The 72089-nt window shown below is 34.2% G+C and overlaps 1 protein-coding gene across 1 annotated transcript; it reads left to right on the top strand.

The window, feature by feature from the left end:
• The first annotated feature begins 28093 nt into the window (after positions 1–28093).
• On the top strand, positions 28094–61979 carry Ppp1r3a (protein phosphatase 1 regulatory subunit 3A). The gene is made up of 4 exons (XM_069996599.1): positions 28094–28884; positions 56502–56557; positions 56663–56784; positions 58713–61979. The coding sequence occupies exons 1-4, from the start codon at positions 28097–28099 to the stop codon at positions 61065–61067; spliced, it is 3321 nt and encodes a 1106-aa protein (XP_069852700.1). The 5' UTR covers positions 28094–28096; the 3' UTR covers positions 61068–61979.
• The last annotated feature ends 10110 nt before the right edge of the window (positions 61980–72089 follow it).

Genomic DNA, 72089 nt, shown 5'->3' with positions numbered 1-72089 from the left:
ATGGTGAGAAATTGACAGACATGTGGTAGAGAGAAGGAAAAGACTTAGGCTACACTGGAGATGAGAGATGGGAGGACAAACAGTTTCAGTATCCAAGTTTACTTGGTTGCACTTAGATTCTATTTTAGATTATGTCAAATAACACTTGTACCCATGTGGCTATTGGGAGCTAACATTTAATTAGTGAATGACAAGCCAGGAATAGCAAAGTGACATGGAATCACTTAAGAATAAAGCCATCCTTGTTTCCTGATTTGTAGATAATCCTTGCAAAAGTTGTGTAGTGCCCTTTATTAAACCTTCACAACATTGCTATGGGAAAAAGATGGATAACTAAATTCCTTGTGTGCTAAACAAAAGAAAATCGCTTTGTAGACTCAGTAGAAGTATCTTGGCTGAAAGCCCAATCTGTGCTATCAAGCATTTCCTAAATGAATTGTCCATATTAGTAAATGGCTATTGACTTCTCTAAACTACATTTGTTACAAGTCAGCTTTAAGCCAAGGTGATTATGTTCTAAGACCCAATGTTGAACACACACACACACACACACACACACACACACACACACACACACACACACACACACACGACATTTCTATACACCCTCCTACACTCAAATTTACCTTCAATGTACTGCCATATTTCCTGGAAAGTTTACATTAGTTGTGAGGTTTTTTTTCTTGGTGGGGGAGGATGAGTCACTGAAGGTCCTCACAATGAAAAAATCTGGATTAGACTGTAAATTAATTATAGCCACCCACATTTGTTTAGATGATTTTCAGAATATTTTCAAGTCATCTAGAGAAACTATAAAGAATGGAACACAGGGCAGATGGTTTTCAATGGAATGGGAATATACATCTTGAATGATTTAAAAAGGGCTGGGCATTGTGGCTCACATCTGTAATTGAAGCTACCAGGGAGAGAGGTTTGGAGAATCAGTTTGAGTCCAGTCCAGTTAGTTAGCTGTTCATCTCAATGCATAAACTCGGCATGGTTGCATTAACCTGTCATCCCAGCTATAAATACGTAAGATCAAAGTCCAGCCAGTTCTGGGGAACAAAAAATGTAAATCTCTTCCTGAAAAGTTACTAAAACCAAAAAGCACTGGTGGTACAACTCATGTGGTAGAAAGCTTTTGTAGTAAGCATGGGGGTCTGTTTTTAAACTCCAATACTACCAAAAATAAAAGGGAAAAAATTATTATTGAAGGTAAAAATCCCACTCCATTCCAGGAGGTTTAATACTCTTTATTCTCATATTTCCAGGCTTTTCCTCTGTGCTGGCTGATCTCTGGAATGCTGGGTTAAGTCTGACTCCAGAATATTACTGATGTGGTTATAAACCTCTTGGAGGATGGCAATTCATTTTCTCCTAGATAATGTTTTAGTTGCCCGCCTCTCAGAGACTCTTTTTGCCTTCTAAAGGAGATTTCAGGCAGGAGAACTTATTAGTGAACACAAAAAATGATTCTGTTGGCATCACTCTCAGACCAGAAAATAAGAGAGGCATTGTTCTTTTTTTTAAATTTAATTTTATTTTATTTGTGAACATACTGTACAGAGGAGTTACAATTACATGGGCAGGATAATGCGTACATTTCTTACCAAGCATTGCAGCCTCCTCCTTTGTTTACCCTTCACATCCCTTCCCAGCCTCCCCCCTCCCTCCCATCCCAATCCTTCTCCTCCTTCCCCCTCCCCCCCCCCCCCCGCACTGACGTTGTAAAGCTTGTTTTGAACATGAAAACTTGTACTTCTCATTGTTGCAACAGGTCCACCTGTATCATTAAACAACTGGTTTTTCCCCATCTCCTCCACAAGTTATACTGACATCAAATATAGTGAGAGCAGGGGTTATACTGTGGGGGAGGGACATACAAAGCAACAAAGAGATAATCTTATAAATGCTTTGGAAACACATGCATGAAAGAAAAAAACATTAAAATACACATCTAAGGGTTCATTTTCCTGACATCACATTATCTGACCTTTTCCGCTTGACTCATACATATACTACATATTACAAATAAGGGAAACCATGGGACCTATGTTAGAGGCATCGTTCTTTTCCTCCAGCCTACCATACAAATTTCATGCCTGAGAAGTCTCAGTTTTGTGTGTGTGTGTGTGTGTGTGTGTGTGTGAGAGAGAGAGAGAGAGAGAGAGAGAGAGAGAGAGAGAGAGAGAGAGAGAGAGAGAGAGAGAGAGAGAGAGAGAGAGAGAGAAAGAGAGGGAGGGAGGGAGGGAGAGAGAGAAGTATTCTGTTTATTCTAAGTTTCTGAAGCATTTATAATCTAGATGACAAGTTCAGAATTATCCTTAATACAAGGACAGCAGCACCAACTTACATAGATTTGGAGTGTTTTACTTAGAGCACTTCAATATTTGGTGAGAAAATTATTACATAAATAGCAAAGAAAAGAAAATCATATGTGAAGTTTCTGATCTGTAAAATGTATAAAACAGCACTCAAATGGTGATGTCCTAATAGATTTCTTGCAAATGAAATAGGGCACATGTCTTTGGACATGAAATCATATTATTTATTTATATATTTATACAGTAAACATTATAAAGTCCAGATAGTTCTCTTAAAAGAATTTGTCCTGGCTAACTTCCAAACGTTGTGATGAGTAATAACAATGATGCATAGTGTTCTATATGGTTCTTTACTGAGTACTTACAACATAGTTCAAATCTTGTTCTATGATTTTCTAGAATTAACTCATCTGAACTTGACAACAGTCATGTAACATAAATGGTATTATTATTCCAGTGTTTTAAATAAGACTCAGGCTAAGCTAGTTTGGATTACAACCTGAGAAATTGCTCTTTACTTCTTGTGCTCTGAAGAAGACAGAAACATGAAGGCTTCTGCTAGTTTGCATATTGCTGTATATTATTCACATGTTTGCTTCTTCAGTAATGCACAGATGTTTGATTCTGCTTCTTACTTTTTATCTTGTTTATAGTCATGGGAAACATGTAAGATCTCAGGAGTACAACACTCAGCCTTAATGTAGTTTTCTTTCCTTGGCTCATTTTTATATTAAGCTCAATTGTTGGGACTGAGCTTTTGTTTTGTGATCCTCTTCCAAGACCCTCTTCCTCCTCATATTTCCAGTTTTGTTTCACAGGCAGCATCTTAGCTCTGCCTTGTGTGTGCTACTCTGCAAATATCCATCGCCTTATTATTTTCTCTTTTCACAAATCTTTTAGTTTTAAAGCCCAGTTGGAATGATCCCTGTACCACCGGAGAGAGGACAGCAAAGATACTTTCCTGGTGTCAGCATTTACAGACCATGGCTAATGACCACAGCAGGGTTGAAGAGGTCCTGGCTCCATAGCTTACCATTGCCTTCTCTCTAGCTAAATAGGTGAATAATAGCCTCATTTCTGGCTTGGATAGTTGAGTGGATGTGAATACATCCTAAGATGCAAAATTCATATCTTGAATTTTGGAATTGAGACACATCTTCAGTTAATTGAAAATGAGGCCAAGAAAGGTGTTATGAATGAACCCAGTCTGCTGTCTGGTTGGCTGGTGGTGCTATCAGCTAAAATAGCAAGTCTGGAAAAGAAAAAAAAACACTTTGGAAGAAGTATATTAAATGATGAATATAATTTTGGATCAGGTTTAATGTGCTTTTGCAAATCAAATAAGTGCATAACTCTTATTGAGTGCAGGAGATGTTTTGTGTAAGAATGACAGACACGGAAAGACTGCTGGTGATTTTTGTGTCCACAGTGGCCGTGAGAATGGCTTGAGAGAAGGGCACCTTGTGTTTCATTCTGTTAATATTCCTAATCATATCCTAAATAAAACTAATAATATTTTATGTGAAAGCTGTACAGCTTTCTCACACTTATCTAGAGGCACAATATAATTTTACAAAAGCATTACTATTTTATTGACTAACATGCAATATACATAAAAGCAAAGTAGTTATTTTGTAAAGTGTAACTTTAATGCATACCTCCTAGTTTAACAAAATTGTTTCCTTTAAGTCTCATATGTGTAGAATTCTGAGGCCTCTGTCTGTCTAATATATGAATGTCAGGGCTCCACTTTCAAAAAATCATTAAGATTTTGCTGGCTCCAAATTTAGGAATTTCAAAGAAGAGGTCGTACTGATTTTAGCACTGCTGTATAGTATATAGAAGATATTAAAATTTACTTACTCTCTTTATAAAATAACAGAGACAAAGGAAGAAAAGAAATTCATTATGTGCTTTGGAAATCTCATATTCATCTTTCAACACAATGGTGGAACAAATCTGTATCTTCAATTGTATAAATTTTATTGATATTAATTTTATTATCATTTGGCCAGTCCACACATGAGAGAATTTAGCCATAATACCATTATAATATGATATACTTTTCTACATTCCTCAATTTCATTCATATTATAGTACTTTAAATTCAACAAAATGAATTTTACATAAAAGTTAATGTTAGTGAGTTAAAGGAAGACAGGATCCTCTTTATTCTACAAAGAATGATGGTTCATTATATTTTCTGAACTGTGTTTCTAGAGTTTACTTAGAGTGCTATGCAGTTTAAGAATAATGATTAAGTGCTTTCAGATACTTTTATATACCTATCTGATGAGCACTAAAAGTCTCAATGATCTTTGTTAACTTCATTAAAGAAAGAAACTTTTGTTCCAAATACTCCTTATTCTGTCAGGAAATATATTTAGGTAAGCACCTTGTAGCATTTTTCTTTTCATGGAATACAAGCAAGGAGCTAGCTCTGTGGTTGCTGGGACTTTCTGCATAGTTTGGTAGATGATAAGCTTGTACAGGGATCAGTCTTGATTTTTCTATAAAGTGATTGACTTTTATAATTTGGAAATAATTTGAGCACTCTCAGATATTATCAGCACACAGTTTTCAAAAAATGTGTGATTCAGCAATTACACTTGGTCATGATAAATTAAAAAGGACTCTAAACACTCATACAGTGAGACCAAAAGAGGATATTCTTAAGAGAGAATCACAAGGGCTCAATAGCTATGTGCATATGATCATATAAAATGATGTTTATAGGGCTGGGAAGGTGGCTGAGTTGTAGAGTGCTTGTCTTGCATCCCTGATGACCTGGCTTCGATTCCTTAGTACCACATAAGTAGAAAAAGCCAGAAGTGGCACTGTGGCTCAACTGGTAGAGCGCTAGCCTTGAGCTGAAAGCTGAGGGATAGCGCCCACACCCAGAGTTGAGGCAAAAAAAAAAAAAAAAAAAAAAAAAAAAAAAAAGAGATTTATAGAAATGAACTCCAGTAAATGGAAATGAAGTTTTAAAGTTGTACTGTTTTCAGTTTTTTTCTGTGCTTTTTTTCCCTTTTGTTGCTGCTTTTGATTCCTGTACCCTTTGTCTTTTATGTAAGTTTATCTGATTCTATGAGAGGAAGAGGAAACACAGACATGGTGAGACAGAGGATGAACTAATTCAGCAGTGATACTCACTGGACACTCTGTTGGGAATGAGCTATACAATGTACGGAGGAAGTGAGTCAGTAGGAGAAAATCTGGAAGAAAATAAGGGAGGGGTGACACTGCTCAAAAAGAAATGTATCCTGTTCAAAAAGAAATGTGTTCCTTACCTGACTTAGGTAACATCACTTTATGTACATCACTTTTACAATAAAAATTAGGGTATGCTTGCAAATTCCTTGATAGCAGGATTTTTTTTCTTTCTTTCCGTCTTTTTCTTTCTTTCATTAATTCATTCTTTTTTTTCTTTTTCTTTCTTTATTAGTACTAGTTGTTTAAACTCGGTCCTCGTGCTTAGACTGGCTTGATACAACTGAACCATATCTCCACACCTGCTTTCCATGGATTAGTTGTTTTAGGATAGGGTGTCACTTCCTACCTGGGAATGCACTCAGTCATGAGCCATCTACTAGCAGGCTTCCATCATGGTTGGGATCACAGCCATGTGTCACAATACACAGAGCCCCTTCTATAGAGGAAGTCTCTAGACTTTTCTTTCTGAGTAGACATGGCACCATGATCCCTCAATCCCACACTCCCTCTGTAGTTTAGGATGACTGGCATGTGCCATTTATAAATTAAGAAGAAGTCTTGTGAACTTATTGTTGCAACTGGCAGGTTTTTTTTTCCACAACAGCCAGCACTATTTCTAGTGTGTTCTTTATTGTGTTTGAGAATTGATGGAAAAGTCTTGATGTTTTACACATTTGTTAGGTAAGATAAATAGTTCTCAAATTTCTAATTGATGTTGTTAATCTCCTGGGATTATACAAATATGCCCAGTTTAGAAAGAAACCACTTATGTATATTTCAAAACTGAGCCACTCATGGAAATATCATGACAAATATTACTCTGTTTAGCCCAAACATCATCATCTTTTCCAAGAAGCATTTTAAATTCAAAATGAACCATCTATAACTTTCCAAAAGCGATCTATAAGTTGAACATTATTAATGTGGGTTTGTCTTTTGCCTTTCTGAAATATATCCCATTAAAGAGATCCTTTTGTTCCAATGTAGATTAGGACTTCTTTCAGAAGAGTGAAAAGAAAATGATGAAGGTAATAATTAGTATTTAAGAATAGAATTTACAGCAAGGCAAAAAGCCTGGCTCCCAGCGAATGTGAATTGGACCTTGCAAACCTCATTTGGCCCCTCATTAGCATAGCTTGCATGTGAGCTGAGTTTATTCTTTTAATGTAAGGGATCTAGGGAGGAGAAAGGAGGAAAAGTTTCTCCCCAGTTTTGGATCAATATAGCCAGAAGAAAAGAGGATGGGAATGAATGAGAAACCTGTGTGTGTGTGTGTGTGTGTGTGTGTGTGTGTGTGTGTGTGTGTGTGTGTGTGTGTGTGTGTGTGTATTGTTTTTCTATGAGGTAAAGATGCCACTTGAAATAGTGAAGTTTTGCCTCTGTGCCCTGTCCCTTTTATGCCTTCTCACACTTTTCCTTGTATCATCCTTGATAGGGCTCACTCATAACAAGTGCTTTAGAAGGCACAGGCTGGCATTTTATTTTTCCCAAATCACTCTTAACCTTTCCTTTGCAATTCAGGCCTGAAGTGTAGCCAGGAGTCTGACTGGCAACTTGCCACTACTAAGAAGTGTGGCACGTTTGAGTGATGGACCACCTAGCCTGGCATGCAACTCTGTTTATAGAGACAATGTGAGTAGAAGTCATGCTCAACCTCCTAAGGGAGCACCACTGGCACATTGCAGTAGACGAAAGAATAGTTCACAGTTTTCTAGCTCAGACGTTAGTGTTAGAGCAACACATAATACCAGAAAATGGGCAGTTTTGAATATTACCAGGAGACTAGGACATCCCAACGATTCCGCTAAGGAAAACATCCCACCCCTGACACCCCAACCCTCACTCAGATGTTCTATTGCAGAGACCCCTGATAGTTGGTTCCGCAGAATGAGAAATCTAAGAGACTGAAAGTAGTTTCCTGGAATTACTCAGTGGTACCCAAACATATTTCCATTGTCCTACTAGATTAAGTTTTAAAATGAGTCAGATAATCATTGAGGTCTATAGGTCTAGAAAAATACTAGAACAGCTTCACTTGAAAATAGACTGTACTGTATATTCTCATTTTTAAAGATTGAAATATGTTGTCTCTAACTATCTAATTTTTAAGTCATAATGGGATGCCACCTTACATGTCTTACTTGAAAGAACTTGTGTTTATTGTAGTGCTGGAGACTGCAAGTCCTAGATCAAGGTCCTAGCAGGGTTAGTATCTCTTGAAACTTTTCTTTTTGATTGTGCCTGGTGTCTTCTCATTTACAAGCCAAGGGGAGTTTCTCACATCCTCATATGACTTTTGTCTGTGTGCATTTACTGCTGGCGACTCATCCTTTTCTTGTGGAACCCTAGTCATATTAGAGTAGGAAATTATAAAAATTCTATTCTTTGAATACAATTCAACTTGTGACTGTTGAGAAGAACACAGGTCATTCAGTGAGTAACAGTGTCCATAATAATATTAGTTATCTGAGGACAAGAATATAATCATTATAGACATACTCTTTAGAATGATGAGTGACAGAGTAGGTGGTTAATAAGGAATGAACACATATCAAAGACAGTGAAGTAAATATGTATGCAGTGCAGTATAACGTGGTAATTAAAGGCACAGATATTGAAATTCGAGTTCAAGTTCCTGCTGTACTTTTAGCAAACCGAGTTTTCATATCTATAAGGTGGCATATTGCTAGTCTCTCATTTTAAATTCTTAAAAGATTAGATGAATCTCTAATGAACTATGAAGGCTCAGTAAATATTGCTTTCGATTGTTATCTAACCGTTCTTGATTTTATTGGCTTACTTTCATTTCCACACTACCCAAAACCAACTCCTTTCCTTTCTGATAAGCAGGATCAGAGTGTCCTGGGCAGGTATTAGTTAGGGGCTGTTTCTGCATGCTTGGGGGTGGTATTTTGGTCCTTGTGTTCATAGTATTTTTAGTGTTTTCAAGCAAAGTTAGGCTAAATTAATTTTAGAACTGACCCACTTACATATTTTTTACTTTAGACTAGAGCAGCTGAGCAGCCAAGTTGGACAATTTACAAACTTTATTATGGCTTATTTGGGGCAAGTCATTCTTGAAATAGAACCAAGAGGCCCAGCATTCTGAGTGAGAGGTTGCTTGATAGATTCCAAATATCAATTAAATCCTTAACCATTTGGCTTCTGCTGTGAATTTAGCTGTTTGTACTGGGAAGAACATACTATATTCTAGTGGAGGAAGGGGAGATTAAAGCTTAAAGGCCATTAAATAGTCAATTAAATAAACAGAAATTAGAACAAGTTTCAATTACATTGAACTATATTCATTTGCTAAATTTAGATTACAAAATTCAAATTAGTCTACTAAACTTGCAGGCTGTTCATAAGCTCAGGCAATAATATAGGATACACTTTTTATCCCAAACAAGCACTTGTATTATTACCTCCTTCATGAATATTAAAAAAGTCCTTTAAAAATTAATGTTTTTCTCTGAACTCTTTTTGTTTCCTTTTGTAACTCTTTTTGTATCACTTATTATTCCATGCAAGGTGAGATATATTTTCCCCTACCTTTTGCCCTACTGCTGGCTTCCTTGTCAAAAGTTGTCTTATCTTTATATTTCTTGCCATCTTGCAAACCAAATTTTTCACATAGTCAGTGCTGGGTAAATATAAATTAAATCTACTGAGCTACCTTCATGTAGCTATCACTTCCTGCTCTTTGCTTTTATGTAAAATTCCATTATAACAATTTTTCTACCAAGATGGAACTTTTCCCAACTGTACTCCAGGGAGCCTCCAACTGTCAGCTGTACTTGGTATGAGAAGAAATTTTGTTGCCATTCTGATTCTTAAATATCCAACCTTGAATTTTAATCATTCATCTAAGCCCTTTTTGCTAAGGATAAATGACATGAAATATTTTCAAATCAGGCCAAAAGCTATCAATGGCCCTTAAAAATACAATGGATCACTTCTTATCCATGGATTCTGAATACTCATAGCCAACCAACCAGAGACCAGAAATATTTGTAGAAATATTTGTACTGAACTTGCACAGATATTTTCTTGTCCTTATTCTCTAAATTATACAGTTTTACCATGGTATAACCCCTGTTTTCACTGTATTTGATGTTGGTATAATTTGTGGAGGGGAAGGGAAAAAACAAATTGTTTAAATAGGGATACAGGTGGATCCATTGCAACAATGAGATGTACAAGATATTATGTCGACAAAGAACTTTACAACTTTGGTCGGGTGGGGGGTGGAGGGGGTGGGGAGAAAGAGGGGTGTGGGGGTGGGATGGGGGAGGGAGATGGGAAGGGATGGAAAGGGATAGGCAGGGGAAACAAAGGAGGAGGTAACAATGCTCTATAAGAAATGTACTCATTACCTTGCCCATGTAATTGTAAAGATACTATTCAGAGGGGTTAAAATTACATGAGTAAGGTAATGAATACATTTCCTATGGAACATCGTTACCCCCTCTGTTTTTTCCCCTACCATCTCTTTCCCACCCTTCCCAACTTCTCCCTGCACCCTCCCCCCTGCCCCACCCCTAAGCTGTAAAGTTTGTTTTCAATATAGTGTCTTGTACATCTCATTGTTAGAATGGGTCAATCTGTATCTTTGTTTCAGCAGCACACAGTAGTTGACTTAATGTTCCCATTGGTAAGTTTACAAGACTCAAGTTAACATTTTTTGGAGGGTGAGAAATCAGCAATGAGTTATTCCTTTTTTTGTGTGTGGAATATTCTATAAAATGATCAGCTACTTATTATATGGCTCTTTTATAAATGTGCACACTAGTGATACTGATGCTAGTACCATGAATCAGGAAACCAGTAAGGACAAAGGTTACAAAGCCAAGAAAGAATAATCAGCTAGAGTAAACAAATGCCCATAATCAAATCTGAAAACAGTACCTTTTTGTCAGCCAGCTGAGACTAGTATAGAAGTTTGTTTGCTTTCTTTGTAGAAGATACATTAAAACATACACCCACAGGACAACTTAGATGTGGCATATCATAAAGGACTACTCTATAACAAAGGTTTTAGAATTATTTTTTTATTCCTCCAACTAAAGAATATTACTTCAAATTCTAGAACTTATTTATTGGTGCATCTTTTTTTTTCTTAAACTCTGTTCTTAACAAGAATAATAGGCAAATCAATAATAATTCAGTGAGTGACTTCTTTCTACATCAATATACTTCCAAAAAAGAAATGAAAATATTTAAGGTGATCACTTATGGAAAGAAAAATAGTCATATTGAGATATAGCCAGTGTTTCTTGCTGTAGCTGACCATTGCTAGGAGATGGAAAGATTTGGAAAAAATCATATTAATATATTCCAAGTGAATATATTTTGATTTAATTATATTTTCTTAAAAATGTTGGTAATGTTTGTATTTACTAACTAAAAACTAAAGATATAAGCTATATTAATATTTTTCTGAGCAGTAATTTCTGTGGTTAAAACTTGAAGTCATAAAAATATTTCTTAGTGTTCATCAAGAATATTTGATTAATTTTGACTATTGAGCACATATCAATATTATGTACTTAGTAACAACTCCATATAGAATGGTGAAGGGGAAGCATTGTTACTGGAATTTATTGACTATCCATAATTAATATTATGTGGGAAACATTTCAAAAATACTTTTCATGCAGATTTAAATCCTTAATCACTAATAACAGTGAGAAAATTGGATTACAAATATAAAACAAAACATAAATATAAATGTAAAATAAAAATTTTACACTTCAAGAATTGAAACATGAATGATATTCAAAATTGAACTTACTGTAAATTAATATAAAGTCTTTGTACATTCAGGCTATTTTTATTCCTTAAAAGAAATCATAAGAACTAGTTCTTCTTTATATGGTAAGTATGGCACATTCATTGCCTTCAGAACTTCACAAACTAAAAACACATCAGTACTGAAGGTAGTGTCTCCATAGCTATGGACAAAAAGTAAGATATTACATAACTTGTAAATGACCTAATACTTTAAGTTATGTTTTTTAAGTTCTATTTTTCTACATGATTCCTTCAGAGATTTTAGGAAGTTAAATTAAATATGTAAAAGGCAGAATGACACCATACAACTCTAGTATACCAAAACCCAACTTGCTCTGCCTCAAATCCTGCCTGGGTTTTGCTCCCCATACTATTTTCAGTTCTGTCTTTGTTCTGAGGCAGTTTAGAGCTCCATATGAAGACCTGACAGAGAGTCCACGCATGGAGCATGCCTGCCACATGCTGGGCAAATAGAACCACTATAATTAACTCTATTTTACAATGGATGGAACTGAGATGCAGAAAGGTTAAGCCATTTGTGAAAACCTACATATAAGTAAGCATTCTTTGAGATGGAGATAGAAACCTTTAATCAAGAAGAGGTTAAAATGTCAGGATTCCAAATCTGAAATAGATGGTCTGAAATGGCAGATTCTTAAGGGAGAATAATTAAAGGAGTTGATGCCTCATTGTCTTTAACGATATTCCTTGCTGTTCCATCAAACCATTGAATAGATAAGAGGTGAGCAATAAGTTTCAAGCTGATCTTTTATGTAGCCAGATAATTTAGACAAAAGCTCACAGGAATGGTGTGTAAAGTCATTTCACCTACCTGCCTCCAAACTCAACTTTGAGCAGAGTGAAGGAACTACATCCACATCCATGAAGCAGAACAAAGTGACCATATAATCTGGTCACCTTTCTATAATTTACATGTGCGTTATAAGGATTGTGAAATTTTGAATGTTGGACATAGAGATTGATATGCAACTTTCCAATTTTACTGGGCAAATAAATGAAATTTATTCATTTTCTATTTTCCTTTTACCTATGCTCAGAATACTTAACCTGCCATAATATAAAATATTAAATCTTCATTAATTGTCTTGGTGAACATAGCTTCCACTTTTTAAAGAACAGGGAACAACATTATATTCTAGGTAGTTTAGCTTATATTTTTAGACCCTCCTCTCTATGGATAAGAAAGTTCTTGAATTTGTGGGGCATCTTCACCATCCTCAATTTAAAATCTACTAGCCTCTTGGGAAACAGAATTAAGCCATTTCTAATTTTACAACTTTTACCACAAACAGGAAATAGTGCTTGTATATCTCTTCTATATCATTGAAATCAGTTTTTAACATCATTTTTCTCATATCTTTAGCATGTTATTTTTGTGTGTGTGTGTGCCAGAACTGGGTTTTGAACTCAGGACCTCACTTTGTGCTCAGAATTTTTACTCATGGCTGGCTCTGTACCACTTGAGCCATGTCTCCAGTTCTGTTTTGTCACTGGTTAACTGGTGATAAGAGTATCTTGGATTTCTGCCTGAGCTGACTTCTGACTGAAATCCTCGGATATTGGACTCTTGCATAGCTAGCATTATAGTCATGAGCCAGTGGCGCCTGTCTTTTCTTTTCATTTTATATGAAATTATACTTGGAAAATGACCTAATGTGTGTTGATTTGTTCATGAATCCACGAAAGTGTATATTAAACCTGATGCAAATTTATCATAGGAATTCTCATAAAATGAGCATATAAATTCATATCTATGATAACTATAGTGTCTGCATCCTAAAATAAAACCTGCATCTGAAGAACGCAAAAAAATAATCATATATATATATATTATATATATAATGACAGCACCTAACAGCCATTTTTGCTTCTGTATGAATTGCTTTGTACTGAATGATTGTATGGTTTTTGTATGATTTTAACTGTGACTGGTTTTAGTTATTTAGTAGTGGAATGTCAGCCTGGGAGCCTAGAGTTGCTTAGTAAAAGACTTCAAAGGGTTTACAGCCCTGACCAAGGGGGCAAAGACCTCAGAATTATCCCCACAGCTGCAACGCCCCTCCTGGAGGCCGAGGCAGTAAGGCCCTAGGGAAGAATTATAATGTTTTAAGAAACCTAAGCAACTCCATTTTTGTTTAACACTCCATCTCAGTTCTGCGACTTGACTCATGATCCACTTTAGCCCCAATGCTAGGAATTTATGACAGAAAGCCATGCACAATTCTTGGAGCCATAGATGGCATTTGCTTAAGGCAGGTGTTAGCCCCCAAGTGGTGTTGCCCCCCACCCACCTAGGACTAAGAGTTGTTAACCAACCCATTCTTCAGAGCCCGGGGCAAGACATGCCATGCATTCTGTTGGTCCGGGTGTGACTAGTAACCTTTTTCGGTCAAGCTATGGACCAAGGACATTTTTTCTGTAAAGATCGACCAATCATTATTTGCCCAGTTTAGCTTGCTTAAAATGTAAATGTTAACCAATCATGTAATTTCTTATGTAAAAGTTCCTTAAGTTGTTTGTTCAATACTATAAAAACGGCCCTGATTCTATGCTCAGGGCCTCTTAGCATCACCAGTTACCATGTGCGCGGAGGACCAAGCTCGAGCTTGCAATAAACCGGCTCTTTGTTGCTTACATTGATCGTGGTCTCTGGTGGTCTTCTGGGGGTCCCCGAATTTCAGTATAACACATCTTTTCAATGAATTATTTGAAATGGTAAGAAAAGTACATCCTTTAGACCTTAATCAGTGGAGAAAGCGGCAAGTAGAGATGACCAGTGAAATGATGGCTGACAGGGTAATAAGAATCCTTCATAGATTGAGGAATCCCTGGACTTTCTTTATTATCATGGGATGTGATAAAGACACCTGTTGTGTTAGTCTGGAATCAGAGGATATATACCACCTGATTCTCACAGTTGGACCTCATGGGTCATCCCAGTTTTAAGTGTGAGTACAATGAAAATATCTAGGAAAGAATGACTCAGTTATTAGTGTTTGGAAGTATGCCCTTAGGAGAGGTAAAGGAATACACTTTAATGAGGTGTCTTAATTGTCCGAAAAATATCTACCAAATGAGTTCAAGGGGGAAAGACTCCTGTATTTTAAGCCAGTTGACCAAGCCATATTTGCCTATACCATACTAACAAGACTACAGGAAACTCTCTCTGTCATCTAAAGGCTGCTTTTAGCAGTGAAATGAAACAGAGAATCCACTTGCTCTCTCAAATCCATTTCAGTTTAAATTTGCTCTATTCAAACATCTGCCAATAAGGCTGTGTGCCTGAAGCTGTAGGAGATATGGTGCCACATTATTTCTCCAACCCTTAATAACTCACTCTTACTTTATTTTTATCTTAAGATACTAGATAATATTCACCCATAACTTTGAGCTACTTCTTCAATATTTTTCAGGCAATGAAAGGATCCTAGAATGGTTCCTGATTTGGTTCTGGTAAATCAGAATGGTTTCTGATATCATTTTCATTAACTTTCTTGGTCACCATATTGCATGATGAGTGAAAACCATTCCATAGCAATCCAGGGAAAATCAGTCTGCTGCACCTCTGATGTAGGTAAATGACCTACACAGCATGTGGAAAGCTGTTAGGCAAAAATTTCAACTATGAAAAGGATTCCACAGGAAGAGCTACATCATCAGGGAAGTTATGTATGTTGTGCTTCCTGTGATGGATGGTGATCCATTTGAGCGCAGGAGATGTAGCTAGTCATCTTCCCTGCCATAGAGGTTGGCACAAAGTGAAAGAAAATAAAAAAAATTCTGAAACAAATCTAAAATACAAGTTTGGCCAGAATTTAGGTGTACACAAACAGAATGAATAGACATATTTCAATATATAAGTCCAGTCAATATTAATAAACTTTGTGAGGCACATAGTTAGAATTACAAAATTAAAAAGGACCTCAGAGATCTCCCAACTGTTTTATAATAATGAAATTCTATTATAATGAGAAAAGATAACTGAAAATCACATTCTCATTCTGTGGGCACTGGGGACAAAAAAAAGAGTTTATGCTTAACCTTTCTGAGGGAATTGTTAAATTAAAATACATTTGAATTCTAGAAATGTAGAGAAGATGGCATCCAGTTTTTCTGATCTGTGTTTCTTTATGCTTTAGGCTTCTAGCAACTTTCTATGTTTCATAGGATATTTTGGTATGGTCTGGGAGTAAAAGGGAATTTTTTTATGATGAGCTGATGGGATTTGGGGTGGGAAAATGAACAAAATTTTACAATTTTATAAAATTGCAGAAATTCTTTTTTTTAATCTTTTTAGTAGCAGTGGGATTTGAACTTGGGGTCTTGCACTTCTAGGCCAGTCCTCTATCACTTGAACCATGCTTTTGTACATTTTACTCAGGACCACCCTAAGACTGTGATCCAATTCCATCGCATAGTTTTGATTAGAGGTATGCCTTCCACATAATTTGGATTACAGTTGTGAACCACTATGATCATCCTGTTTATTGAGATGCAATCTCATTAACTTGTTTCCTGTCTGCCCTTGGACTGTAATCCCACCTCTTGAGTAGCTGGGCTCACAGACATGAGCACACTACTAAGACAACTATAGTAATTCTTTAAAAAATTTCCCTTCTTTGTTAGTTCAAGTACAAAATGAATACCATAAACCCTGTTTTTTAAAGAAGCAGTCACAAACAGAAACTGCAGGACACATTTGCTATAAAAGGCCCATTAATTGCCAGGTGCTGGTGGCACATGACTTCAATCCTAGCTACTCAGGAGTCTGAGTTCTGAGGATCACAGATTAAAGCTAACCTGGGCAGGAAAGTCAGTGAGACTCTTATCTTCAATTAAGCACTCCCTCCCCTCCCAATCAAGAGCTAGAAGTGGAGCTGTGGCTCAGTAGTAGAGCACTGGCTTTTAGCACAAAGCTCAAGGACTGTGCCCTGGCCCTGCGTTCAAACCTCAGGACTGGCCCAAGCATGCACACGCACATATACACACACATGTACACCATTCAGCATTCTATCTGTACTTTTAAAAGCACATTATTTATAATTCATAACAGTGTTGTTAACCTCTTTGTTTTACATCTACGTGGAAAAAAATGAGACTCCTTTAGAGAATTCTGGTACTTGCTCTAGGTCACAAGGTTGATAAGGTATGAGCCATGGTTTGAATTTTCTTGACTCAAATGCTCTTTTCATAATAGGCTGTTCTCACCCCAGTGGATTTTAGTTGGATTTATTGTACAGAGGTGAGAAGATGAAGGGTACTAGCTTTGGAAGTACTGCTACCCTTTTACTAACTAGCTGGGATGAGGTCAGGGTACTTTATCTCTCTGTCTTTTAATATGCATCTCTGTGGGAAAAAAATGGTTTAGAAAAAGTAGCTCAATGCCCTGGACATGTTTGATTTTTTTCAAAGTTTTTCTTGCTTTGCAGCTAACCCGAAAGATAATAGGTTTAAATTTTTCTCTTTGTGTCAGAATGTTTTATTGTGAGGCAGTTGTTCTTGGCACTCAATCTCAGAGATGATTCTTATGCCAGTGCTGGGAGTTTGCCCCTTTACAAGCAGGGAAGGGACTTAAATGTATCTAATGGTCAAAGAAGAATTTACATGTTAAAAGTTACATGCTATTCAGCAACATTTACCACAGCAAAGCCAAGCATGGAAACTAACAGGAAAGCCTCATGCTGTAGCAGAGGAAAGAATCTGACAAGAATATTAGTACGTATTTAAATTAATTAAATTCATTACTGAAATATAAGTTGAGGAAGAACTGGCACACTCTTTAAAAAGACAGAGAAATTAACTTCGCTGTTTTGCCACAATGCCATAGCCTGTGGCTGATGAATAATTATGCAAAACAACTAGAAAGACTGAGACCCTTAATGGAGAATCAGATCTTTAGTAAATGAGATATTATTCATATACCATAAAAATCTACCTTTTTGATTGTACAATTTAGTAGTTTCTTAGCCCACTTACAAATCCATGTCACATCACTACCTGCTTCCCCTATATTTCTATCACTCTAAGAAGAAACCCTGTACACCCGTTAAAGTCCCTTCCCAGGATACTCTTCTTGCATCCTCTGAGCTTCAGTACTTTCTTTCTCAGGTTTACTCAATGTCAACATTTCATGTAAACACACTATGTGTCCCATCTTCTCTACCTTTTTGTACTTAGGGTAACACTATACAGTTTCATTCACATAATAGCACCTTATTTCCTTTTTTCAATTTAAATTTTATTGCAAAGGTGATGTACAGAGAGGTTACAGATTCATAATTCAGGTAATGGGTACATTTTTTTGAGTAGTTTTACCCCCTTCCTTATTTTTTCCTAGTTTTTCCTCTTCCCCACCCCAAGTTGTAAAATTCATTTCCAACATAGTGTCTACTGAGTATCAATGTTGATTTACCCTTTGTGCCAACATTCTGTGCTTCCCCTTCCCCTCCCTAAGTCAGATAGTTGGGGAGGCGAAGGGAAAAATTGTTTAAACAGGGATACAGGTGGACTTACTGCAACGAGATGTAAAAGATGCTAGGTTGAAAACGAACTTTACAAATTAGGTGGGACTTCAGGGGTGGGGGGCAGGGGGAGTGTAGTTGTGGAGATGGAAGGGAAGGGATGGTAGGAAAAAAACAAAGGAGGAGACAATGCTTGATAACAAATGTACTCATTACCTTCTTCATCTAACTGTAACCCCTCCTCTGTACAGTATTCTAACAATAAAAAAATATTTTAAAAAAGACAAAGGGTACACAAATCAAAAACAGTGACAACAAGGAATAAACCAAAGGAAAAAAGAAGTAACTGCAAATAGTACAATAAGAAGCCATATATTTTCATTTCTTGGAGTTCCTTTCAATAAAGATCATTTTATATGATCATATGCACATAGCTATTGAGCCCTTGTGATCCTCTCCTAAGAATATTCTCCTGTGTTGTCATTGTGTGAATGTTTAGAGTGCTGTTTAATTAATCATGTCCCAGTGTAATTATTTGTTATTTATTATCCATTGGATTTACTTGTAGATTTATAGACCCATTCTAGCCATTTCAAATGAGGGAAACCATGCAACCTATATTCCTTTGGGACTAGCTTACATCACTTAATATAATTTCCATCTCACCCCTGTTAGAATGTCCATCTCACCCCTGTTAGAATTAGAATATCCCTGTTAGAATATCAAGAAAACTAATAACAGATTCTGGCAGGGATGTGGCCAAAAGGGAACACTACCACACTGTTTGTGGAAATGTAAACTTGTTTAATTACTCTGGAAAGCACTATGGAGGTTCCTCAAAAGACTACATATAGAGCTTTCCTATGACCCATCAATCCCACTCCTGGGCATTTACCCAAAATACATAAAGCCAACAGCACAACCATGTTCATTACAGCATTATTTACCATAGCTAAGATATGGAATCAACTCAGATGCCCCTTAGTGGATGAATGGATTGAGAAAATGTGGTATGTGTACTCCATAGATTTTTATGCTTCCATCAGAAAGAATAGCATTGCCTCATTCATAAGGAAATGGAAAGACTTGGAAACATTATGTTAAGGACCTCATTTCTTTTGATTGCTGAATTAGTTTTGCTATGTCCATACATTGCATTCTGTTTATTTATAGATTCATCATTTGAGAGGCATCAGGATCCTCTCTAGTTTGGGACTGTAATAACTATGACACTTATAAACTTCTGTTCATATATACCAAGCAAAGAGAAAGAGAATATCAGTTCAAATTGATATAATCTCTACTAGCAAAACAAAGACATCACCCTAAAATTAATCTAATATTAGGAGTACAAGTGTCTTTCATTGCAAGTTACAAAATATTGTTGAAAAACATGCCAAAAATGTTACAGATGAAAGCACAGTGAGCAAATACATTAATTTTTAAGGCAATTAATTATTTTAAATCATTTGCAAGTATTCTCTCTACTCAATGTACTCAATAAAATCCTGCCAGTAGTTTTGAAGAAATTAATAAAATTAAATAAATGAATTTATTTAATTAAAACTAATAATTGCTTTTAAATGGAATTGCAAATGACAGTGAAAATTTTGGATTATTAACCTTAGACTAACTTTTTAGTGCATAAGGACTTGGTTTTGGCAAACAATGTGTGTGATGCTAGTAATAAAATAGTTTCCCAGATGAAAGGGCAAAGAAATAGATGCCCATACAAGTGGCTGCCAATTTGATCATAAAGGTAGCATCACAATATAAGGAGAAGACTTAACTTTTCAACAATTCTTTTGTTCTGTGTAACAAAAATAAATCATGAGTCTCTTCCTTGAAATTAGTTTTACAAATCAATTCCAGAAAGACTGTCTATCTAAACATCAAAGGTATGTTCTAAAGGACTCAACAAAGACTGCCAAATGGCCTATATTTAAAATAAACTTTATTCACTAAATGATAAGTAAAGTCATATGATGGGAGAAAAACACATGCATACACATGGACACAAATTTATCACAAAGGGATCATAGATGGTCATCCTGACTCGAAAATTCATGTCACAAATTAAGACATCCAAATGGCTAAAAATGGAAATGTTCTCAGTTTTATTGGACCTTGAGAAATCACAAGTGAAAATCACCATAAAGTATCACCTTGCAACTGCCACAATGATGGATGAGAATATTGACAATACCAAGTGGTACAAGGAAGCAATTACAACTCTCACACATCATTGCTTGAAAGAACCAATTTTTCCTTCCACTTTTAAAAAATCTTTACTGGTACCTTATATATATATATATATATATACATATATATATATATATATATATTCCTCATTGCCAAACTATTCCTAAGTGTAACCATAATAGGAATATGTGAACTTTGCACAAAATATTATATAAAAATTGTCAAACCTACAAAAAGAAACAAATGTTTACTTTCTGTAGAATAAAGTATGAATTATATTTAAAGTGGTATAGTAAATGGCAAGGAGAATGGATGAATCCTATGAACATTATAATAAGGAACAAATATAGATATCAAAGAATTTGTATCTCTATATTAAGAAAATAATCAGCACTATTCAATCATTTTTATGTTCATAATTTTTTTAAAATATGTTTTTATTGTAAAAATACTGTACAGAGGAGTTATAGTAACATGAGCAAGATAATGAGTACATTTCCTATCAAGCATTGTTACCTCCTCCTTTGTTTTTCCCCTACCCTCCCATCCCTCCCACCTCCATAACTACAATCCTTCCTCCCCCCTCCCCCCTCCCTGCCTAAATTGTAAAGTTTGTTTTTCAACATAGTGTCTTGTACATCTCATTGCTACAATGGGTCAACCTGTATCCCTATTTAAGCATTTTGTTTTTAACCTTCCCCTCCCCATGATAGAGAAGTGTATATACAAGATGCAGGGCACCGACATCAAATACATTGAAAATAGGTGTTCACAAATATTTAAATTTAAGCTTTAATAATAGCACATTTCCAATGAGAAATTGAATCTAAAGGTTCTTTCCCTTCAGCTCTACTTGGTTTTTCTTTTTGTTATTATTGTTTTTATTTAGTTTTATTTTCAAGGTGATCTACAGTGGGGTTATAGTAAGGTAATGAATACATTTCTTGTGGAACACTCTTAGCCCCTCCCTTGTTTCTCTCCCACTTCCCTCCCTACACAATCCTGCACCCCCCTAAGTTGTAAAGTTAATGTCAACAATGGAAATCAGTATGTTAGGGGTGAGCATGTTAGAGGTTGTTGGTTGAAGGGTTGTGAACTATTTAATTTATATTGTTAAATATGCTTTTAGCAATATCATTTACTAATACAGTTTTGAATTTTAAACTCTTTTGTCTGAATAATATCAAGACATTATTTTTAATTCAGGTAGAAAATATGATGTTATGAAGACTGACTAATAGAATGAATTACTGGAAAATATCAAATGCTACTTCTGAAACCAAAGTAAATACAGCACAATTAATGTAATATATTTTGTGACATAAAGAAATAATTTTATTAGCTTTTGAAAATATTAAATGTATCACCTTATGAAACATTGGTTTATTATCATTGGATACAGCCAAACCTAAGACAGAAGCATTCTTATTAATATATCTTAAAGAGAAGACCTTGGAATATGGGCTTTATATTAAATGGTTTCTGATCAGAATTTTAAGTCAAGAGCTGTATAATTTTCAATCTTATAATGTCACAGAATGAAGACTCCCAGATGATTATGCCATACAATTTGCCAAACATTGTTTATTAGTCTGATTATCAATGAGAGAATCATTTTGTATACAAGCCAATTCCACTTGAAGTCACATCTATTTTCACTCTTTAGATTTCTGACAATATTTTGTTACATGACTTCAAAAACACCCCCCCCACATACACACACAAGCCATTGAAAAACATGGAAATATACTTATATCTCTTTTCCCTTAAAAAATCCTCTGTGATTTTTATTGGTGAAAGATGATTTGCCACAGGAAAAGTTAGAATGATGCTAAATATATCTATGTATGCACTGTACCAGAAAGTACCTTATGAAAAATTTACCAGGTGCTATTTATTTCTCACCTAAATATTAAGATTAGGCATGCATAATGTGTATATGTATTTATATAAACATTATCATGTATTTTTAATATCATATAGTAAATGTGTGTGTATATAGATGTGTGTATGTATATATATATATATAATGCTGGTTTGGCTGAGCAATGACCATAGGTACATAGAAATACACTAGCACATGTTTTTTACTTTTAATTCATAAGACCAATTTCTTTGGCTTATCAAGTAATCATTTGCATCTATTAATAATAACTTGCAGATATTTCAAACTTTGGATTTGAGACCTGGATTGAAAATTTTATATTCATGAAACAGTAAAATGTAGACCCCCACACCAAGTAAACACAAAATTTCTGAGAACTTTTAATCTTTTTGTTTTTGTAACCTCAAATCTCTCAGGTTACAGAATACAACATCAGAGTACAAATTTCTGGTCTGGTAAGCAATACAACATACAGTTTAGATAGATAAGTACTGTTAATAAAGTTGTTGGTTTATTTTGTCACAATATAAAATACTATTAAGCATCCTACACTGCATGGTAAATTCAGTTACTTCATTAAGTTATTTTAGAGACATCAAGTATTCATTATCACTCCAAACTGTGCCAAATACAGCATGCATAATTTCTGAAACTTTTGGAGAAGCTTCATAGTTGCTGCTGAATTTTTAGTTATATTAAGTAACTCAAATAAGATCTTTGAAAAAAGTAAGTCACATATCTTACTTCCCTATAAACAGATTGGGAAAAAATATACTTTCTTCCATGGCGATTTAAGTAAGATATCATATTCAAAAATCTAAGGAATTTTCAAATTTTATTTCTGTCCATCTTTTAGGTTGTTTCTTCTCCTCTTGGTCATTTTAACTCAATGACAAAGGACATTTAAGGAATAGAGAGGAAAGGAATATATCTCTAACAATCTGACTTAATTATAACAGCCCAAAGAAAATACAATTAGGAAATAAAGGTTCTTACTTTTATTTTTCTATGGTTGTAAACATTAACAGAGTTAGCAATAACATGCAGCAGTATTTGTTCTGTTTTCTATGGAAAATACCTGGCTTGAGTAAAGTTTATTTTTTTGTTAGACAATATTGGTAATCGGCATTTATACAATATAATTGTTTTCTAGTAAAGGCTATATTATGATGTTGCATTATGATTGTTGATTTCTTTTTTACTGTGCAAAAATGTAGAAATAATAGTAAACATACTGAAAATAGAATATTAGGAAGCTTTGTATTAAATTCATTCATTCTGATTTCACTCATTTTCACATATGGCAAGTATAGGGATATAATTATGCACAAATTAAACTATTTTCTTATGGAATTTTCATAAAAATGCAGCAAATATACAATGGTTCTATCAGATGTTTGGACTTTTAAATATTTTTATTGTAAAGGTATTGTACAGAGGGGTTACAGTTACATGAATAAGTATTGAGCATTGTTACCCCCTCCTTTGCTTTTACCCTACCATCTCCTCCTTCCCCTCCAGATGTTTGGAATTTTTTTTTTTTTGGTTGGTCGTGGGGCTTGAACTCTGGGCTTGGGCACTGTCCCTGCACTCTTCAGCTCAAGGTGAGTGCTCTACCACTTGAGCCCCAGTACCACTTCCAGTTTTCTGGTGGTTTATTGGAAATAAGAGTCTCACGGACTTTCCTGCCTGGACTGGCTTTGAATGGCGATCCTCAGATCTCAGCCTCCTGAGTAGCTAGGATTACAGGCGTGAGCCACCGATGCCCAGCTATAGATGTTTGGATTTTTAATTACTCTCTTTCCATATAAATTTTAACCATCTTTAAAAGTTTTGTATGCATTTGCTCATGTTAACTCAAACAAATCATTTAAGTAGGAAGATGAATATTTTCATTGGACAGATGGAGAAATAGAAGCACAGAAAGATTAATTGATTACAAGATTGCATTTGACCAATAAATAGGATTGAAGTTTAGACAATACATCTTCAGATACTGTATTCTTCAATCCAACAGCTGTCTTACCTCTCAGAAATGAAAGTGTAGCAATGCCACCACCACCATCACAATCTCACTAGTAATATATATATATATTATATATATTATATATATATTATATATATATAATATATATATATATATACATTTTACTGAGCAAGACAGATTCTTTACTATTGATGACTGCTAATACACATTACCTAGTTGAATAATCTTGACAAATAAATGTGTTAGGCATTGTTGTGATCCAGGCATAGAAATTGAAATTAAAAAAGGAGGCACAATAAAAGAGACATAGAAACTCAGTTGGTCCTGAAACGAAAAGATATACAAAAAGGAACATGTCTATTTTAAGATACATGAGTACATATATGTGTTATCTGTGTTCACATGTTTAACCTCTGTTATGTTCTGTTCTCTCTTTAAAATCTGCTCACTACTCTTTTCCCTTTTTCTTTCCCCCATTGCTTTCTACTACTATAGTTCATTCTACTGAATGAACTATAAAAGTTCATTGCCCTCTGCCCAGTGCTAAGCTATCAAAGGAGAGAAGAGTGAATACAGTGTATTTATGATTCTGAATCACTCCTACCAAGGTCATCTTTGTCCATTAACCAGGTCTTTAACCAATAAAATCTTTATGGCACTTTCTGTTTTGAAGTTCTGATAATTACTTCCCTTCCTTATCCATTGAAGGATGATTATAGTTCTGATGCAACTGGCTTCAGTTTGGCACACTAGCCCTTGTAGCTTTGCTATATTTACAGTTTATAAATAGACTCTTGTAAATAAACCCTCTTGGAATTATCTTATTTGAGCATGCCATCTGTGTCCTATTTACTGGGATCTTGACTGGTCTATCTTTCATATTAAAGGTACCTTTGAGAACCACTGACTAATATAAAAAATGGGGATAGGAATGGAACAAGACTTGAACCTCGGTTCAAACAAGTCCTTACTCTACCAAAAGCAGTTAATAAGAAGTTGTGGCAAAAGTTGTGGTGAATTAGGGGTAGACATGGTTATGGCTAGGAGATAATGGGACATTGGCCTATTCTATGGGAATTATATGCAGGGATTGTGAATTTTAACTAAATACAAATATGGAGTCAGAAGAGTAAAGATGGTACTGTTTGTTTTTTACATGCCTCAGAGACACATAATTTGTGATACTACAATCCATCTGCAGGCAGCTCATTAATAAGCAAATAAGAAAACTGATAGGAGCTTATAGACCAGTAACAAAATGATATAAAGAGCTGGAGGATTGATATGTCGGAGGAGCTTGAAAAGATGAAAGCATTTTATTCTAGCTGAATGGTGAACTTAGGGGAAACATGTCAACTGTCTTTTGCCTTTGTGCAAAGGTTTTAAGCTTCCTAAGCAAGGCAGATATGACAAATCCAAGAGCAATACTCTGTAAAAAGAGACACATTACAAAGGGAAAAACTTACGTCAAAAAATAAGGTACATTTTCTAAGAGAGAGTTTATGTTTTGCTTGTGCTTATAGTCTTATGGTCTTACCAAAAGGAGAAAGTTATAAAATAAAAGCAATTTCTAATATTTTTATATTTTTTCTAGCATCTATATAAAATATCTATTAATATAACAGAAATCACCCTCTCATCTACCTAAGAATTAAGAATTCTACTGTTATGATATGATTTGTGCCAATCATTAAACAAGCATCTTATTGCTTAACTTTGTTTTGTAACAATTAAGAAAATTGAGGTTAGAAAATCTAACATTTTGAAGACTTATCCAACAGATGACCAGGATGTAGAGCCAAGAATCTTCATCTGTCTAAATCACTGAATTGCTAAATTATATATGGAATCTTTTATTCATTTCAGAATATTTTGTTGTATTTTGTTGCCAAATTCCTTCACATAATAATGTACACTTGATATGTTAACTATTCTGGTCATCAAGTTTGAAAGTGATAATCATTCTCGGACAATTCATGTCACCACCTAACCTAGCTATATGGATGAGGTAAAGCTTAAAAAATGTCCTATGATGCCTAGTACTATCCATTTTTTGCTGAGCATTTTTTGGAAAATAATTTCTTCATCCACCATTTTATTCAACTCAAATTATTCAATAAATTATAGTTGTCAGTTGAATAAATGAGACCATTATGGTCTTTGTACTTCATATTTTATAATTTAATATTGTTCATTTTATAGGTATTTTGGACAAATACCATGTCCCTGTTTCAAAAACTACACAAGATTATGATGAATAATAAATTAGAACCTCCTTTCCCTGCAAACGTTAATTCTTTTTGGTAGATGTAAGTCATTTTAAGAATTTGTTTCAGTTTTTTGAAATTCTACATGCATACACATATCTGGGCACATCTTTTTTTTCTAACTTCAGCTATTGATTTTAGTAATCTATTAATACTAGTACACAAAGTGCTATTTTGTCCATTTAGTGACTGAAAGGCTTTCTGATGGTATTTATCCAGTTTTCAATTAATGAACATTTTAAAAGATTTAAAATAAACAGTTCTCTTATAAACATGTATCTGCATTTACTTTTGCATCTTTTTCCATATTGACAAAAGAATTTTCTAGTTGTTATATTTCTGGGTTAAAATATATATGGATTTGAAGTTTGTTTTTCTAACGAAAATTCCATCCAGAAAGTGGGTTCTACCTTAGCAAAACAAAAAAAAATTTGGTCACACAGAGCTTGGTGACTCATACTATTCAGGAGTCTGAGGTCTGAAGATTGTGGTTCAAAGCCAGCTCAGGCAAGAAAGTTTGCAAGATTCATTTCCAATTAGCCACAAGGAAACTGGAAATGGAGCTTTTGTTCAAAGTGGTATGGTTAGCCTTGAGCAAAAAATCTCAGGGATGGCTTCCAGGTCCTGAGTGCAAGCCCCAGGAACCCCCACCCTGAAAAGGCCATATTTTATTTTCTAAGCTAGGCTTATTTATCAAAAAAAATTTTAAAAAATCCATAACATTTTACCAGTCCAAATACTTTGATCGCACTTTAAAATTCACATTTAACTCAAATATGCCATGATATCAAAACTGATATTATTTATACATATAAAATGACAATTTGCTAAAGATGAATATGTTGTTACATTTTTTTATTCTTTGCTAGTCTCACCTTTCTACTTATGACTTACAAGTATTTTCCCACAGCTTAATGAGAAAATAAAAGACCTTATTGGTTGGAATGGCTCAAGACTGAAATTCCAGGTACTAGGAAGGCAGAAATGATGGGAATCAGAACCAGCCAGGCAAGAAGTTCACAAGAATCCATTTCAAACAATGCAATGCCACACACCTGTCACCTTAGCTGCGGGAGAAAGCACACATAGGAAGACAATGGATCAGGTCAGCATGAGCATTAACAATGATCTCTAAAATTAACCACCAATTAAAGGGCTGGTGGAGTATTCAAGGGGTACAGTGCTGCCTTAGGAAGTGTGAGCCCATTATTTCAAACCCCAACCCAAACAGCAGCACTAACAACAAAAATCAAACTAATTCTTTAAATGAAAGCAATGATTCATTCTTTGAGTAGACTAAGTTTTCCCACCTGAACAAAATGTACTTTCTTTTTGTGGTTTAATTCAGATGGAACCTTCTTCACCTAAATCACACTTTTCCCCTCAGAACATACAGTCTGCTCTTAGCTCTTCTGCTGTAAAACCTTTACAATGAGAATCTGATCATTCTAACTACAATTATTAGTAGGCTCTGGATCTCTCTAAGACTATGAATGTTATTATCTCCTCTCTGACTATGTTTGATCTCTGAATTGATTTAACAGAAACTGCATATTCAGTATTGTTTTATGATTTTATTTTCTTATGGTCTAAGTTTTTAATTTCAGTAACGACTGCTTAAAATACTTTGATTTTAAGGTTTCAAAACGTCTAGCGGCAGAACATAATTGTAGAAGTTCTCTTTGGAAGTTAACTCATAGGCAAATGAAATGCTAAAAATGAGAGCTGAATCTGAAACGTACGATGCCAGTAGCATGGACACTATCATATTAAAGGCCTTTGGAAGCAGGCTAGCATAGTTTACAGGCCTATGGGCCTATTTATAGAGCTGACTCCTTTTTGCAATGTCAACTGTAACATTACACTTATTTTAAGCTTCACTATCTCAAATATCAGCCCCTACTAGTTGTACAGTTCTCTCTTATTTGCTGTCAGAGAGTCCAATGGAGCCTGCTGAAGCACCTAGTCAGATTAGCAAAGATAATTTTTTAGAAGTTCCAAATTTATCTGTTTCTCTTTGTGAAGATGAAGAAGTTAAAATTACCTTCAAACCTGGCTTCTCCCCTCAACCAAGCAGACGAGGCTCTGGATCATCTGAAGACATATGCCTGGACACCCCAACTTCAGGTTCTCGGAGAGTTTCATTCGCTGACAACTTTGGATTCAATCTTGTCTCAGTTAAAGAATTTGACAGCTGGGAAGTACCAAGTGTTTCCACTGATTTTGACTTAAAGAAGGATATTTTCCACACCGAAGAATATATTTTATCTCCACTATTTGATTTGCCTTCTTCCAAGGAAGAGCTTATAAAACAACTTCAAATACAGAAAGCAATACTAGAGACGACCGAGTATCTTCCTGGCTCTACAAGTATGAAGGGCATTATTCGTGTTTTGAATATATCTTTTGAAAAGTTAGTGTATGTGAGAATGTCCTTGGATGACTGGCAGACTCATTATGACATTTTAGCAGAATATGTTCCTAATTCGTGTGATGGTGAAACTGACCAGTTCTCCTTTAAGATTACGTTGGTTCCTCCTTATCAAAAAGATGGCATTAAAGTTGAATTTTGTATTCGCTATGAAACTTCTGTTGGTACATTTTGGTCAAATAATAATGGCACAAATTATATATTAGTTTGTCAAAAGAAAAAGCAAGAGCCAGAGCCTGTAAAGCCTTGGGAAGAAGTTCCTAATAGACAGATTAAAGGATGCTTAAAGGTAAAACCAAGGTGAGGATATATCTTACATTCTTTATTTTTAATTATGAAAAAAAATACTGTTTCTCATGTTTGAAAATGTACTGCTGGCTAAGCAAGGAACAAATGAGCCAGGCTTCCGGGTCTCTTCTGTGCAAATAATAGCACTGAGACATTTCTTCTCCAAATGTGAGCAAAACAGTGGGATAATGTTGTAAGTGAGTGGAAGGGTTGTGTGTGACTGCAATGTGGGTATTACTTGCCTAATTAGTTATAGACAACTTAATTTCAAGTCATGCAGTCTAGGTGTCTGCTGTCTAAAGCTATTCATTATTTTAAACTCTATTTTCAGTTCTCTCTAAATATCTGTCATTTACTTTGAAACCTATTTCATGAATGTAAAACTATATTTCAATATGTGACTAGAACTCAGAAATGTGTAGATTCTCCCCAATACTACAGAAAGCATTTTAATGACTGATGGCATCAGTCATACAAGAATGATTGGAGTGATCTGTGTTAAGTTAAATTATAAGACGTGAATATATTGATAAAATAATAGAAAGTTGCATATAAGTGGTGTATAATTGGCATGCAAAACTTTATAATTACAATAAAATATAGCATTATGCAACATGAATTTGAATCATTCACTAAAAGTAAATAGAGCAGAATAAAGATGTGATTCACAAAGAAATAAAGTATTTAGCTACAGATACCTACAGATATTAGTGTTTGGGGATGTGCTCATTACCCCTGTTGGGTTAATCTGTAAACCAAAGAAAACAACACAGAAGAAGATTAAAAACAACCCCCACCCCCCAAAACAACTGGTATTATTCAGATCTATTTCTAATGCAGAACTTGCTAATTACCAAGATATTAGATTAGTAGATTAGATTAGTAGATAAATATTTAGGATTAGGCTCTTTCTGTTGCTTACACTGTCTTAAAAACAAAGTCCGAAATGTTCCTGCAGCCACAGGCAAATATCAGATTATTATCTGAGTGATCTATTCTAATTGTCCCTAAATCCAAAGGCTTTACCAATCAAAAATAATGTGATACGATGAAGGAACTGTATTAAGAATCAGTACAAGCAGATTCCATTTAAAAATAAGTTCTGACTTATTGAGAAAACATTTCATGTTTTCACATGTAAACAATAAACATTAAGTACCAAATTTTGTTGTTCTGTTTTGTTAGCAAACTAGATGCAGTGAGGAATTGAGCAATTCAAATTCAATTAAAATAAATTCAATTAAAATATTTCTATTTTAGTTTTCTTTTAAGATATTTGAAAGAATAGTTTAATCAACTTTGAATTGCCAGCTTTCTAAATTCAAGTCTAACTTTCTTAAAAAGTAATATAAACATAATCTCCACCTAAACTAGAATAATAGTTTATGTTTATGAAGTTAGTAATGTTATGTTTATGAAGTTAGTAATAAATTAGCCTCACAGAAAAAATAATTCAATGTAATGCAAAATAATTTCTATATGTTAACATGAATATACTAATCATGCATGAGTGAGTTGTGAGTAAATATCTATTAAGAATGCAGTAACTTGCTCTACATGATAGAGAAAACCAAATTTAAGAAAGGTAAAGATTTTTTGTTGAAGAGTTCATAAAATAAGCAGTATAGTTGTCTGGATTTTTCTGCATGTTAAGAATGCAGCTTCACAATCACAGGCAATATATTAACTGGTGTTTAGATAGAGGATTCCTTTCAGAGACCAAATTTGACCTAATATGAAGAGCAAGCATGGGTAACTGATAGGCCTAATCTTTTACCTCAGCCTTGATATTACTGGAACTTCTGTTTGAAGGTATCTATAACTATATGTCCACACACACACACATTTGTATTGAGAGTGGTATTCATTGAATTCACAGCGGGACACCATTCAAGTTTTAATATTGCTTTTGGGAAAAATCTGAGATGAACGAAACCACAAAATGGTCTAAAGGCCTGTAAAGTTTCCTAATGAGTTATAAAAATGGAAAAAATTTCTCTCCTTCAAAACCACAAATACATTTTCTGTACTTCTATAACTTAAAAATGACCATCATAATTCAAACCACATTTGACAAAAAAAAAAAAAAAGCTTTTGCCTCTCGAGGAGGCTTTTTGTGCTAAGTTTCAGTCCAACGTGAATTTTTACATCTGATTTATATACCACTCAAAATGGAGTGTATAAAGGAAATCCTGACAGATCCTTAGAACAGCATGTGCCATAATAGAATATTTATACAGCTTTTCCATGATATAATTTATATGCAATGCACTTTCCAATATTCCTAAAGCTCACACAAGAGAGTATTATCAAATTTCTAAATGAATATTACAGTTGGATTTCATTGGGAAGAATTTAGTTAGAGAAAATAACACAGCTTATTAATATTATTTTATAAAAGTGTATTTGGCTAAGATAAGAATGAATTAATACTTATTTGATAAAAATTTATAGTTTCTGAATTACCCTTCTCCCCCTCCAAATAGTTACAGGATCTAAAGTCTGTTGGGGGTCACTTCCACACTTCCTATATAGCTTGATTCAAAGATAATTTATTTCATAAAATTGAAAACAGCACAGAAATGCATGTGAAATTTGCTTTATATGCAAGTCAACTAATAATAGTATGCAATGTAACTCATAGTTAAAATGAAAATTAGGCTGTCCTTATGCACCTAGAAACATCTAACTTCAATTACCCTTAATACCAAATTTAATTTGTTATTGGGGTCCCTGAGATTGTATCTTCTGAAAGTGTCAATAATCCTTTCTAATAAGTACAGAATGAACTGTGGGAACTCATTCAGTGAGGTAGGATTTCTGTTATGTTAATCATCTATCCAGGCATTGTATTTTCTCTAGGGAGATTTTTCTCAGGTTAGAGTTGGCAAATCTTCACATTGGATGGCTTGTCTATTTCCTTTTGATGCTTGTTAATCTGTCCATTTTGGACAGAAATAAATATCTAGGTGGAGGAGAAAATAGAGCTTGAAACTCATAGGCGTGTGACTGAGAATAACCCAAAGCTATCAAATTTCATTGAAGGGCATGCATGGGGAGTTGAGACTCTAGTTTGGTGTTACTAACACATGCAGCACTGGGATATCTGCTAGCAATGAAGATTGCTTATCAGGAAACAACACTGATATGTCACTTAAATGTATAAACATGAATGAGTTTTAAATGAGATGAAGAAGAGTATACTCCCAAAACTAAAATTACAGATTTAATAGTTAAACAAATATGTTTTGGTCTCAGATATATTATAGACTCTTCAGTAAACTTTGACAAATTAAATCTTACCTGATTAATAATAATAATAGTATGAAGAATATGAATACTATTATTTCTAAAACATCTCATATGAATTGCTTTGTGATCTCCATCTGGTAACACATATAAACTTTCAACATATATATAGTACATGGAAAGTTATCAGCAAATGCTAACCTATTACAGAAAAGACACTATTAACTCTAAGAATATCTGAGATACTTGCTAATAGCTCAATGGTAGATCTCTTGCTCACCATCTATGTGGCTCTGTGTTAGATCCCTAACACTAAAAGACACATCGAAAAACTCCAGTAAGTTTTTTTTTTTAAAAAAAACTTTACTTTTTTCAAAATCAACACATTTATTTGTTTCTTTATTTGTCTATTTATTAATTTGCCATTACAAAGCCTTGAACTCATAGCCTCATACTTTCTCTTTTTTTTGGTTCAGGGCTGGTGTTCTACCACTTGAGGCAAAGCTCCACTTCTGGCTTTTTGCTGTTAATTGGCGATATGACTCTCCAAGATTTATCTGATCAGGCTGACTTTGAGCCTTGATCCTCATATCTGAGCTTCTTGAATAGCTAGCATTTTAGGTTTGAGCCACCGGTTCTTAGACACATTTTTTTTAAACCTTTTCCATCAAGAATACACTAACCTTTGGTTATTATGTTTCCAATTTATAAAGTATAATAACAGCTCAAAATAAAAATGTATTTTATAGTCATAAAATAATTTTCTACCATCCTTTTAGAGCTTCTAAATACTTGGTTTTGGAAAGAGCTCCCCCGTTTCTTTGGTTGGTTGTAAGATTTTAGTAAATAATTTAAAATAAACTGTAAATATTCTTGAAATGAGAGTACTCAAATATTTGGAGCATCTTAAATATGGAAATAATTTAAATATTGCTAAAATTTATGTCTTTAATGTGTCCAAAATGAAGGACTGGACTTGATGGGGGTACAAGAGGGATTAACTTTTGGCATCAAATTACATGTATATTAATCTAAGTAAAATATATGTATAATAACTTCAGGCGGTGGACATCTTACTTTTCTTCTCAGATCCTCAGTTTATTTCACTGGAATATAAGAATGTCATGATACCAGATCTTGTGATGTGTAACTGAAACAAAATGAGATAGTCTATAAAGTTTCTAATAGAGTTTTGGGCACATATGCACTAATTAATAAAGTTATTCAAATTGTTATCATAAGTTTCAAATCTTTCACAGCTAACAAATTTAATTCTTTGACATGTTCATTATTTCTCCAGACATTATGGATTTCATTCTCCAAATTCCAGAACAAATTCAACAAAGGTTTCTTAAGGTCCTATGTGTTGGGTCCAGTGTTATGTGGGAATAGAACTTAAGAAATGTGGCTGAAACACTGACCAGACTGTGAGGGCAATGAGAAACAAAAAAGTCCTAATGGGGCAGAAAGGCAAGCAAGACAAAGATCTGCAAAGCCATGCCCAGATTCTCTGGATATGGAATAGAAACCACTGAAAAATAACTTATTACTATTTACCTTTCCGATTTTTAAAAAATGCACATTCTATAACTGGTTCTGGGTGCTGGCCAGGAGAGTGTGCATTTTCCTCATCACCTGTTAAATGTGTGCTCTCTATACAGGATGAGAACACAAGTTGACTTCATCTGGCTTTGTATTTTATTAAGTGAAACCGATTTATTACTGTACGTAAAGATGCAGCATGCTATAGGTGTTGGATGGTATTTATTACTTGGCCAGGTGAAAACAAATAAAGCCCTAAATGACTTGAATGCCAAGGGAAAAAATTGATTTGTCTTCAAGTTTTATATATTTGAAAAATAGAACCAGGTATATTCAAGAAGAGGAAAGGCATTTTTCTCCCTAAACCCAGATTTTAGAAATTCAGATAGTTTATCTTTCAGGACAGTAAAACTGTCTAAATGAGTCCAAGAAAAGCACTGGAAAATGGGGCATAAAGCATGGCCATGGTGTGTGTTATGGTCAGAGCCATTAGGCTGTAAGACTTCCTTAATTTACACATGCAGCATAATCTGGGGTTCTGGAAATAGTCCAAAGAGGTGTAAATAGTTCCACAAGGCCTCTGGGACCTTAGGTATTCCATAACTAACTCACTTTGAGTCCATGCTAATTGTAGAAGTTGGATCTGTTTGAGGGGAGGACCTCTGGCAAAGCCACATGGAAACATAAAACACAGCTGCACAGACCCATCAAGAAGGTGATAGAAGCTGCCAGCTTCATTTCTTGGACAGGCACCAGGGCTCCAAGGCTTCCTGATTTTGTAGAAACCCAAACCCTCATAAAGCTTAAGCTACCATTAGAGTAGTATGGAATTGGTAAAAGAGAAGAAGAGCAAGAAGTTCTCATCATTCAGGAATTCTCCAGCCTTCTAGCTGAAAGGAGCTATTAAGGATTCCACACATCAAGTAGTTGCTTGGAGATCTCTGGAAGCCTAACTTCCCAGCTGGAATCTGTAAATGTAGGGAAGAGCCCAAGAACTCTGAGGAAATCTACTCCAGAAAAAAAAAAATGATGGCACCATTGTGTAGTGGGCTAAGGTAGATTTTTATGTTTCTATAATTCTTCTAGCTGTGATTCTTGTATCTCTTCCAAGTTTTTACCCCAGTCTCCAGGAGAACAGTATAGGGGAGATGATTTCAACACACTGCAGGTGGACCTGATTGCCCAGTGTCTTGTTAGACTCAAAGATGCTCTATAATCTGATACCTTATTTTGTAACTTTGTCTGAAAGATATTTATGGATGGGTATGCAATACATATATGTGTGTACCTATGAAAACAAATACATATATATGTATACTCACATATGTATGAAGTATATACACACTTACATACCTACATATACATACAAAAATCTAAGAATGGCACTGGTTGTCTCTACCTTAAATCTATTGAGTTCACTTGTTCTGAGACAGTATAAATGAATAATTTTAGAGCACAGAATATGTTAAGTTAGAAGGAAGATTTGAACACATAGGTATAGCTCCATTGAAATACTGGGTCTCTTTGTTTCTGAAGTAGGTCTCTGAATTGTGCTGCTTGATTCCACAACCACTGAAGCACAATGACAACAATATTTTAAAGTAAGAAAACTTGGGACTTTACTGTTTTAAGCTTGGATAAATTATATTGTGTGTCCATTTTTTCAGATATAAAATAGGAATAATAATTTGTTTGGCAGAATATCAATGAAGAATATATTAACTAATGCACATGTCCATCTATCCAAGGGACTAAGGTTTTGTAGATATTCCAAATGGTAGTACCAGTGGTGGTGAGGATGAATTCTGCATTCCGTCATCTTGTATATGGCTAGTCCTATGCCTACGCTTAATGGAGACATGTCTTCTTTCCTCATTCACATTCTAGCTGCCAGGAACCAGGCTAATATAAATAGTTTCAAAATTAGTCATGTTCAATAAACTGTTGAGCACTAACTAGGGAAACATATGTTTATGCTTCTAGAGGGAAACACAATTTTCAAGTTCCAGCAATTTAAAGATTTCAAATAACTTTGGAACATTACCTGTCCATAAATTGGGCATGAGGTATGGCTTTTAAATAAAGTGTAGCATGTTTTTCTTAAGGTATTTCTGTTTAAGATGGTTCTTTTGGACCAAAAAAAAAAAAAAACAGTTGGCTATGCACAATTCACTGTTTCATCCTTTCCTATGGTACGAATAGAACATGAAGTTGAAGTTTATATAATTCTGTTCCTCTGAGAAATTATATTATGCACCATTACATCTTGGTCATTCTTCTGTTTTAAAGCTCCTTCTGTAGCTAACACTATTTGAGAAAAGAGAAAGCTTCTCAATCCTTATCTCATGAATATCTTTTAGGTTTCTGTTCTGTTAGTGATAACTTATTAAGTTAACTAGGTTGTCATTATCCATTAGATAATTAACACTGGTTTTGAATGTTTATTCATCCATCCTGCTGTTTAAGGATTTTATGATAAAAATATAAATAAATTACTTGTGTTTTCAGACTTGTTTTTCTATACTATTTGGTGACAGATCAATTGTACATTCAAGAAACCTGTCAGGAAATTTTTATATTCTCTCCTGCTCAAGTTACTGTAAAAATAAGCTGTCTGTTGTATGGTAGTGATATAGAAGTTATGACTATAAATAGAACTCAAATATGAGATAATAGTTGTCATATGTGAATGATGGATTTGAGTTTTATTTACCCCTTTTGAATTTTGCTATAGTATGAAAGATCAAGCTAATTCTCATCCTTTTGTGTTTGTAAATCCTAATTATTAGTGAAAGGTATTTTTCCTAATTACCTGAAAACATTTCCTAATCCATAGAGAGAATAGGAATATTGATGGTGGCCTTCTGATTTGCTTTCAGAATTAAGCTAAAATACAATGTTAACTGTTGACCCTAAACCAATAAGAAAAGCATCAAACTTACTTTCATTCTTAAAAATTATAGTGAATGTCTTCATCAAATAATAAATCACAAAGAGTTCCTTAGGTAAATTTAAACTTCACAAGATACAAGAAAATAATGCTCATAAAGAATATTGTACTGATACCTGTTTTGAAAATGAAAATTTATAATTAATAATTATGATATAATTTTGTAAGTTCTAACCAATAGAAACATCACATTCAGGTATAGCAAAAATGTTATATCCCTTATGTATATTCTTAAGTGAGTACACAAAATTATTATGCTTAGTGTAAGTAAGTATAATTACTATTTGCAATTTTAACACAATTTCTGTGTGTGTATGTGTTGTATGTGTGTGTGTGTATGTGTTTTTCTAGTAGTTAAAACCAGGGCTTTGTACAAAATTTTAGATAATTATGCTACCATTAAGCTACATCTCTTCTCCCTAGTACTTAATTTCTGAACAATTTTCATTAGATCACATTGTGCAAGAGGCTACCTAATTAGAATTATTCTAATAATCCAAGTTAAATTGTTATATATTTAATACTCTTCTGGGAAGATAATTTTATTCAGTAATGTTTTCCTTAAGGAATTTTTTTGTCTTTAAAGTAGTCATTTACATTGTTGTGTCTTTAATCTAACCTTTCATTTACTCTAATTTTCATTTGAGTTACATGTTGAAATCCCTATCTTTAAACTGTGAAGTTAAGCAGAATTACAAAGATTCTGTAATTTTTTTCCTGTGCCGTTGCTAGGGCTTGAACTCAGGGCCTGGTTGCTGTCCCTGAGCTTTTGTGATCAAGGTGAGCCATACTTCCATTTCCAGCTATTTTTTGGTAGTTAATTGGAGGTAAGAGGTTTGTGGATATTCCTGTTCAGGTTGGCTTTGACCCACCATCCACAGATCTCAGTCTACTGGGAAGCTAGGATTACAGGCATGAGCCACCAGTCTATGGTTTGTCTTGATTTCTATTGTCCATGTCAAATTACCTCAATGATGAGTTGTTTTTGCTAAGGTTTGAGTCTATAATGCAATGTAGAAATCAGAGAAAACAAAAATAATACATTATTAACTAGATTCTCAAAGAGGATGAAAAACGTTACCATTACAAGACCCTAGTAATGCCATTCAGAAGGATTAGGGTCAGCCAGGAGGTTAATAGTACCCTGGTTCAGAAGCAAACTCTCCTAATCCGGAACTTAAGTTTGAGTTCTGAGTATCTGAGAAGCAACAGAAGGCAAAGATCCTTGGCTTTACACAATTAGAAAATTAAAGTACTTTAGAAAATCGTTTAGTTTGTTCTTCAATCTACTAGAGAAAAATAAACTTTTCTATATTAGAATTCTTGCAAACTCATTAGACAGATAATAATTTAGAATAATAGTTAAACTATTTCTAGATATCTAATTTTAAATGAAATTCCATCCAAGAATGCCATTATAGGAGTAAGATGTTGAAGAGAAATTGTGAATGTTTGTAAAACTCAAATGCAATATATACCAAGATGAAATTTAAATTGGATTAAGTATATCCTTTTTGTATAAAAGGTTGACATTGTGTCCACAAGCAGAAGTCCTTTAGATATATGAAATACTTCTTCACTCTGTGTGTTTTTGTATGTAACTCTAAGCAGATGCTACTGTTCTAATCAGTGAACATATGCAGAAGACTGGACAGCCAACCGAGTTGACTATTAAATACATATGAGCTAGAAAAACTGTCCATCTTCACTCAATTCAGCTTTGATGTATCAGCTTTCCAATGAAAAACACATTATCACATACTTCTATGCGGGACACCAGTGGCTCATGCCTATAATCCTAGCTGTTCAGGAGGCTGAGATCTGAAGACGGTGGTTTGAAGCCAGCCTGGGCAGGAAAGTCCGTGAAACTCTTCACTCCAATAAGCCACTCAGAAAACCGGAAGTGGTGCTGTAGCTCAAGTGGTAGAGTACTAGCTTTGAGTTGAAGAGCTGAGGGACAGTGCCCAGGCCCAGAGTTCAAGCCCCATGACCGATCAAAAAAAATATTATCACATACATCTATATGTACCTTTTACCTTTTATTTAAATTCATCTCTCTTGTGTGTGTGTGTGTGTGTGTGTGTGTGTGTGTGTGTGTGTGTGTGTGCAATACAACAAAAACATTCCTCAGATAGTTTATATTTTGGTGCATATTTTGTATTTTCAGTATTAGTAACATATCATTCTAAACTTATTTTGGTAGACCATATTAAGTTTGTAAACAATGACAATTGCTCAAACATTCTTGGCATTTGCTTAGATTTGTAAACAAATAGGAACCCTATTTCTATGGTTGTTTCAGTTGTACCACGGGACTTACTTTTTACCTCCTATCATTTTATTATGCTTTCTTTAAGTTTCTAATGTTTCTGGCAAGACTTTCTTATGGTACTAGTTGTTTATAGCATACAAATAAAAAAAAGGTTTTCTTTTCTTATTTTTGTCGGTCGTGGGACTTGAACTCTGGGCTTGGGCACTGTCCCTCAGCTCTTCAGCTCAAGGTGAGCACACTACCATTTGAATCACAGTGCCCCTTCTGGTTTTCTGGTGGTTAATTGGAGATAAGAGTCTCATTGACTTTCCTGCCTGGGTTGGCTTTGAACTGTGATCCTCAGATCTCAGCCTCCTGAGTAGCTAGGATTACAGGCATGAGCCACCAGCAGCCTGCAAAAAAGGTTTGCTTAAATGAAAGAGTTGCTATTTGATACTACTATGTCTAATACAACTTATTTACATGAAAAGAAATTAACATTTATCACAGGACTTTCTGCTTAGTCAAAATGTCCTAGGCAGTTCCAAACAGGGATTTTCCCCTTTCTCCTCATGAATAAATATATCAATGATTTTCTATGTGCAAATGTGGATAATTTTCTTGTTTGAATATTTTTTTGGTATGGTTCAAATAAGCATTTCTGAAATACTGGAGTTGTGGCTTCAATAGTAGAGTGCTTTCCTGGCAAGCATGAGCCCCTGAGTTGAAAACTCATTACGACCCTAAAAACATTCTGAGGAGGATTAGCTACTGACTGCACATTACCATACAGTAAACTCTATCTGTGTATGGCAAATTATAATCTCTGAGGAAATTTATTATTTAGGATTTTTCCAAAATTATATTGATATGATTATAGGGGCTATTTTTTATTTTTTCAATTTCTGGGGAAATACTTGACCCAATAATTACTTCCATTTTCTACCTCTTCTTCTTCCTTTCCTCTCTTCCTCTTCTCCCTTCCTCTTCTCCCTTCCTCTTCACCTCCTCTTCTTCCTCTTCCTCCTCCCTCATCTTCTCCCTTTCCACTCTCTCCCCATTTTCCAGTGTGTACTACTACTGGGACCTGTCTTCACACTCTTGCTGGGAATTTTTGCTTATGGATGGTTCTCTACCACTTGAGCCACATGTTCACTTCCAGACTTTTCCCATTAATTGGAGTTGAGTCACTTTGGTTTATCTTCCCTGGTTGTCTTTGAACCAGGACCCTAAGATCTGTCTCCTGAGTCGTTGTGATTATAGGCATGACCGACAGGAAAATAGCTGGTCAATTGATTTGTCTCTGACATCAGCATTGTTTGGGATCTTTTTCTTCTTTCCTCTGGTCATTTTCCAGAAGTGCAATCACCCAGGTCATCATATCAATCAACATTTTCCATTAAAGACCTCATTACTAATTTTATTTATGTGAAAGTGGAGTTCTTGGAGTTTTCTAATCAAAGAAGAAATTGCAGCTCTGACGTATCTTTATAAAGTACTAATGTGTCCATTATTTTCAAAATGTCTGGAATACCTTGAATATAGAGTGGGAGCACTGTCTACATATGGAATACACTTATGTAAATTGATACTTGTGAGGAAAAATATTTCCACAAAGTCAACACATAGAAATCAAGGTAACCATTGAAAAATTCTGACTCTGAAAGACAGCTAGTATAACTCTTCAAGTGTCTTCCTTTATTTACCAAATCAGGAAAAAAAGAAAAGATTAAGATACATGTGGCTATGGAATGTTTCGATGAAATATTCTATCATATATGTTACAATACAAACATATTAAACTATCATCATCATCATCATCAATGAACTTTCATTTAAACCATTATAAGCTTTTTATTTTTGCTCAAAGCTAGTGCTTTATCCCTTGAACCACAGCTTCACTTCTGGCCTTTTGGTAATTAATTGTAGATAAGAGTGTCAGACACTTTCCTAACTGGGCTGGCTTGGATCCACAGTGCTCAGATCTCAGCCTCCTGAGTAGCTGGCATTACAGGGGTGAGCCACTGGCACCTGGCTTACTGAAAGAATTAATTTCATCTTAGCCTTGCCTTTATACAGTAAGATATAAGTAATAAGTAACATAAATAATAAGTAAGATAATTACAAGTAAATTAGTACTTCTCAGATGGGAAATAGGAAAAAGAGAAAAATAGAGCACTCAACCTCAGGTCCTACAACAATTTAGGTAGTATGAGGTAATTTCCAGGCATAGGTATTATTTAAATCCCCCAGATGATTCTTATGTGCATGGGAATATTTGAAAACCAGAGGAAACAAAGGATCCAAACACAGGTAAGTTGAATAATAATTTTGAAACGATTAAAATTTGTTTAATTACAATTCTCACAAAAAATGATATTTAAGAAACTGAAAAATAGCAAATCTAAATGAAATAATACTTTTGAAAATGTGAATAATACTTTTGAAAAACACTATATGCAATACTATGGCTTATTGAGAAAAGAATAAGCTTTGTTAAGTATTTATTGAAGTCATTTTTCCTCTGATGGGTTGAAGAAAAGGAAATCGTTCTTTTGAGGGAAAGGAAGCATCACATAGCACAGTAAAGTTAATTTCCATATGAAGTAAAGTAAGCTTCTAGAGAGTGTTCTTTTTTTTTTTTGGTCCATCGTGAGCCTGAACTCTGGGCCTGCGCGCTGTCACTCAGCCCTTCAGCTCAAAGCTAGTGCTCTACCACTTGAGTCACAGCACCATTTCCAGCTTTTTCTGCTTATGTGGTGCTGAGGAATCGAACCCAGGGCCTCATGCATACAATGCAAGCACTCTACCACTGAGCTACCTCCCCAGACGTAGAGAGTATTCTTGAAGGACAGATTTTGATCAGCAATTCACTATCATGACAGGGATGAAGGTCCAATGTGAACAACAGTCAGTGTGGGTTTGTGCAGAGATGACTAGACATGTTCAACAGAGTACAGAACTGGAAAGTTGCAAGCAAGAGCTTAATACAGTTAGGAAAGTAAAACAAATCATGAAATATTGATAACATAATTTATGTGTGTCTGTTATCTGACAATTATCAAAGTTAAGATTTTTTTTTGTCAGTTGTGGAGCTTAAACTCAGGGCCTGGGTGCTGTCCCTACGCTCTTTGCTCAAGGCTAGCTTTCTACCATTTTGAACCACAACACCACTTCTGGTTTTTGAGTGGTTAATTGGAGATGAGAGTCTCAGGAGAACTTTTCTGCCTGCTCTGGCTTTGAACCCTGATCCTCAGATCTCAACCTCCTGAGTAGCTAGAATTATAGGCATAAGCCACTGGTGCCCTGCCAATAAGAATTTTATTTTTCTATAGAGACTGAGAAAGACTCAACCTTTCTAGATGATTACATTTTAAAAGAATGGTTACCTTCAGGTCTTCCAGAATAATACTGCTCTCGAGAAGAGATAGATGATATAGATGATTGGTATGGTATGATATGATATGATAGATATAATAGATAAAGGTAGGTGATAAATGATATACATACACATGTACAGAGGGGGGAAGGGATAGAGAGAAAGAGAGAGAGAAAGAAAGAGAGTCTCAAATGGAGAGACAAAGAATTCCTAATTGTAAATTTGTCTCTGGATTTTGTCCGTAACAATATTATGCTGGTTTTGCAGCCTCCATCTGTGCTAGTGGTTTACCTCCTAGCCTAATGTCTAGCATGTATTAAGTTTTTGTCCGATGTGTACACACAATTTTATCCATTATTACTTTGAGTTAGCATCATCTCTGGAAGGAAAACTGAATCCTTGAAAATCCACTACAAGTGGATTTTCATGGTATTGGTTACAAAGTCTTGTACTGTCTTGTTTAAAACCTGTGGCCAAGATCTTCACGTATGTCAGCATGAATATGCCTTCACAGAGCTTGATTTGGTCCTGGGCAAATCAGCAAATATTATTATGGTTAAATATAACATTGTTTTCTAGTCAGAGAGTTTAATTAAGTAATATCTATGTAAAATCCCCTCAAGCCAATGAAGACTTAAGACTAATTTAAAGTTATATTAATGATTTTCTATGGATAAGTGAATATTTTATGAAATATATATAGACTTTGTAGATTCGCTGCAAGAAATTAGGGCATATAGAGTCTACACGTTGAGAAATAAGGATCTGTCCTAAGATTTAGTAGAAAAATAATGGTAAAAGATTGTATTGTATTTTTGAATAAGCTAGACTTATAGCATGAAAATGAATATAAACATTGTATAAAATCTCAGATCAGACGTCATGTTGTAACATATCTTGTATAACAGGGGAAATGGACAAGCTTCAAAAGATCTGGATATCTTTGCTAGGTCTTTGTAACTAATTTTCCTGTAAGGAAAAAAGTTTGATCCTGTTTTTCATAGTGTATTAGTTCAAAGACAGAAGGCACCTTCACACTGTTAAATTTTTTTCCATTAGAAAGAAGAGATTTAACTTATTTTTGCATAAATGCAAAATGCTGACATGATAATAAGAACAGAAACTACTTACTGTGTGTTGGACGCTGTATGCTTTACATCCATCTCCACATTTAAAGAGTGTTGCTCTCACCTAGTTTAATTGCTCTTTTTTTCTTATATCCTGCTTTGGAACCTATCTTCTTTCTTCTTACTTTTCCTTCAACACCATTATTTCCCCATCTGCCCTCCACCCAAATTATGCAAAATCAGTGTCTACAAGTTTTATTATTCATGTTTCAGAATCTCATTTTTTAAAAGAGTGCTTTTTTCACTTTGTTCTGTCATGAGCCAAAAATCCAATTTGACACTGGAAAAAAATATAAAATCATATTTGGTACTAAATTTTGACTGATTTAGTCAAAATGCTTCAAGTGGTTTGTATGTATGAACCTTAAATCAAAGAAACAAAGGCTGAAGGGGAGTTAGTGTTCTAATGTGAAATAGTGGATTCCACAGGAGAAGGGGATCTTTTGTGAGGAACAATCTTCTGTGACAGAAGATGGGAAGAAAGAAAATAGTTCACAAAAGGTGTGGGTGCGGGGTTGGCAAAGAAAATGTGTATCACAAAATGTGGACATTTGTGAGGTATGTCTTAGTGCTTTGCATTGATAATTTGCATATTAAGAAGTCACAAGCCTTTCACATTAATGAATCCCTAACTAGTTCTCTGACACAATAGAGTGATATGTCCCTGGAGGAGTCATTATGGCCTATCATGTCAATGATCCGCATATTAATGACTCTCTCACATGCTCATCAACAGGTAGCGTAATAGACTTCCATTGAGTTCTTTTTCATTTGCTTTTTAAATGTATCCTCTCTTCCCTTTCTTTTGTAATACTATTGTGAAGAATTGACAAAAAGGTACATTAGGATAATTTTAGTGTGTGACGTAAGTTCACAAAAGCATTATATTTAGAAATAATGCTTTAAGACTTACCAAGTCTGCCTGAAAGTTTAAAAAAATACAGATAGAGACAAACAAGACTCTTATTTGGATTTTAAGACAACCCATCTAGCTCAATTTACAATATTTCTACTTTCTTTGGTCGAGTAATACTTAGTATGATGAGCACAAGTAGGAGAACAAATTTGAAAATACACTTTTGAAGTAGATGTCACATCATATAGACTATTAACAACTTATTAAATACTAAAGATCAACTAATATTATAAACTAATAGTATAAAAACTGAAATATATACAAGACAAGTAGACATGTATATGAATATATAGCAATCCAGACATGTTTGATAATCTAAAAATTACCTCCTAACTTTTTAATTTAATGTTTTAATGAAAGCAGTCATGGTAAGATACCAAGTATGTTAATATGTCTAACTTGTTTGTGATAGATTGATTTGTTTTACTGCTTATTGATATTGAAGTTATCTAGTGATTTGTTCCTTAGGAACACAGTATTAATATTTTACCTAAAAATGCTGATGGATTGTTCTTCCAATATTTTTATTGAATAATACACCACCTCACATGGTTGGCTGTCCAGATAAGGGGGAAATAGTGATGTTGCCTTTTGTCTTTCTCTACTAACTTCCTGTCTGGATTCTTCCAAATATACACTGGAGATATCCACATACATCTCAATGCAAAAATATCTTTTCTTAAGAAATTTTCCAAAACAGTTTGTGATGCAATGATTGTATACCTTGGATGTCAGAGCTTGGTGTTTGACAAACCAAATAAATAGCTTAGATGATGATTAATATAGATTCTAAGGGGGAAAATTTGTTTTATGGAGCTTTATTATTTATGAAGTTTTGTTTTTATCAATTTACTTTCTTGTTATTATAGAGGTGATGTACACAGAATGTAAAGAATCATCAAAGCTAAAAACTAAAAAAAGGAAAGAAAGATGGGAAAAAGTCTCTTTTGTTTCCCTATCTTGGAGTTCATTTCAGTATATATATATTATTTTATATAAAGAGGCACTTTGTGTTTGAAGAAGCGTCTTTGTGTTTCTCTCCTAACAGTATCTTTGGTCTCACTGTGAGTATCAAGATTCCTGTATATTTTATCATATCCCAGTGCATTTTAGATTCAATTTCTGCGTATCAGAGAGAACATGAGCCATTTGTTTCTCTGAGCTTGACTTACCTCACTTAACAGGCTTTGTTCTAGTTCTATCCATTTCCCTGCAAATGACATTATTTTATTCTTTCTAATGGCTGTGTAAAATTCCATTGTGTGTAGTGCTACATATTTTTTATATACACTTATTTATTGCGGGGCACCTGGAGTATGAAAAAACATTTTTAATACTATTTTTTAAATACAGTTAATCAGTGGTATGAATTCTGTAATAATAGCCTTTGATCCAAATACAAGTTAATACTATTGTGAAAAATAATGGAATGTATTACTTAGTGTATTACTTAGTGGGAAAATACAGTTGGATAAATTTTGTTTATTTTTAAGGAAAGCTGGAATAAATTAAATCTCAATCTCTTTTTGAGGAAATTGTGATAGAGAAGTTTCATGTTGGAAATAGATTTCTAACTTGAAAATCCCTACTTGTCATCCACATGTTCATGAGTAACAATTAAGCACAAGTAACATTTAAGAACTTGACTAATATAAGTAAGTAAAAAATATTTAATGTATTTTTTCTGATATCTTACTGTTTTTTTCTATTTATCATTTCAAATCATTTATATTTCTTTCTATCAAATAAATTTGGCAGGTTATGTTGTCATAGAGGAGTCCTTTAAGCAAGGTTTATCTATAAATCTTCTTCCACTTAAAATTCATGAATTCTACTTATAATTACATCTCATTGTAAAGCAATCTAGATTTTTTTATACCCACTTGGACATCCAAGATTCTACTCAATTATGCACGAGATCCTTAAATTTTAGTGCTTCTTTAGAAAGTATACATCTGAATAGGATTCTGCCTAGTATTCAATTCAATGACAGAATAAAATCTAAGACCTTTTCTCCCTAACTTGGTCAGGTTGAGGTAGGTGAACTAACGCAAACCATTCTGAAATGATGCAGCAGATTTAGGCCTGTAAAGTCTTGGTAGGAAATGAAGAGTCAGATAAAAAAACTTTTGGAAATGAGATTTACAAAATATTTCCTGCAAAGGAAAAGGTTTTCCATTTGTTCCCGTCTCTCTAGCCTAGGACTGTTCACTGGAACACTAAAACTGGTTTCTATGCGAGAGCTTGTTTGGCCTCCAGTTTCTCCTCCACCATCTTCCTCCAGTTCCCTGCTTCTTTGCTATTGAATTTCTGGGCATCCAGTAGGAGGGGTGAAGGCATGAAAAAGAGAATGAGAAAACCACAGAATACTCCATGTATATGTGTGAAAAAGGAAGTGGAAATATGAAATGAATCTGGGTGGAAGGAACAGATGGGATGGGGAGAATGATAGGAGAGATGAATCTTACCAAGAAGCGATGAACAATCGCATGGACACGTTAAATTGTAGCCCTCTTGTGCAACTGATTGAAGTTTAGAAGATAAAGAGAAAGTAAAAACTACCATCATTTTCAAACTCAAGCACCAAGCTAAAGGGGGTAGTTCTAATTTAAGAATTGAAATAGAGAAGATATGTGGATGTAGTAATTAGCTTTCTGTAAAGTATAAAAATAACTCAATAATACTTGTGGCCACTAAGTGGCATGGTCTTAGTTACTCAAATGCTTTAACAGTTTACAATAGCTTACTGAAGAGCCTTGCAGTTTTCCGTGATCGATGGATTCTGATACTATTTTAAAAGAAACAAATTAGTTTCTAATAGGTGTCATCCAATATATTTATTGAGCTTAACTGATGGTAAATATTAGCAATGTCTCAGTATTTAAGAAGCTTACTTGAGTTCATCTTCCATTGGCTTGAATTTTAAACTGTTTCCACTGATTGTGCCAGTACTCTTGAAAAATAAGGAATTTTCAAAATAACATTTCTATATTATATTATAAAATAAATATTCCCATTAGTTTTATAATGTAAAGCTCTGTAGATGGGGAAGGATAAAATTGATTGGGATGCATGCTATTTAATATCAAATATTCAAAGAGAAAATTGGGTGTATTTTGAGCAATAAAGCAATTGATTAGGGTTTAGAAGCACCAACTGTTCCTAATAAGGAAATCATCAGTGAATGCATAGTGCTGGATCCCCTCACATAGTTCTGGTTTTCAGTTAAAGATAAGAAATGCGCGCTCCCTCCCCCCCTCCCCAATGTCCCTTACCATGTCAGTCACTGGTCCACAGACTGAGCAGAAAGGCATTTTAAAAATTCTGATGTTTTCCCCTAGAGATTACTTCTTTCTTCTCTCAATGACTGTTAATAACGCAGAACTGTATTCATTCTGTTTTTCTTTCTGGCATTATCCTCAAGGAACTGAACTTAATGCATCTTTTCATCCTAAATTCTGTCTACATAATGGCTTTAAGAGTTTTTTTTCCTTAGACATTTCTCTTCACAATTAGACATTTATCTCAATTATCTCTCTTTTTATCAAATATCTCTCTTCTGGCTTCAGTTTCCTTTCTGCTAAACAGAAGACTACTGTTATTTTGACACCCAAGGAAAAGCCATCAAGATATAGCAGTGGGTTAATGTATTATAAACTTCACCTCTCAAGTACAAATTTTGTGTTCTTCCTCCAATAAATGGCTATGAAATGTTGGAATGATAGGAATCAAAAAGAAAAAGTACACTATATATATATATATATATTTATTTATCTGAGGAATTTTTTCAACTTATTTGTGTATATTCACTTAGGGCCAATGCTGATGTATCCCTTCAGAGAGGTACAAAAATTCCATAAGGTTCATATTATTTCTGATTTAAAAGATCATTTATGAACTGGGTGTGGTTGCACATTCATGCCTGTAATAAAAAACAAAACAAAAAACAAAACAAAAAAAAAAAAACAAGAATTTGAGGCCAACCTTGGCCTCAAAAAAAAAAAAAAAAAAAAAAAAAAAAAAAGCCCAGCACTGGTGGCTCATGCCTTTAATCCTACTTACTCAGGAGGCTGAGATCTGAAAATTTCAGTTCAAAGGCAGGGTAGAAAAGCCCTTGAGACTCTAACCTTAAAATTAATGACCAGAAAATCAGAAGTGGCTCTGGCACAAAGTAGTAGACTGCTAGCCTTGATCAAAAGAGCTCAAGGACAGTGCCGAGGCCCTGATTTAAAGCCTCAGAACTCACAAAAAATAAAAAATAAAAGATAAAAAGATGAATTCTTTCTTGGGAAAAATGAGGATAAAGTAAAATAAATGAGACCAGAAACTTTGAACAGAGATAGCAAAATTTAATATTTACTGTTGTCTATCATAGAGTGAGAGGCAAGCACAGAATGTGGTCTTCTTTATTTAATGGTTAGCATTGTCAGGTAAATTTTTTAATGAGTTTTTTATTGTGAAAATACTGTACGGAGGGTCTACAGTTATGTGAGCAAGGTAATGAGTACATTTCTTATCAGGGATTGTTGCCTCCTCTTTGTTTTCCCCTACCATCCCTTCCCTCCCACCTCCACAACTACACTCCTCACTCCACCCCCAACTAAATTGTCAAGTTCATTCTTCAACATAGTGTCTTCTACATCTCATTGTAGATGAGCAATGGGTCAACCTATATCCCTATTTAAACATTTTGTTTTTTCCCCTCTCCTCCCTCAAATTATACCAACATCAAATACAGTGAAAACAGGGGTTATACAGTGGGGGAAGGGCATACAAAGCAACAAAAAAAATCACATGGTGCCTTATAAATATGTTAGAAACAATAGCAAGAAAGAAAAAACCACTTGTGTCCCTATCTTGGGGTTCATTTCGCTTACCTTCATCTTATCTTGTCATATGTATATAGCTTTTGACCTTTTCTACTTGTCTCAGACACATACTAGCTATTGCAAATAAGGGTAAATTTTTGATAGGGTGACTTACTTGGGAAATGAGGAGTGAGGAGATCCAGCCTACAAAGACCCATGAAAGTATTTGGTACAGGTCAGAATGGCACAATTCCTTCTCATGTGTTTCTTATTGCCTGTTCATGTTTTATCTGTTGGAATCCATGCTTTTGTATGGTCTAGGAATAGCATTATACCAAAATGGGCTTTTGGAAGGAAAAAAGTTTCTCTACTACTGATGGAATAATCAAAACATCACTTTATTGCTTTATTTCTTAACAGCTAATTCTGCTGCTTACCCTAACTGATTGGGTAATTTAGATCACATCAAATGTATTTTTGTGGGACAAGTCTCTGAGAAGGTTAATTAATATTTTAAAAGACATATAGGGTTGTAGTACATAATTATTACTGGACTTTGGGAAGAATTTTTATATTATCTATTATACTAAAACCTGATGTATGTTTGACAGTTAAAACTAATCATAACTGCAAAAATGTATGCACAACCTACCCAGAAACTGCTATGGTGGCTAAATCCCAACATTGAATAAATCAATTGAGAAATACAAGAAGGTATGAACTAACATTACAGTGCATACCAGGTTTGGACTGAACATTTTTAAAATAATAGTTGACTCTTACTGAGGATCTGATTTTTTTTCTTCTTTTTAAAATATATATATTTATTGTAAAGATACTGTACAGAGGGGTTACAGTTACATGAGTAAGGTAATGAGTACATTTCCTATCAAGCATTGTTGCCCCCTCCTTTGTTTTTCCCCTGTTATTCCTTCCCTCTCTACCTCCCCAACTCCTCCCTCTCCCCTCAAAGTTGTAAAGGGTTTCAAATTTACAAAGCAAGTGTATTACCATGGGATGACAATTTTATTCTTAAAAATAACTAAGAAATTGAATATGTGTGAGAATATAATATATATTAAAGTACAGAAAGCTCTCTAGGTTAAGGGAGAGGGAAAGGGAATGGATCCTATAGTAAGATAAAAGTAATCATAAATGTGATACATATTTCATTAGTACTACTAATAATGATAAACTCATTAATACCTTCATATTTTGAAAATTATGCTACACATTTTTTTTCTGTATAAAGAGTAAGCCACTTTTGGAGAAAAATAAAGCACATAGAAGCTAAGTATTTGGCTTGAGGTCACCTGGTGAGTAATCGCCTTATTTAGGTTTAAAGAACAGGGAAGCAAGATTTATATGGAAATGTTTGCTCTTTCACTTTTGCATTAATCCCCTATAGAAAGAATACTGGCAGGAACACCAAGACACTTGCAATTATATATAGCATTATAAACTAAATAGCTTGTATGAGTTTTGCTGTACTATTTAATTAGACATTTCTCTATAAACTGGTGCAGATCCTCCAAGTCTGAGATCCCTTATAGATCTGAAATCTTATGAGAATTACAAAAATTTGGTGAAACACTAAAATAAACTTTATGTATGAGATTCAAAGTTTTTGATTAACATCTGACTCTGAAATACGAATTAATTTATCTTTAATTCATTAGATAGATTTAAGGCATTGCTCAGTTCCTACTCCCATCCATGATTTATCATTTCATTCTGTAAGGCATATAAGATTGCTCTTTTCTTCAATCCAGTTCTTCGTTCCTGGAAACATGGAATATGTGCACATTTTTTTTCTTTTATGCATAGAGCAGCAGCTGTCCTTAGAATAGTTGAGTGTGTCCTATTGCAAAATCTAAGGAATAAAGAGCACTCACTCCCTTGGCGCTAAGTTCTTGTGATCTTAAAGGGTCTGCCTGCATCCTTTTTACATCTAAAGTTATTAGCGTTTTCAAATACAGGTGCACTTCACCTAACTTGAGGATTCTAGTTAAATGCAGAATCTCACTCTATAGAAATAGTGGTGCAGTGGATATGCTTTCATTTCCTAAAGCAGCATTTGATATGACACCAGATCATTTTCACATAGGAGACCTGTGAACCATATTTTGAGAGGTGCTGTTTGGATGTAAGTTTTCTGTTTTGACTTAGTTTACTACCAAATAGTGCCCAGGCTTTTACCTTTTACTTTTCCAAGTTTCATCTACTCTGTCTCTCTCTGCCTCTCTGCCTCTCTGCCTCTGTCTCTGTGTCTGTCTCTGTCTCTGTCTTTCTCTCTGTATTTCTCTCTCTCTCTGTCTCTAGCAGTCGGCCTGTCTTTCCCTCCCTCCCATTTGTGATTGCTTATAGATAGTAGTCTACAACTGGAGCCACAAGTCCAGCAAGAATCATTTTGCTGGCTAACTGGAAGTGGAGTTCTTGCAACTTTTATGCCCAGGTTGCTTCAATCCCATGATCTTTTTAGGTCTCAGTCTCTTGAGTAGCTAGGATTACAGACATGACCCAAAGGCACCCAGCTCTACATTTTATCTTGAATTGGCATATTTAGACTAATGCTTTTCTACTGATAAGGTGTTTGCATATGATACCTTCAATGTGCAATTGTTGCTCTCATTTTTCTTTAACTGATGCTACCCTGGGTTTCAGCTTGCAGGCCATGTCCTCTGGTCCTCTTGGAGGCTATTTTTAGCTTTCTCTGCTCCTCTCTAAGCACACTCTGGTGTTCTTGCTTTATTTAATTCTTTGAACACATACCTTCACTAGCTTGTTAGCCTTAGAAGCCTTATGAAATCAAAGACTCTTTCTTGTCTATCTTGGTGACACAACATTTGGAAATTTGTGGGTACTCAATAAACTTGATGGTGATTGAATGAATAATCATAAATTATAATAAATTTGAAATCACATTTACATTTCACAAGCATGCTATTGCCTGAAATCCATTCACTTTTTTCCCTATGTATTTATCAAATACATTTGCCAGGTAATTATAAGAAATTCTCTTTTATTTTACTAGTTCTATAGGATAAATTTACCTCAATTTTCAGGATAGATCAAGCCTAATATTGTGAAAGAAAAATGACATACGTAGGCATTTTTCTTTCAAGTGCTAGTTTTCATTTCTAAGCTGAAAAGCCTTAAAGGCCCAACATATTTCCTTCCACAAAACTTATCCTCTTTGCCTCCCCTATCTGTGTCCTAAATTCTCCATCGAAAGGGATTGTGATTACTTCCTTTAGAATTCTCTAGTTAGAAGCTTCATTTCTGTATTGTTCTTAGTATTCTGCAAATAGTATCAAAGCACATGAAAATGCATATAAAACTAGCAGAAAGTTGAAGAGACAAAATCACCTATCTAAATGATTACATCTCTGAAGTAATCTAAGAGGAGCAGTAGGCCTTGTTAAATCCAAGTGACTTGGTGCATCAAGGTGCATTTTTGTTGTTAGTATGAGGAATTTAACAATCTGACCCCATACCCAAATGACTTTAGGAGATACATAGCACCCCATTGTTCCCCCCCTCTTTATTTCTAGCACAGGTATAATAATTTAGAGCTATAGAGGTAGGGTGGTGTTTCTGATGTTCTAGGAACTGTTGTTATGGCTAAAAGCTGTAGTATTCAAGGGGATAGAAAAAATCCCAATAGCAGGTTTCTTGAACTATTAGAACATCTAAAGTTCCTACATTGGCCTTATTTCTCTTTAGAAATTCATCTTTGTAGAACAGACTAAAATAATAAAATGTGTTTGCAAATACTACTTAAGAGTGCTATTGAAGAAGTGGCACCAGAGCTCAAGTGGTAGAGCACTCCCTTTGAGCTGAAGAGCTGAGGGACAGCGCCCAGACCCAGAGTTCAAACCCCAGGACTGACAAAAAAAAAAAAAAGAGTGCTACTGATTCTGGAGAACACAGTGTGGATGGTGAAGCATTTTATTTTCCTGGTGAAAGATTAGAAGAAAAATCCCAGAATCAAAGCAAATGTAATTCTACAAATCAAGCTCTCTTTTATCATGTAATTTTTATTATAATCTCCATACCTCTATGTTCATATATATGTATATATTAGTTAACTCTCTTTATGATTATAAATGTACTTAATATATATTTTATAAAATCAATTTAAATTATATAAAATTATTTTGCAATTCATATTTTTAAATTAATTTTATTATCTTTAAGTAGCTGTAGAGAGTGGTTTCAATATGAATGTTATATTGAAGTATAAATGGATCAATGTCACTTTTCACCTTGATCAATTTCACCCCTTTTATAACTCTCCCCCATCTCTCCAATTTTCCTGGTTCCACTTTCATATATATACATAAAATTATTATTAGAGACTATTCACTCAATATTAAATTGCTAAGATTTACTTGTGCTGTACTTTCCTGTGATTTATATTCAGTGTTTTATAATGTTCCTTTTTGTAAAATATGACATCCTTTTGTAACCACCTTTCTGTAAATGGGTACAAATGTCACTTCAGTTGTCAACAAAGACATCATAAATATTGTTATTGTTGCCCCAAGTAGTATATCAAAGAATTTCTCTTCATTTGGTTAGCAAGAGGAAATGTACTAGTTACAGATTACACAGGTTAAATTTTAGGAAAAAATATGTCACACTGCTTTCCAAATTGGTGTTCACCATTTATTCTATCACCAGAAATGGGCAAGAAAGCCCGTGGAGCCAATGTAGCTTTTTAAAAAATTCTTTTTATTCTTTTTAATTTTTTAATTTAATTTAATTTTTTATTGTAAAGGTGATGTACAGAGGGGTTACAATTAGATAAGGTAATGAGTACATTTCTTTTTAAACTGTTTTATCCACTCCTTTATTTTCTCCTGCTTTCTCTAACCCCATGATGTCCCTCCCACCCAGTTGTAAAGTTCATTTCCAACATAATGCATAGTGATTTGTGTTGGTTAACCTTTTGTCCCACCATTTCTGTGATTGCCCCTCCCTTCCCCAAATCTGGGAAGACAAAGATTTCCAAGAGTACCTATACAAGACAAAGGGCACTGAAATAAAAAACAGTGACCAGAGGGACTCCTGGTGTTGACACATTTCTAAGAATTTATCAATTAAATGTGTATAAGTGCTAGCAACTTATATTTTTTCCCATTTTCTCTTTCTAATAATGCTCACATCTCCTTATATATGTATTTTTCTTATGTTTTATTTTGTGAATCTCTTCCTCTCTCCACTGAATGAATTTAAATCTATTTTTCATATGCATTTTAGTAGATCTTTAATGTCTTTGACTTCTGGGTTGATTTTGTGTAGTCCAAATGTCTTCTGACAGATTATATATTTAAAAAAAAATTTTTTTTAAGATATCTTTTAGCTGATTACCGGTGAATCATGCCTGTAATCCTAGCTTCTCAAGAGGCTGAGAACTGAGGATCTTGGTTTGAAGCCACCCTGAGCAGAAAAGTCCCCAATGAGAGTGAGACTCTTATCACCAATAAACTAAAAAAAAATAAAAAAGCCAGAAGTGGTGTTATAGCTTCAGTGGTAAGGTGCTTACCTTGAGCAAAAGAAACTCAAGGACAGCACCCAGGCCCAGATTCAAGCCCCAGGACTGAAAAAAAAGTTTTTCAATGAACAAAATTTAAAAGATACTTGTAAATTGACTAATCTGTGTAGTGTATCTTTACTTTTATTTAAGAAAATACTGTGAGGACTAAAACATATTCATATTTATTTTGTAAGGATTTGAGGCCTTACTCCAATTGGAGTATGATTTCTAGCTATGTTCTCTTCTCATCTTTTCCTATATGATAATCATTCTTCTGCCTTTCTTTTTAAGAGCTGTCTTATTTTTCTATATTCTGACATGCTCCATTTTCTATTTACAAAAGTTTTCAATGTGACATAACTCTGTTGTTGACTTTTTCTGTCCCCATACTACTCTAATATTGTCTTCACAGCTTAATCTTAATAGGAGCTCATGAAATTGAAACATTTCTTAGAGTCTTTCTGCTATTTCAACTATCATTGGCCCCTTTGTTTTTCTCTTTAGAATTGTGTTTTCAAATTCAGCGAAAGGTACTTTTACAGTTTGGGTTACAATTGAATTAAATCTGCAGATCAATTGAAAAAAAGAATTGACATCTTTGCAATTGGTATCTTTCTTATCTATGTACATGGTATATTTCTCAGCTTTTAGAGATCTCCTTTGATATACTTGATATTATTGTATTCTTTTCACTTTAGGAATTCTATTCATTTCCTATTACTTTGTACAAAGTCATTTGAAACAACACTAAGCATTATTTATTTCTATTCCTTCCTTGTGTATTTATCAGTATGTAATGTTATCTCCTTCATACCTCTCTTCTTAATAAATGTTTTTCTCAGACATCATCATAATAAGACATAGTTTGATCCTTAATCACTTTTTGAGATTAAAGAAAACATATTGTTTTCTTGTCTCATATATCTTCTTAAAAACTGAACTACTAGTTTGGGAGACAGGGAAGGAAGGGATGGTAGGGGAAAAACAAAAGAGGGTGTAATAATGCTTGATAGGAAATATACTCTTACCTTACTCATGTAACTGTAACCCCTCTCTACAGTACATTTACAATAAAAATATACATTAAAAATAAAAAATCTGAACTACTTTTAAAAATTGAGAGGTCATCAAGAGAAGGAATTCAGCTGAGACAGTACAAGAAAATTCAGAAACTGGGTTAAAAATTTCTGCTAAATTGATTTGTAATGTAGCTATACAAAATCAGAATATTGTCTCTAAAATTTTTTCTTATAGCGTGTGGTAGACAAATCTAAACTCTAATATTCATAAAATCCACCTACAAAGAGAAATCTTAGAAAGAAAAAAGATATTTATCTTTTCCAGTCAGGACAAAGAATACAGTAAAAAAGGAAATATAACCTAAATCAGTTTAAAGGAAAATATGATTACACATGACAGAACTGAAGTCTTGCTTACAAAATTATCTAGAAGCACTTCCATTTGAAATCTTTTTACTGAGTACAAATTGAACTGTTTTTCAGTATTTAGCTGTATGTTGTTTTCCTCCTTGTATGGAGAGTTACTAAAGCAATTTTATAATTGTAGATTAGTAGATTATAAAACATTATCATTTAAATCAAAGGAAAAATACTCTTGCAAAGCTTAATTTCATGATGGTGATAGGCTTTGTGTAAGCTAGTAAAAATTTTCAACTGCCTATATTTACTACTACATAATCTAAAAGATCCATTTTATTTAAAAATATATAAAATATTACAAGCATATAGTCATATCAAATGACATTTCTTTGGTTTGGATTATTGGTTATTGGTTTGGATTCCCTCATTACTAAACACTTGCTGTAGTTATAGAACAAATATAACATTTTGTGTTACTTTTAACAGTAAAGAATCATCAGAAACATCAGAAGAATGTAACTTTGACGATTCAAAGATTACAGGTAATAAACATTCTTACTTAATTTTTCAACAATATTCTCTGCTTTGTTAAAGTCTAAAATTAAGATGATCTTACAGTACCACAAAAAATTACATATACTTTTCAGATACCTACATCCCAACAATAGCTTGTCCTCATGAGAACGAAGACCTAGAAGCCAGCAATCAAGATGTAAAAGATGTAAACAGGAAACATGATGCACATAATGAAAATGAATTAGACTTGAAGGTAAGTGTTCTGGTTGCCACGGTATTAGAGAAGATGAATCCATTTATGCTTCAAAGATGCTGCAATGTCTGCCTTTCAATGCCATCAACTAATAGAATTTGCAAATGGGAAAGCACAGTCTATTCTGTCCTTCCCTCTGTAGCTTGATCAACAAGGCACTTTGATTTCAGAGTGTTCCTGCTGGTCCTTGCAGTGGTACATTAATAACATTCATATCTTATCTCATTACCAGTGGCTTTGAATAATAGTTTCTAGGAATTATAGGAGAGGTAGCACTATCCTGATGTGCATTTCTAATCTTTGTGACAAGTGTACATTTAGCATAACTAACTCATCTGCACAATGAGAGGGCTGGATTAGTTGATTGTTAGGGTCCTACCAACCTCTATATGTCTATAATTCTCGCACGTAGCAGTATTTGGTTTTACTCACATCTAGCCTGGTGAGAATCTCAAAGTTTTCTATCATTATAAAATGTTGAATTACTGAGTGAGAAGGAAATGGCCAGTGCTATAATTTTTAGACAGGAAACAAATTCAGTACTGTACAATTTAGTATTAAATTTGTTATCATAAATTTCACACTTGGTGAACATCCAATCTATTTAGAATGGGGCAGGGGAGATGGTTTAGCTAGCATTTTTAACACAAAGGAAGAAATAGAAATAAATGAGTCACATAATGCAATTTAACCTTTATTATATTTGGCTGGAACTCATATCATCAGGATACATGGATTCATAATCATCTAAGATTAAAATGGCATTGGTGTCTTCAAGTGTCAGCACTGAAACTGAAAAGAAATAGAGCTCATCTCTCTCCTCACACAATCTACCTTTACTATAGTGATATGGCAAGCGCATCACTAAAGTATGAAATTTACTTTGCTCCAACTTTAAGAAACTACAAAGTTGTCACCCATTGTGAGAATTCTCACCAGCTGAAAGTTAACATTGCCTTTTTTTTCAAACTACAGAATATAATGAAAGAGCCCTGAAAAATCACATGCTTCACCAGTATAACTCATTACAATGAGCAGGCTCAAATACAAAAGTTTGTTTAGAAGTTCATGAGATTGTACGTCCAATAAATGAACAGGGAGCTGTAATTTAGATGCTAATTTACTCTATGCTGATGTTAATGCATAAAACAATGAAGCTCTATAATAGATGGAAATACAACCAAATCTGTGGAACCCACAGGCATTGGCTTACAAGACAGCTGTGCAGTTGACAAGTAACATGAGCCTTATGTGAGAAGAAGGGGAAAAACGTAAGATTTGCATATAATTATTGAGATCATGCAAATGTCAGTTATGAGGAGAAAAAAAAACACAGGCATCTCACTGTTAAATCCTGACAGTTGGCATCACTGAAGAGCTCAAATACAGTTGAGTACCAGTTGGCAGTGGGTCATTAAAACAGAATTTGCAGAGACATTAACTCCCTCACTTTTCTTTGAGTGACGTTTTGCTATTAATAGTTTGCAGAAGCTTTGCAGAAAACATATTAATAAGAGAAACTGTAATGGGGGCACCTTTCCAGCAAGTGTAAATGCAGCAAGGGGTACCCAGGAAGCGGCTCTCTAATTGATGAGCATGGAGCTATCAATGTGTATATTCTAAGTGAGGAGAAAGGGCAATGACAAGCACGAATAGTTGAATAATACAATGTGATATTTGCAAGTGGGGAAGGAGGGTGATTAATTTGGACCCCTTTTCTTACTAATCTCATTCCGAAGTCATAGTCTCCCCAGATCTTCCACGAAACCTATGGCATAGTGAGTTCGTAGGGAATCCACAAAGGAAGGGACTTGAGGAAATATACTAGATAATTATTAACTGAGTAAATAAAACCTACCTCATGTGCTGTGTGTTTTAAAAGGGTCATGTGGTTATTAATATTTTTTGTTCTTTTTTAATCCCCAAAGAGAAATCAACATTTAATAACTGAAAGTACTGATTCCAGAGCTGAAAAGAGTATATTTCCAACAGACCCAGTCCATTTTCCAAATAAAACTGAGGAGTTAGAGAAGAAGCAAAGCCATGGTGAAACAGCCACTGATTTGTCTGGAAGACCTTTGTCTCCTAGGTCATCAGCAGAAAGCTCCTTTAGGGGAGAATTTTACAACAGTGAAAAATATTCCTCCGGAAATAAGTGGAGATATCAACCTTCAGAGGAAATTTCCACAGATATAGGAGAAATGATGACGATAGTGGGAGGTACAAGTAACAGTGCATTAGTTCAATTAAATATCAGCAGTGAAGAACTCCTGGATGATAATGCTAATCCAGCCCATAGCAGCGGCAGAGAGCAAATACCACATCCATCTTCGGAACAACCAGGTAACCTTATTAAGATTCGTGAAGAAGGAGCTAAGAAAATGGAAATAAAAGAAGGGGAATATTTAAGAAGAGATTTCCATTCAGATGTACCCACCTATTTGGAAGAATCAGCACAAAAAGTATCTTCCAAAGAAGATTATGGCAAGGGGAAGGATGAGATGGAAGAAAGAATAAGCCTAGGTGTTACTGCAAAGCAAAAGAAAAAGCATCGATCAATCTCATATGACCAAGAAAGCAAAATGGGACACACTGAAATAAGGATGGAAAGTACTAAAGCTAGTACCAGAAATGAAAGTGTTCTGTCAAGTAAAGATGCTGAAGTTACCAGCTGGGTGACCACAGCAGATATACCTCCTTCACCAACAACAAACGTGCATTGGGATGAAGCTATATTAATGGCTCCTGACAGACATCTCTCCCCTGACCAAGGCACCAGTCTAGAAAGAACAACCAGTGGAGTGGGTTCATCAAAAAATGGAAATGTTTTAAAAGATGCTTATCTTTTCCAAGTTGAAGGAAAACAGTCCTATCAGATTAATCCTGAAGATCCAAATGAGAACACCCTGCATATACAAAACCGGAATGTTCTGGAAAGTGCGGGAAAAGCAAGAGGGAGTAAGGTGAATATAACTGAGCAGATCAAAGAAGCAGCGGATTGTAAAGGATTGAAAGCTACTTCTACAGAAGAATTGTTTACCTGCCAAGAAACAGAGCACTATGAACTGTCTTCACTAGCTGATCATGGTATTACTGAGAAATCACAAGGAGATACAGCTTATATAATTAAGGCAACATCAGAAAGTACTCCAGAAAGCATGTCTGTGAGAGAAAAAGCAATAATTGCTAAGCTACCTCAAGAGACAGCGCGAAGTGACAGGCCCATCGAGGTAAAAGAAACAGCGTTTGATCCACATGAAGGGAGAAGTGATGATTCACATTATACCCTTTGTCAACGGGATACAGCAGGGGTAATCTATGACAAGCATTTTGAAAAGGAATCTCGTTTGGATATTTGTAATGTACGTGTAGATGAAATGGGGAAAGAGGAAGCCATGTCTATGTACAATCCTGGGAAGACACATGACAGGGAGCAACATAGCACTGAAAATATAACATCTGTAGAAGAATCTTCACAGTTCATTACAGGAGATCAAAAAGCAATGTCAAAACTGGATTTATATTTCAGAATGTCATCAACAGACAAAAGAAAAGTCCCAGCAAATAGAGACCTGGGGCATTTCCAAGAAGTATCAAGGAAAACAGACTTAGATACTGTAATTCCTTCTGCTTTCAACTCAGACACGAATAGAGCTTCTCAGAACACCTCTCATGTTCACAGTCACCATACTAAAATGTCAGTGCCATCTTCTGAACAGGCAATTGCTGGGGAGAATACAATTACTACTCTGACACCTCAATCTATTCCTACGAAATCAGAATATAATTATAATCCAACAAGTGAAATCCACAGTCATGCTGGGTCTAAACCTGAAGATGTTTTCAAAAGTTCAGAAAAAATGACTTCATATAATAGAAAAGCAAGATCTATGGGCCAGATTTTCCAAGCAGAAGAATGTGTTGCAGAAAAATCTCTAGGGCCAATGATTTTAACCAATGAGTCTTTTGATAACACGAATGAGACAAAGCATGAAAATGAAGGCTCCATACTCTCCGGACAGACACAATCTTCTTCAAGTCACAAGGAATTGGAGAGCTCTACTACCGCTAGTCTTTCTATCCAGACAAATGAAGCTCAAAGCAATGAGGCTCCACTTTCAAAATCTAGCACTTCTAAAATACCTTATTTCCTTTTGTTTCTGATATTTCTTGTAACCATCTACCACTTTGACTTAATGATAGGTTTGGCATTCTACCTGATTTCATTGTACTGGCTATACAGGGTAGGGGGTAGACAAAAAGAACCTGTCAAAAAGAAATAATCTTGACACTATTATTATTTTCTCTTAAAAGATAGGCTATTTAGCCCCAAACATTTGGATTGGTGAAAGAGACTATTCATTGTTCAAAGAGCCGGTGCAGTTTTTTCTCTTGAAGGATCATTTAAAAAGGAATGCGTATGAAGTTTGCTCCTTCATATAAGTAATTATTCTATATAGGACCATTATGTTTGGATCATTAAATACCTATATGAATATGAGACGTGAAGCACGTCAAGTTGAAATTAGGTGCAGCTGTTGCTCCTTAGCCGGCTATGAAGTTGCAATGCTTCATGTCTCTTCACTACTTAAAGTGCTATTTCTTGCATTTATTTCTTAAGCTGTAAAGTGACATTTTTTGGCTCTAGGAGCACATCTCCCTTACAGTTTTAAAAACTAGGTAAAATATAGACATTGGCAGAGGATGTTTACTTGTCTTTTAGAAATGACTATGATATTCACATTTGCCACTGTATCATTTATTAGTACATATTGACAGATCAAATATGCCAATTTGGATTTCATACTTCTAAAACACCATCCGTATGTTGAAATGTGTAAAGTTAGTTTGAAGAAATTCTTATGTTCATAGAAATTACATGCTGCATACGTGTATGCCTACCTTAAACTTTCTTTATACCTACAAAATCAGGACATTTATATTCCAAGTTAAAAAAAAGACTAATACATTTGGTAAATTAATTTTCAATCTTCCAAAATTATGTAGGTTGATGTCTTAAGCAATCATTTTTCTCTTATCAAGACTACAAGATAGCTGAATAATCCCAATATAGTATGTTTTCAGAGTTGAAAATTTAAATGAAAAGTCACACAAGAATTGTTTCAGAATGACTTTGTACATATAAAGCATAAGGCATTAAAATGATACTAATAAAAATATTTCCAAAGGAACTGTTCATCCTATGTGGTAGTGTGTCTGCTTTCTAACGAATAGTTAATCTTTCTCATAGTAAAGTAATGAATTATCACATAACGTGTGCTTAGAATAAACATACATGTGGTTTTCTTGATATTCCTCATAAGAATATCAGGTTGTGTGATAATAATTCAAAATTCTAAGCATGCAAATGGGTGTAGGTGTAAATTTACCAAGGAAGAAATGAATATGAATTGTAGCAATCATTTTGTCTCTTGTAATTATTTAATACTAAAGGTGTGAAATGATGGAAATAGCCATTTTCCATGGTAGGGACATTGGAAAGATTCTATGCATTGTGTTTCATCAACTATGTATTTGAATGACTGCAATAGGCAAAATCTTGTGCTTTGTTCTGTGCCAGAGCAGTTCCTTTGATACACTGTATAGTTAATCTTAGGCACAGGTATGTGGTATGATATTTTTGAGTGGGATAGGAGTATGAAAGAAAGCCACACAGAAAGACTCTTTTTAAATTATTCCTTTTAAAGGGATCTTCTTTCATAGAACCTGTAACATTGATCTTCAAAATATACATCTGTTTATTTACTTGTAATAATATATTCAATGGGAAAAATGTATAAGTCTTATTCTGTACATCTAAGAAATATGCACCCATGGAAAGACAAAATAAGAATGAAATGTTCAAACTGACTTCAATCTAATAGTAAACAACTTCCTTAATTTTCAGTAGGTACCCAGCTATTTCCAAATCCTCTAATTGTATGCTACTCTCAAATCCCATTGAAAGTGAATGCTTCACTTTGACTCTTTAGTTAACCAAATACAAACATCCTGAAGTAGAACTTAATGCAAATATTTGATTGTTTGAGAAAGCATATTTTCATTAAATACAAGTGGAACACTCAAAGCAGTGCCTAGAAATTATCTGTAAAATTGCTATCCTGATAATTTTGTTGACAGGTCTAAATTACAATAGAGTTAAAGTTGACATTTCTTCAGTTCTTAATGGGTTGCTCTTTGATTTCTACTTTTAAGAGTTTTAGTCAATATGCCATATCTCATTAATGCAAAGAACACTACATAACTTTATGAACACAGGTGCCAGCACTAAAATTCTTCCCTTCAAAAACAACATAATCTTGTTTGTCCCTTATATTTGACTCCGGTAGTGTTATTTTGTCAAGTCTTCTCATGCATTTGCACTATATGATATTAGATTTAAAAGAATTTCAAATACTCAACTGTATACTTCTTTGCATGAAATGAAGAAATATTTGATGATTTTGTCAAATTTCCTAATATTACATATGAAGAACTTGAAATAAGTCACAAGAACTTGTGAAACTCTTCCTAGATGGAGAGGTAGATTTTGCAACCTCTTTTAGTCACGCTGCTATGTTGAATGGGAACAACAGGTCTTGGGAAGAACTGTCAGCCCCTAGCTAAGAAAGGTTTGGTGGTGCATCATCATGGACAAGGATTATTTGGTAAGCAGAGCTGCCAGCTCAGGTCTCGTCAAGTGTTGGTAAAAAGCCAAACTGAGTGTGGCAGAGAGGTCCTTTGCATATCTCCTTCATATGATTGATTAAAGGTATGATATAACAACCATCGCCTTTTATCTGGCTGGAATTCTGATGTTTAGAAACAAAAGTATCAAAAGCAATTGACAAATCAAGCAAGGGCAGGCAGTAGACAATTTATCTTAAAAAGATCATGTTTGTGTCAGCCATCTCTATCACTACAGATTTTGCAATCAAACATTAGTAAATAAATGAGATAGATACTGTACATTCTTTAATGTTATAGAACATTGAGTTAAAGGAGCCATAATTTCCTAGTGAGCTTCAGCCTTAGGGTAAGGAATTATATCACAGAATAGCTACACCTTTGGATTGGTCAACATTTTAACAGAGAAGCAAGATTATTTTAATTTGTCATCTTAAGCTATCTTAAATGGAAAATTTAGAAATACCTAGACTAAAATTTGGGGAAATAATGACTTTATTTTCTCACCATGACATTCATAATACTTTCTTAGTATTTTTTCTACTCATAAATACTATTTTATGTCACCAGGCCTGTTCTCTAGGGGGTGGGGGGGGGAACAAGGAAAATGATAAAAAATGCAGAATAGGTAAAACTGAAGGCAGATCTCTCTGCTGCTTTCAGTTCATATAGCTGACTCTTCTATCAGATTCTCAGTGAGTACCTATTGAAATAAAATTTTCTTTGGTTAATTGAATATGGTCTTCCCCAGTTCCCATGGACCTGAGGAGTAAGATGATCTACTTCTGCAAGGAAGTACGAACACGCGACAATAGGCCTTGCTCTCTAGGCAATCCCACAGGTTGTGTTCTTATCTGAGGGAATGACTAAAAAAGGAGATTTGTACTTACTTGATTACATTTTCTTGGTCTTGAATTTTCAGGAAAAATTACAATTTAAAACTTCAGCGTACTTTTCATCTTGTAAAAATAAATTTGTATATTAATCTAATATTTTGACCACACTATATCTCTTTATAAACTGTAAATTAAATTTTCACTAGGCTTTCAAACTAACTTTGGATGGGACATGATTCATAATAAATATTTTATTGTAGTGTGTTAAAACCTTATTAAACCAACAACTCTTTAAAAATTCCCATTATTTCTATATTTGTAAAATGCATATATGTTCATTTTTCAAATATGAAACAATACAATGTATGAAAAGTTAATAAATATTTCCCTAAGTGTTTTTCTACTGTATTTAATTCTTTATTTCCATGATAATAACATGAGGATGGGCAAAGGTAAATCTATGATGGATTAAAAAATAATTTTTATTTGGCTGTGAATCATGACTCCAACATCTGATTTTGGAGTATAGTAAAATACTGAATTAAAATATTACGCTTGATTGAAGTTGATGCATCTTTCTTCTTGTCTCCAAATCCAAACAATATTTCTGCTGTCTGAAATCCTCTGTCAATTCAAACAAATCATATTGTCTCCCAGGCCATGCTGTGCTTACCTGTTTCTCTGTAGATAGATAGATAGATAGATAGATAGATAGATAGATAGATAGATAGATAGATAGGTAGATAGATAGATAGAGATATTCCTATGCTTAGAAGACATTTACAGTTATCTCTACTGCTCTATTTTTCCACTGCAGTTCTGTACATTTTTCTATGTGCAGTACAAGTTTCTATTTTTCTGTAGTACCTTATTATTTCAGGGTGTGATTTCTCAGTTTTTATTATCTCTCATGACATTAACTGCTTCTTGTCAATAGTTGTAGGTAGAATTGAAATGCAATGATGACTCCTTCTTTTTCTGGCCCTGAAATGTGAACAGCATTCTTTGAGGTCTGATTTAAAACTGAATAAGCTAAACCAAATCAAATCTAGGATGGTTTAGTAAACTTCTGAAGATAGGTAAAAAAAAGAGAAAATATGAAGACACAAGATAAAATGAGGCACTGGGCACGGGATATGAAAAGATACAATCTGTTTTATTTATCTTAACAAGTAAACTATTTCCCATATTTATACACTCTTCCAAATACATGAAATATTCCCTTATTCTATATCATAAAAACAACATACCAAATATACACTGAAATAATGATAATCCATATCTTAACTCACTGGCTACTATAAAAATGAATAAAAGAAGATATGTTTTCAATAAAGTAGCTTAGCAACTTAAAAAAATCAAAACATCACAAGGTAGAAAGTGTAAGAAACTCAATCTTCTTAGCTATGGCCCTGCCCTTTGAAAATAGCTGACCTCTCAATTTCGCACCTGTTCATCATATCAACCTTTAGAGTAAGCAAAGAAGATTACAGAAAATAGCCAGAGCATTTTTAAAGAACAAAACAGTTATTTGATTAATATATAAGCAGTGTACAAACACACAATTATAACATGCAATAAATGGCAGTAATATCCTACTTTACAACACTATGTGTAGTTCTGTATGTGCTGTGTGCAGGTTTATTCTTTTATGGAAGAGGATCATGATGTTTAGAAATCATAGCGACATGGTAGCACAAAGATAGTCTTGTTCATGACACTTAGCCCAAAGCAAAGCAATATGTTGTAGTATGTGAAATAAAATTTTAAGGTCATCAGCAACTATTATCATAAGATTTATCAAAAAGCCAGGTACATGCCTACTATGTTGTAACACTTATTAACATCTTGTGTTGTTTGACTTGGTTAGTAGTGGGAAATGATTAAAAATTTTCAAAATGCTATAAAATATAATGTGAAATGGTAGAGAGATAGTATTTAAACATTATAGTAGATGCTAGAAATTCTGCTAACACTTCAGTGACTCATAATCTACCTTACCTTTTTTTAAAGGAGGCTTTTAGGGTAGAGTTTATACACTATTTTTAGCCATGAATATTGAAACTAACACATTTTTAAAGCATTTCTGTACATGCTATAATGTTCCACTTGTTTCTATATGTGAGATGACTTCCCAATTAATAAATCAACTCTTGAGTAACCTAATTCTCTTTTATGTAAGTTTTATCTGTTTTAAAGTAAGACAATTCCAAGTCCAAGAAATAAAGGTTACAAATATAGTAATTTATTTCCTACTTTCATAGATATGTGAAAATATTTTCAATTCATTTCCTTTAAAAATTTGGAAAGGAAAATGAGAAAAAAGACAAGAGTCGATAAATGCTCATGCTTATTTTATATTTAATGTATTGTGTTGAGCCAATTGCTTATAATTGAAGTTAATTCCTTTCATCTGAGTTATTTGGCCTGCCTAATCTTATTGTCATCCTAAAACTCTTACTAAAATTCAGGAGTTAATATTAAATGAATTAGTAAGCCATCATATAATCGTAGTTTGAATTAATGAGTATTCAAAGAAAATGTGTATCTTCTTTGACCTGTGCACATGGTCAAACTAAACAATAATAATAATAATAGTAATAGCAAAACTATTGATTTTAATGAAAGTGGCATTGAATTTAAGCACTTTTGCTTAGCATGGCTTAATGAAGAAAAATACTATTATTTTTTCCTAGGAAATCAGCAAATGTTATGCAGTTAGTAAATGGTAAAGTCTAAATTAAGACCCTACTAATATTGTCCCAGTATTTATCTTCTTAGCCATTACTATTTCTAAAACTCTAAATTTTCTAAAATATCCTGCTTATTTCAAGTCATTTTTTATTCAATATACCTTAAATAAGATATAGTATATTTCTTCCAGCCATAAAAAATAAGCTAGGCCTATACTTTACCTAGGTTGAGCACAGTAAAGTAGATGAGACATATATAAATAACTCAAAAACATGGTAAGTTAAATAGTAGAGGAAAGATTATAAATACAAGTAACATGAAGAAAGGACTGTTGATCACTTAAGTTCTTGCCTCCCTATTTTCAGAGATGAACCATCTATTTACCACTGTAATCTCAGGGATGAATAAATCACAGCAAACCCTACCTCTGCTTTATAGCTCCTACTTTCTATATACATAATAAGTAAGTGTTCAACTTGGTGTGATTGGGCTTATGCTTATTTATGGTAGGTATATTATTAATACCAGCTCTTTAACTTTCAAAGTGTGCTGATTAGATTATCTCATAAGACTGATTGAGTGTGTTGTCTTTCCTTCTCTTTGGTGAGCACTAAGGGTAATTTAAAATAAATAAGAACCTGGAACAAACAGTTGTTACAGACAAGTAACTTCTCACATGTTTAGGATGCATTCATAAATTATACTACTATATATCCATTGTTTAAAAGTCATTCTGTTTATGTGTGAAAGATAACCATATATTTGAGCAAACTTCTGCTCTATTGTAATTCAAGGTTTCTGCAGGATTGAACAGTGTACATCTAAGTAACAGGTAAGAAGACACCTTTGCTCTGCCATCCAGGTATGTTGTTGATGTTGCTTCTTCACACCCCTTGCACTGTACCAGGAAAAAGAACAATAGAACACACAAATGTAATCCCATTAGGAATTGTGAGGAAAAAAATTAAAGGTTTTGAACTTCTTTATTCTTGGGTTTTCATTGTATATCCAACCCTCCCCTCATTTCTTCCTGATCTTTACAACTAAAACTATTTTATTGTTACATTGATATGCTCCAACACCTAAAACTTAAAGTAAGTACCTCACAAAATTTTAAGTCTTAGTTAAAGCACATTAGTGCTTTCTATTACCACATGAAATTATGAAAAGTACTAAAAGGTAAAAATAGTATTTAGTATTATATAGACTATTTCTACTAGAGAAAAGGGCTAAAAATGATTTCAGTCTTGCAAAAAACCCATTAGCTAATTAGCTAAGCTAATGGGTGAGTTAAATTAATATTATGTTTCAGTTTCAAAGGGCATATCCATAGAACAACAACCTCCAAATACTCCATAGAGACCTCTCTTCTGGTTATTTAAGTCACTCTCCTGAGCCACATAGTGAAGTATGACTTATAACAGTCCTAACAAGCTATCAGGCCCTGACAATTGTTGTAAAATCCCTTTGATCTTATTCAGGGAGTATACCCAGTATATATTTACTTTTCATTATAGGAAAATACATCTTTATGGAGTACCACTTTAAAACTTGCTTTAGAAAATTGAATATGCTCCCTCAGATACCAAAATAATTCCTGTATGGAAAAAGATTGAATTAAATTGGAGTTTTACTAGTATGATGAGTAAATACCTCATCTTTATATTAATACTACATAAGGACACGGAAGATGTTTTTCTTCTAATATATAAATTAAAATTTTTGCTGTAGATGTGGCTGAGTACAGGGTTTTTTATTTTGTAAATTCTCATCCATGTCTTTTCAAAGTGTTCTTCCTAGTACAAGAATAATTTCACACGTTTAATTGTCAGTGAGAAAATTGGGTTCCAAATACAAAAGAACAGATTATTTCTTGTTCTTATGAAAAAAGTTTATAACTCATTCTAATTATTTCTCACGTTGTACTAATTCACTTGTTATAACTATTTCCTGTGGCTAACACAAAATTAGCTGCTATGAAAGGGTAGACATGTACAAGATAGTGAAAGAAAAATCATGTTGGCATTGGAAATGATTTCATGGAGTAGTTGGCTTATAAGTCCTCTGGTTAAACCTAGGAGATTGTGACAAATGGTAGAAAAAAATCTCAAGAATTTTACTTAAGAGGGTTGAAATAATAAATACTATAAAATTTAAAAAAAGAATGAACTTATAACCTATACTGCTAGATGTCTGGCAGTACTGAAAGAATTTAAGATAAAGTACCTAAATTAATCTATTGAAAAACCTTCAGGTCAAATGCTATAACTGTTTTTATCTTATAAATGAAACCAAGAGGCACAGGAATCACTGAGTTGTAGAGGTAGAATCAGGATGCAGTCCAAAACAGCTGATGCCAGAACCTTTGCTTAAAGCAAAGACCTTGGAGCCAATTGCCAATAAACCCTATTTCATCTCCAGGGTCTGACATGGGGTAAGCACCTAATACACGTTATGTTGCTATTGTTAATAATATACTATATCATTGCTACTTTTCTGTGGATAAATGAGTGTGTCTGTGTGTGTATGTATATATGGATGTTTCCAATGTACTATAGAAAACACAAATCCAGTAAATAGAAAGTCTCACTCCTCAGTGAAGATTCAGTCTCCTAAAAAAAGGAAAGGCTAAGTACCTCAGAGTTATATGGGCTAAACATGAGATAAATTAAGTCCAAATGGAAGAGAAGTTTTGGTTTGTAGCAGAGCATAGGATAGATAAGTTTGAAGTTGCAAAGATAAGGAGGAGGGCATTTAGAGGGGAAGGAATGATGTGCACTAAGGCACGTTGTTTTAAAAAGGTTGAGCCCATTTTGGGAGAATAGCTTGGCTTGTGTTTAATGTACACAGAGGGCAAGAGGTTAGTGAGAAAAGAGGCTGAAAAGCAGCCTTGTGTTCAGCTCTCATGGAGCCTTGAAGAGGTCTTTAAACAAGTCGGTGACAGATCAAAGGCATTTTTGGAAAATCATTTGGGTAGCAGAGCACAGAGTGGAGGGAGGGTGAGAGTTAAGATGGGTATGGAAACCACGCTGCCCTTGCTACCATATTTACTTAAGCTTTCATGGTTCGGAGAGAACACTTAGATGATTAACTTGTCTGTTTTCACCTGGCACATCATTTATGATTTTTGTCCTTTGTTTTCTCATTTTAAAAGAAGGGAGCCAATTTGGTACAGAGTTAGATCTCATGAACTCTCTGTGCTTTAATTTGTGCTTACATATTTTCATGATTTTTTTCTTTTGGCTCATGATGATGGTTCTTAGGGGTATCTTTCTTCTTTTAGCAAACTTGTCGTATTTACTAGTATTTGTTTAAAATCCCCAGTAACTTGGCACATAATACCTTTTAATTGATCATTTAAAAAAATGTATGTGTATGTTCACAACCAATTGTAAAGTTAACTAAAAGAAACACCATTTTTATGTCATTTTCTCTAAACAGAGATTAACATACATTATAGGCTCAAATAATATTCACTTGCTTACTGGACTAATGATGACACAAAGTTCTGTATTTTGATTATGGTTCTCTTCCAGTAAAATGAAAAACTGCTCAATCAAATTTTTAGAACAAATGTGACTTGTAAAATTAAAATCATGATTTGTTCATACCAGTACTGCTTCAGTAGGCTAAAAATATACTATTTTACTGTGAATAGTTTTATATCTTACACCTAACACCAGAACACATACCCAGGAAAGGAGGGAATAAGATATTTTATCCTCTAAATAAGCATTTTAACTTATAATCTAAGAGACAATGTGGTAATCTACAAATTTAAAAAAGGTTTAATATAATATATTTTTCCAAGAAGGAGGTTAGTCTTAAGCTACATGGCTTTTCTTTGGAAACTTTTAATGTGACTACCACATCATATTTTTACAATATTCCTTGGATCACATCAAAATACATCTCTTGATATCTGAGAACTAAATGTACTCTAGATACACTTAAGATGCTACAGCAAACAAAGTCCTGTTGGTCTGAAAGTAAATCTTAAAACTAATTATGGTTCTCCTGCTAAGAGTTTCTTAGAGAGCCACTCTCCAATTTCTGTCAAACATTTGCAGTTCTAGTTCAAATACATTTTATTTTTTTTCAGCATTAAATGACTTGCATTTAAACTTCAAGATAGTGTTTGCTTTTCTTTCAGAAATAGAGAAAGGCTATGAAAAAATTCCAAGGAATTAAAAAAAAATTGACTCTGAAGATCTTTTAAATTTGGAAAAAGGCTTAATGAGTTCAGTCCTAAAAACATCACAGTTACACATTTTTTCCAACTTTTGGATGTGTCATTGCCAAGTCAGGCTTTTAAGCAAAAAGAAATCAATTCTTAAAAATAAACTTTGAGATGGATTTTATCGCCAATCTAAATTTTAGAGGAAAATTATCATTTTTTTTCTCCATTTGAGCACATTTGTTTTCTTTTCCCAAGGAAAACAAACACAGCAGCATTGAAGTTTTCAAACCACTCTATGACAACACCGAGGAGGTACGATGGTTTATACTGGACACTTTATAAGGACACTGAGTCAAGAGTTACACGGTGCTTTCTTCTCTGAATACAATGTCTTCTTACTTCAGATCACTTTTTTTTGCACACAAACAAAAAACACAACAAAGAAAAAAGAAGTGAATTTGCTTTAATTAAAGTTACCAGTAATATCTATGTTTTAACATTTTTGCAAAGAACAAACTGTTGGTATAATTGGACAATTCACATGAATTAGGAAATTCATTTAAAAAACAACACTTGATACTGAAGTAAATACTATAAAAGATATTAATACAAAATAGAAATACACCTTATTGTAAAGTATTTTTTACGGTCATTGTTCACTTAAATAATCCAAAGGAAAGATATCCTTCATTGTTTATATTATAAATAGGCTGAATGAGTGAAAGCAACTACTTAAAATTTACCAGCAAACCTAAAAATGTGTAAAGTTAGTGTCATTAACCAGGTTTACATAATGCATTTTCTTATGACAATTGCTCCTCTTTTGACATTCAAGGATATATCTGTTGTAGTATTTTTCAATAAACTACTCAGTTTTTCCCTTGGTTCATTGTCATTTGACTGAATTC

The sequence above is a fragment of the Dipodomys merriami genome, unplaced genomic scaffold (genome assembly GCF_024711535.1).
Source record: "Dipodomys merriami isolate MVZ:Mamm:240054 unplaced genomic scaffold, mDipMer1.0.p SCAF_5, whole genome shotgun sequence".
In the NCBI taxonomy this organism is placed as follows: domain Eukaryota; kingdom Metazoa; phylum Chordata; class Mammalia; order Rodentia; family Heteromyidae; genus Dipodomys; species Dipodomys merriami.
This window is presented reverse-complemented; position numbering and strand designations above follow the sequence as displayed.

Excerpts from the sequence above, each read along its gene's own strand:
- Ppp1r3a (XM_069996599.1), top strand. The coding sequence starts at position 28,097 with ATGGAGCCTGCTGAAGCACCTAGTCAGATTAGCAAAGATAATTTTTTA. Across the intron at positions 28,885-56,501 it reads TGCTTAAAGGTAAAACCAAG|TAAAGAATCATCAGAAACAT; the intron begins GTGAGGATATAT and ends TACTTTTAACAG. Across the intron at positions 56,558-56,662 it reads TGACGATTCAAAGATTACAG|ATACCTACATCCCAACAATA; the intron begins GTAATAAACATT and ends TATACTTTTCAG.